We start from the raw sequence: 72089 nt of genomic DNA, 5'->3' as shown, positions 1-72089 counted from the left end.
GTGTACGAAGAGTGATGACTGGAACGTGGCCAACTGGGTCCTTGTGAACCGCTATGATTCGTAATAATTTATTTTTGAGTGAGAAGAGATTGTTTTGTTATGCTTGAAACGAAACAACCAGCCAGTAACGCGAGTCAGCTTTTTATAGTAAAAGTATCGTTCCAACAACTCATACTCATGGACGTTTGGTACTAGGGATACTTTTAGAGGTATAAATTCTTTATTATAAATATAAAGCTTAGGATAATGGTGTTGTCTTGAAGCCATTCAGGGCCTTAATACCATTTAAACTTCGGTGCGGTTTATTTTTTCAGAAGCAACTCTATGAGTGATAATATTGGCTGGGTTTTCAGAAGTAGTTACATGAGTCCACTGTTTAGGTATAGTAAGTCATGGATTTGTGGAATTCTACTAGAAACGAAAGTTTTGAGCTGAACTGACACTTTAATCCAAACAAGAACAATAGTTGTGTATTTACGTCCGCATAATAATGTCTGTAGGTTTGTGATTAATGCCAATTCGGGTGGGTTGTATGGGTGCCACCCGTGACTTTGTGATAAACAATTGAACTGTTGACATTGATGTAGATACACCTGGTTGTAAATTAACGCATGTACATTCGTCTCCTGGGAAGCATCAGCAAATCCATGAAGGGTGATTTCGGTGTTGAGTCCTTTGATAGAATATTATTGTCCCAGCCAATTTTCTAAGGCCAGCAATACTGTAGGAAAATCTTGCATTTAATCAATACTAGTTAAGTAGGCTTACACCACGTATGGTAAGCGATAATGCTTCACTATAGCTGAGTGTGAGTTTAATAGTGTCGGAATTAGACTGCCACAGTAGCTCACAGTGCCTTCATCCATCAGCGTTAGTCGGCATGTGGGATCACCTAGAGTAGTGAGAATTCTTGATATAAGGGAAACTAAATTTTCACACTACTTGCGGAGAGGGAAACCAGCAGATTGCATGAGTTCTTGATACAGAAAAAAACTTTCATCGTCTGCACTGGCACCACGGGTAAGGTCACGCAGAAATCGTCACACAATGTCCGTCTGATACTTGTATCGCCTACTTCATATGCAAATAAGACTAGATATGGTGTGGACAAAAATGATACGGATTAAGCGCTGTAGGTCACAGAACATTTTTGATAATTTAGTAAGGGTTCATCTGGGTTCGCATGTTAGCATATGCATAATTCATGATCATCGGAACGTATCAGATACTGACGATAAATTTTGGCTACATCTGCATCGAGGACTAGGGTATGGGTGTGGAACCGCAATAAGATATTATCTATGGCTGATTGTACTTTTAGCCCTCAAAACAAATCATCATTTAATGATAGTCCAAATATTTTGTAGCTAAAACAGGGTTGTATTTACCCTCTAGAATCATTGTTGTACATAGAAAGCATTGCATAAGTAGAAGAACCAGAATGAGAAGTGACCAAGTTGTATCATGCATAAACGACAGGGCTGACACTCTGATCAAAAGGAGCATTGAAAACGCTTGGGTTGATATCTAGTGTTGTGCTGTTCTTCAATCCACACTTTTTGCAGCGACTAAGTCTGAATTGCTTAGGTGATTAGAAAAGAAAAAAAATCAAAGAACAGCATTAGTTAATTGATTGCGGCATTTCTTCGTTCAGGCACTTCATTTTTCAAAAACTCTCCACAGTGATGTAAATTATGTAACCCTGAGAATAACGGGCATTTATTTACATGATATGGCTTGGTGTAACTTCTATTTGTGAGTAAGACTTTCTTATGCACTTGAAGTGATTTTGCACTATATGCATTTCTTAAGATTTATTCGATTTCAATTCTACCTAGGAATGTTTCTATTTCATCAAATTTGTGAAGTTAATTGGACTTAAAACTTAATATCCATTTACAGACCGTAGGTAGTCCTCTTTAATCATAGTTCATTTTTCTAACATATCATCAATGACTCCATCGTGTAGTTCAATCTCAGCTTGATGTTCCTCCAACAAGAGCCAAGAATTAACAAGCGTGGTAAATCTCTTTGCACTGTTTAGGTTAAAACGTATGTTGATAGACGATTATGAAGACACCAGTTAAATACAAGCTGTAGTAATTTGGTACAAATAAAACAATACAATAATATTCAACACAAAATGCAACAATTTGATACGAGGCAAATAATAAAATAAAATAAAACAAATGGTAAAACAATTTCCTTTAAGTTTAATAAAACAATAAAAAATTGATAAAAGTAAAATAAAATAATAATATTAAATACAACTATTTAGTTGCTTTACATCTAATGAAAATATGGTTAACACTTATAATAAATGTAAAAAATAATAAATTATATAATATTAAGTCTTGTGTTGCCTTTTTGGTTAGTGATGTATAACTTAATGTTTTGTGTTAATGAATATGTTATTTATTCTTTTTACAAAAAAAAACGTCTATAGGCCTAAATGGCGTATAAAACGACAAAGAAAAAGAAAAAAAAGAATTTGATAGGTAGTTTATATATAGTTTTTTCAGGAATAAATTACAGAACATCATGTAATTGCAGTAATCCAGTTCATTGATTGGGAACGGTTAGATTTTTATGGTCCTTATAGACTGGTACCATGCTAACTGTATCACCAGGTAAGGTTAGGTAAGGTTAGGTAACAATAGAATGTACTCTTTTTACAAAAAGTAAAAAGGCCTAGGAAACATCCTAGACTAATTATTTTAGCAAAACATTGCTTAATTTTTTTTTATGGTCCTATAAAATAAGTTAAAATTAAAAAGAGGAGGGCTAAAGATCGGATAGCATGAATTAAAATGTGGATAATAAAACAAAACTACCTTAACTCTAATACTTTATAAGGACCACATATAGTTCCCCCACATGACAATGTCTAGAATCAAAAGATTTATAACAAAATCATTAGAAATATAACTGTTTTGGAAGGTGATGGATTGTACATAGTGGATACCGTATCGATGGTGATTATTATAATAGACAGTGGACAATAATCCAGAAATACTAGAAATTGAGAATGTAGTAGATTAGGCTAAGGGAATAAATCAAAGGAGACGGTAGGTTTATGCGGCTATTGGCCTCTATAGCCTATAAAACGCAAAAGAAAAAGAAGTAGAATTTGAAACGTAGTTTTTTTTCAGAAATAAATTGCAGAACATCACGTACCTGCAATTAACCAGTTCATTGATTGATATCGGTTAGATTTTATTGGTCTACAAAGACTGCTACTTCAATCCGGTTTCAGAAAGTATAGAAGTTATAAGCTATACATACGGTCACATAGCTTGTTTGACCTAAAATTGTTATAAGAGGATGCTGTTTCCATTTACGACAAAATTAGTGAATAAAGATACAAGCTCTTGGTTAAGTCAACTCGTACAAAATTTAAACAATGAAAAAAGTATTTTTTTAAATATTTTTTTGATTTGCGGTTAATACTGCGTCCCACGGGCATCTCTCTTCTCGGTCTTAAAGGGGGCATTCCAAGTGACTGTTCAACGCTGCGTTACTGTACGTATCTGCATCCCACAGACATCCGTGTTCTCGAACGTAAACAAGGCAGTCCATGTTTTCTTTTAACGCAGCATTTCTGCGTTCATATTCATCCCTCGAGTATCCTTTATCCCAAGCGTAAATTAGGTAGTCAAAGTGATCGTTCAACACTGCGTAAATGCACGTATCTGCGTCCCACAGGCATCCGTTTTCTCGGGCATAAACAAGGGAGTCCATGTTAACTTTCATCGTGGCATTACTGCATGTATCTTCGTACCACGGGCATCCTTTTTCCCAGGAGTAAACAAGGCAGTCCATGATTACCTTCAACGTGGCTTTACTACGCGTATCTGTGTCCCCCGGTCATCCGTTCTCACGGGCATTAAAAGGCATTTCAAGTGTCCGTTCAACACTGCGTTGCTGCACGTATCTGCGTACCTCTGTCATCCCATATTCTCGGGCATAAACGAGGCATTCCAAGTGTCCGTTCAACACTGCGTTGCTGCACGTATCTGCGTCCAACGGGCATCTCTTTTCTCGGTCTTAAGGGGGGCATTCCAAGTGACCGTATAACGCTGCGTTACTGCTCGTATCTGCATCCCACGGACATCCGTTTTCTCAAACATAAACAAGGCAGTCCATGTTTACTTTTAACGCAGCATTTCTCCGTTCATCTTCATCCCTCGGGTATCCTTTATCCCAAGTGTAAATTAGGTAGTCAAAGTGACCGTTCAACACTGCGTAACTGCACGTATCTGCGTCCCACAGGCATCCGATTTCTCGGGCATAAACAAGGGAGTCCATGTTAACTTTCATCGTGGCATTACTGCATGTATCTTCGTACCACGGGAATCCTTTTTCCCAGGAGTAAACAAGGCAGTCCATGATTACCTTCAACGTGGCTTTATTACGCGTATCTGTGTCCCCCGGTCATCCGTTCTCACGGGCATTAAAAGGCATTTCAAGTGTCCGTTCAACACTGCGTTGCTGCACGTATCTGCGTACCTCTGTCATCCCATATTCTCGGGAATAAACGAGGCATTCCAAGTGTCTGTTCAACACTGCGTTGCTGCACGTATCTGCGTCCAACGGGCATCTCTTTTCTCGGTCTTAAGGGGAGCATTCCAAGTGACCGTTTAACGCTGCGTTACTGCTCGTATCTGCATCCCACGGACATCCGTTTTCTCAAACATAAACAAGGCAGTCCATGTTTACTTTTAACGCAGCATTTCTCCGTTCATCTTCATCCCTCGGGTATCCTTTATCCCAAGTGTAAATTAGGTAGTCAAAGTGACCGTTCAACACTGCGTAACTGCACGTATCTGCGTCCCACAGGCATCCGATTTCTCGGGCATAAACAAGGGAGTCCATGTTAACTTTCATCGTGGCATTACTGCATGTATCTTCGTCCCACGGGCATCCTTTTTCCCAGGAGTAAACAAGGCTGTCCATGATTACTTTCAACGTGGCTTTACTGCGCGTATCTGTGTCTCCCGGTCATCCGTTCTCACAGGCATTAAAAGGCATTTCAAGTGTCCGTTCAACACTGCGTTGCTGCACGTATCTGCGTACCTCTGTCATCCCATATTCTCGGGAATAAACGAGGCATTCTAAGTGTCCGTTCATCGCTTCGTTGATGCACGTATCTGCGTCTAACGGGCATCTCTTTTCTCGGACTTAAGGGGGGCTTTCCAAGTGACCGTTTAACGCTGCGTTACTGCACGTATCTGCATCCCACGGACATCCGTTTTCTCGAACGTAAACAAGGCAGGCCGTGTTTACTTTTAACGCAGCATTTCTGCGTTCATATTCATCCCTCGGGTATCTTTTATCCCAAGCGTAAATTAGGTAGTCAAAGTGACCGTTCAACACTGCGTAACTGCACGTATCTGCGTCCCACAGGCATCCGTTTTCTCGGGCATAAACAAGGGAGTCCATGTTAACTTTCATCGTGGCATTACTGCATGTATCTTCGTCCCACGGGCATCCTTTTTCCCAGGAGTAAACAAGGCAGTCCATGATTACTTTCAACGTGGCTTTACTACGCGTATCTGTGTCCCCCGGTCATCCGTTCTCACGGGCATTAAAAGGCATTTCAAGTGTCCGTTCAACACTGCGTTGCTGCACGTATCTGCGTACCTCTGTCATCCCATATTCTCGGGCATAAACGAGGCATTCCAAGTGTCCGTTCAACACCGCGTTGCTGCACGTATCTGCGTCCAACGGGCATCTCTTTTCTCGGTCTTAAGGGGGGCATTCCAAGTGATCGTTTAACGCTGCGTTACTGCTCGTATCTGCATCCCACGGACATCCGTTTTCTCAAACATAAACAAGGCAGTCCATGTTTACTTTTAACGCAGCATTTCTCCGTTCATCTTCATCCCTCGGGTATCCTTTATCCCAAGTGTAAATTAGGTAGTCAAAGTGACCGTTCAACACTGCGTAACTGCACGTATCTGCGTCCCACAGGCATCCGATTTCTCGGGCATAAACAAGGGAATCCATGTTAACTTTCATCGTGGCATTACTGCATGTATCTTCGTCCCACGGGCATCCTTTTTCCCAGGAGTAAACAAGGCTGTCCATGATTACTTTCAACGTGGCTTTACTGCGCGTATCTGTGTCCCCCGGTCATCCGTTCTCACAGGCATTAAAAGGCATTTCAAGTGTCCGTTCAACACTGCGTTGCTGCACGTATCTGCGTACCTCTGTCATCCCATATTCTCGGGAATAAACGAGGCATTCCAAGTGTCCGTTCATCGCTTCGTTGCTGCACGTATCTGCGTCTAACGGGCATCTCTTTTCTCGGACTTAAGGGGGGCATTCCAAATGACCAAATAACGCTGGACTGCCTTGTTTACGTTCGAGAAAACGGATGTCCGTGGGATGCAGATACGTGTAGTAACGCAGCGTTATACGGTCACTTGGAATGCCCCCCTTAAGACCGAGAAAAGAGATGCCCGTTAGACGCAGATACGTGCAGCAACGCAGCGTTGAACGGACACCTGGAATGCCTAGTTTATGCCCGAGAAAATGGGATGACAGTGGTACGAAGATACGTGCAACGACGCAGTGTTGAACGGGCACTTGGAATGCCATTTTAGGCCCGTGAAAACAGATGACCGGGGGACACAGATACGCGCAGTAAAGCCACGTTGAAAGTAATCATGGACTGCCTTGTTTACTCCTGGGAAAAAGGATGCCCGTGGGACGAAGATACATGCAGTAATGCCACGATGAAAGTTAACATGGACTCTCTTGTTTATGCCCGAGAAAACGGATGCCTGTGGGACGCAGATACGTGCAGTTACGCAGTGTTGAACGGTCACTTTGACTACCTAATTTACACTTGGGATAAAAGATACCCGAGGGATGAAGATGAACGCAGAAATGCTGCGTTAAAAGTAAACACGGACTGCCTTTTTACGTTCGAGAAAACGGATGTCCGTGGGATGCAGATACGTGCAGTAACGCAGCGTTAAACGGTCACTTGGAATGCCCCCCTTAAGACCGAGAAAAGAGATGCCCGTTAGACGCAGATACGTGCAGCAACGCAGCGTTGAACGGACACCTGGAATGCCTAGTTTATGCCCGAGAAAATGGGATGACAGTGGTACGAAGATACGTGCAACGACGCAGTGTTGAACGGACACTTGGAATGCCTTTTTAGGCCCGTGAAAACAGATGACCGTGGGACACAGATACGCGTAGTAAAGCCACGTTGAAAGTAATCATGGACTGCCTTGTTTACTCCTGGGAAAAAGGATGCCCGTGGGACGAAGATACATGCAGTAATGCCACGATGAAAGTTAACATGGACTCCCTTGTTTATGCCCGAGAAAACGGATGCCTGTGGGACGCAGATACGTGCAGTTACGCAGTGTTGAACGGTCACTTTGACTACCTAATTTACACTTGGGATAAAGGATTCCCGAGGGATGAAGATGAACGCAGAAATGCTGCGTTAAAAGTAAACACGGACTGCCTTGTTTACGTTCGAGAAAACGGATGTCCGTGGGATGCAGATACGTGCAGTAACGCAGCGTTAAACGGTCACTTGAAATGCCCCCCTTAAGACCGAGAAAAGACATGCCCGTTAGACGCAGATACGTGCAGCAACGCAGCGTTGAACGGACACCTGGAATGCCTAGTTTATGCCCGAGAAAATGGGATGACAGTGGTACGAAGATACGTGCAACAACGCAGTGTTGAACGAACACTTGGAATGCCTTTTTAGGCCCGTGAAAACAGATGACCGGGGGACACAGATACGCGTAGTAAAGCCACGTTGAAAGTAATCATGGACTGCCTTGTTTACTCCTGGGAAAAAGGATGCCCGTGGGACGAAGATACATGCAGTAATGCCACGATGAAAGTTAACATGGACTCCCTTGTTTATGCCCGAGAAAACGGATGCCTGTGGGACGCAGATACGTGCAGTTACGCAGTGTTGAACGGTCACTTTGACTACCTAATTTACACTTGGGATAAAGGATACCCGAGGGATGAAGATGAACGCAGAAATGCTGCGTTAAAAGTAAACACGGACTGCCTTGTTTACGTTCGAGAAATCGGATGTCCGTGGGATGCAGATACGTGCAGTAACGCAGCGTTAAACGGTCACTTGGAATGCCCCCCTTAAGACCGAGAAAAGAGATGCCCGTTAGACGCAGATACGTGCAGCAACGCAGCGTTGAACGGACACCTGGAATGCCTAGTTTATGCCCGAGAAAATGGGATGACAGTGGTACGAAGATACGTGCAACAACGCAGTGTTGAACGGACACTTGGAATGCCTTTTTAGGCCCGTGAAAACAGATGACCGTGGGACACAGATACGCGTAGTAAAGCCACGTTGAAAGTAATCATGGACTGCCTTGTTTACTCCTGGGAAAAAGGATGCCCGTGGGACGAAGATACATGCAGTAACGCCACGATGAAAGTTAACATGGACTCCCTTGTTTATGCCCGAGAAAACGGATGCCTGTGGGACGCAGATACGTGCAGTTACGCAGTGTTGAACGGTCACTTTGACTACCTAATTTACACTTGGGATAAAGGATTCCCGAGGGATGAAGATGAACGCAGAAATGCTGCGTTAAAAGTAAACACGGACTGCCTTGTTTACGTTCGAGAAAACGGATGTCCGTGGGATGCAGATACGTGCAGTAACGCAGCGTTAAACGGTCACTTGAAATGCCCCCCTTAAGACCGAGAAAAGACATGCCCGTTAGACGCAGATACGTGCAGCAACGCAGCGTTGAACGGACACCTGGAATGCCTAGTTTATGCCCGAGAAAATGGGATGACAGTGGTACGAAGATACGTGCAACAACGCAGTGTTGAACGAACACTTGGAATGCCTTTTTAGGCCCGTGAAAACAGATGACCGGGGGACACAGATACGCGTAGTAAAGCCACGTTGAAAGTAATCATGGACTGCCTTGTTTACTCCTGGGAAAAAGGATGCCCGTGGGACGAAGATACATGCAGTAATGCCACGATGAAAGTTAACATGGACTCCCTTGTTTATGCCCGAGAAAACGGATGCCTGTGGGACGCAGATACGTGCAGTTACGCAGTGTTGAACGGTCACTTTGACTACCTAATTTACACTTGGGATAAAGGATACCCGAGGGATGAAGATGAACGCAGAAATGCTGCGTTAAAAGTAAACACGGCCTGCCTTGTTTACGTTCGAGAAAACGGATGTCCGTGGGATGCAGATACGTGCAGTAACGCAGCGTTAAACGGTCACTTGGAATGCCCCCCTTAAGACCGAGAAAAGAGATGCCCGTTAGACGCAGATACGTGCAGCAACGCAGCGTTGAACGGACACCTGGAATGCCTAGTTTATGCCCGAGAAAATGGGATGACAGTGGTACGAAGATACGTGCAACGACGCAGTGTTGAACAGACACTTGAAATGCCTTTTTAGGCCCGTGAAAACAGATGACCGGGGGACACAGATACGCGTAGTAAAGCCACGTTGAAAGTAATCATGGACTGCCTTGTTTACTCCTGGGAAAAAGGATGCCCGTGGGACGAAGATACATGCAGTAATGCCACGATGAAAGTTAACATGGACTCCCTTGTTTATGCCCGAGAAAACGGATGCCTGTGGGACGCAGATCCGTGCAGTTACGCAGTGTTGAACGGTCACTTTGACTACCTAATTTACGCTTGGGATAAAGGATACACGAGGGATGAAGATGAACGCAGAAATGCTGCGTTAAAAGTAAACACGGACTGCCTTGTTTACGTTCGAGAAAACGGATGTCCGTGGGATGCAGATACGTGCAGTAACGCAGCGTTAAACGGTCACTTGAAATGCCCCCCTTAAGACCGAGAAAAGACATGCCCGTTAGACGCAGATACGTGCAGCAACGCAGCGTTGAACGGACACCTGGAATGCCTAGTTTATGCCCGAGAAAATGGGATGACAGTGGTACGAAGATACGTGCAACAACGCAGTGTTGAACGAACACTTGGAATGCCTTTTTAGGCCCGTGAAAAAAGATGACCGGGGGACACAGATACGCGTAGTAAAGCCACGTTGAAAGTAATCATGGACTGCCTTGTTTACTCCTGGGAAAAAGGATGCCCGTGGGACGAAGATACATGCAGTAATGCCACGATGAAAGTTAACATGGACTCCCTTGTTTATGCCCGAGAAAACGGATGCCTGTGGGACGCAGATACGTGCAGTTACGCAGTGTTGAACGGTCACTTTGACTACCTAATTTACACTTGGGATAAAGGTTACCCGAGGGATGAAGATGAACGCAGAAATGCTGCGTTAAAAGTAAACACGGACTGCCTTGTTTACGTTCGAGAAATCGGATGTCCGTGGGATGCAGATACGTGCAGTAACGCAGCGTTAAACGGTCACTTGGAATGCCCCCCTTAAGACCGAGAAAAGAGATGCCCGTTAGACGCAGATACGTGCAGCAACGCAGCGTTGAACGGACACCTGGAATGCCTAGTTTATGCCCGAGAAAATGGGATGACAGTGGTACGAAGATACGTGCAACAACGCAGTGTTGAACGGACAGTTGGAATGCCTTTTTAGGCCCGTGAAAACAGATGACCGGGGGACACAGATACGCGTAGTAAGGCCACGTTGAAAGTAATCATGGACTGCCTTGTTTACTCCTGGGAAAAAGGATGCCCGTGGGACGAAGATACATGCAGTAATGCCACGATGAAAGTTAACATGGACTCCCTTGTTTATGCCCGAGAAAACGGATGCCTGTGGGACGCAGATACGTGCAGGTACGCAGTGTTGAACGGTCACTTTGACTACCTAATTTACGCTTGGGATAAAGGATACCCGAGGGATGAAGATGAACGCAGAAATGCTGCGTTAAAAGTAAACACGGCCTGCCTTGTTTACGTTCGAGAAAACGGATGTCCGTGGGATGCAGATACGTGCAGTAACGCAGCGTTAAACGGTCACTTGGAATGCCCCCCTTAAGACCGAGAAAAGAGATGCCCGTTAGACGCAGATACGTGCAGCAACGCAGCGTTGAACGGACACCTGGAATGCCTAGTTTATGCCCGAGAAAATGGGATGACAGTGGTACGAAGATACGTGCAACGACGCAGTGTTGAACAGACACTTGAAATGCCTTTTTAGGCCCGTGAAAACAGATGACCGGGGGACACAGATACGCGTAGTAAAGCCACGTTGAAAGTAATCATGGACTGCCTTGTTTACTCCTGGGAAAAAGGATGCCCGTGGGACGAAGATACATGCAGTAATGCCACGATGAAAGTTAACATGGACTCCCTTGTTTATGCCCGAGAAAACGGATGCCTGTGGGACGCAGATCCGTGCAGTTACGCAGTGTTGAACGGTCACTTTGACTACCTAATTTACGCTTGGGATAAAGGATACACGAGGGATGAAGATGAACGCAGAAATGCTGCGTTAAAAGTAAACACGGACTGCCTTGTTTACGTTCGAGAAAACGGATGTCCGTGGGATGCAGATACGTGCAGTAACGCAGCGTTAAACGGTCACTTGAAATGCCCCCCTTAAGACCGAGAAAAGAGATGCCCGTTGGACGCAGATACGTGCAGCAACGCGGTGTTGAACGGACACTTGGAATGCCTCGTTTATGCCCGAGAATATGGGATGACAGAGGTACGCAGATACGTGCAGCAACGCAGTGTTGAACGGACACTTGAAATGCCTTTTAATGCCCGTGAGAACGGATGACCGGGGGACACAGATACGCGTAGTAAAGCCACGTTGAAAGTAATCATGGACTGCCTTGTTTACTCCTGGGAAAAAGGATGCCCGTGGGACGAAGATACATGCAGTAATGCCACGATGAAAGTTAACATGGACTCCCTTGTTTATGCCCGAGAAAACGGATGCCTGTGGGACGCAGATACGTGCAGGTACGCAGTGTTGAACGGTCACTTTGACTACCTAATTTACGCTTGGGATAAAGGATACCCGAGGGATGAAGATGAACGCAGAAATGCTGCGTTAAAAGTAAACACGGCCTGCCTTGTTTACGTTCGAGAAAACGGATGTCCGTGGGATGCAGATACGTGCAGTAACGCAGCGTTAAACGGTCACTTGGAATGCCCCCCTTAAGACCGAGAAAAGAGATGCCCGTTAGACGCAGATACGTGCAGCAACGCAGCGTTGAACGGACACCTCGAATGCCTAGTTTATGCCCGAGAAAATGGGATGACAGTGGTACGAAGATACGTGCAACGACGCAGTGTTGAACAGACACTTGAAATGCCTTTTTAGGCCCGTGAAAACAGATGACCGGGGGACACAGATACGCGTAGTAAAGCCACGTTGAAAGTAATCATGGACTGCCTTGTTTACTCCTGGGAAAAAGGATGCCCGTGGGACGAAGATACATGCAGTAATGCCACGATGAAAGTTAACATGGACTCCCTTGTTTATGCCCGAGAAAACGGATGCCTGTGGGACGCAGATCCGTGCAGTTACGCAGTGTTGAACGGTCACTTTGACTACCTAATTTACGCTTGGGATAAAGGATACACGAGGGATGAAGATGAACGCAGAAATGCTGCGTTAAAAGTAAACACGGACTGCCTTGTTTACGTTCGAGAAAACGGATGTCCGTGGGATGCAGATACGTGCAGTAACGCAGCGTTAAACGGTCACTTGAAATGCCCCCCTTAAGACCGAGAAAAGACATGCCCGTTAGACGCAGATACGTGCAGCAACGCAGCGTTGAACGGACACCTGGAATGCCTAGTTTATGCCCGAGAAAATGGGATGACAGTGGTACGAAGATACGTGCAACAACGCAGTGTTGAACGAACACTTGGAATGCCTTTTTAGGCCCGTGAAAAAAGATGACCGGGGGACACAGATACGCGTAGTAAAGCCACGTTGAAAGTAATCATGGACTGCCTTGTTTACTCCTGGGAAAAAGGATGCCCGTGGGACGAAGATATATGCAGTAATGCCACGATGAAAGTTAACATGGACTCCCTTGTTTATGCCCGAGAAAACGGATGCCTGTGGGACGCAGATACGTGCAGTTACGCAGTGTTGAACGGTCACTTTGACTACCTAATTTACACTTGGGATAAAGGATACCCGAGGGATGAAGATGAACGCAGAAATGCTGCGTTAAAAGTAAACACGGACTGCCTTGTTTACGTTGGAGAAATCGGATGTCCGTGGGATGCAGATACGTGCAGTAACGCAGCGTTAAACGGTCACTTTAAATGCCCCCCTTAAGACCGAGAAAAGAGATGCCCGTTAGACGCAGATACGTGCAGCAACGCAGCGTTGAACAATCACAGACACTTCTTGGTTAACGCGAGTGAGGGAAAACAGGTCCCCCCTTACCTTCAATATCTTATGTTATGTACCTACGCATATGAGAGAATATAATACGCAAAAGAAAAAGAAGAAGTAGAATTTGAAACGTAGTTTTTTTTCAGAAATAAATTGCAGAACATCACGTACCTGCAATTAACCGGTTCTTTGATTGAGATCGGTTAGATTTTATTGGTCTACAAAGACTGCTACTTCAATCCGGTTTCAGAGTTCTTAGTTCTTAGCTATACATACGGTTGCATAGCTTGTTTGGCCTAATATTGTTATAAGAGGCTGCTGTTTCCGTTTACAACAAAAATGGTGAATAAAGATACAAGCTCTTGGTTAAGGCAACTCGTACAAAACTTTAAACTATGAAAAAAGTATTTTTTTAAAATATTTTTTTGGTTTGCTATTTCTGTTCCCTGAAAAAAAGGTTGCCCGTGGACGCAGATACGTGCAGCAGCACCGGGTTAAAAATCACTTTGACTACCTCGTTGACACCTGAGAAATTGGGATGACAGTGGTACGCAGATACGTGCAGCAACGCATCCCGTGGGATGAAGATACGCTTAGTAAAGCCGCGTCGAAAGTAAATATGGTTTGCCTTGTTTACGCCTGGGAAAAAGAATGCCCGTGGGGCGAAGATACTCGCAATAAAGCTACGTTGGAAGTTAACATGGACTCCCTTGTTTATGCCCGAGAAAACGGATGCCTGTTTGACGCAGATACGTGCAGTAACGCAGCGTTGAACGGTCATTTAGACTGCCTCATTTATGCCCGAGAAAAAGGATGCTTGTGTGATGTCGATACGTGCAGCAGCGCCGGGTTTAACGATCACTTTGACCAACTCGTTTACGCCTGGGAAAATGGACTTATTAAATAAGTTTAAATTAAAAAGAGGGGGGGCTAAACTCGAACAGCATGAATTAGAATGTGGATCATAAATTAAAACTATCGTAACTCCGAAGCTTTAATAGGACCAATGTCATATCATTGTCTAGAATCAGAAGATTTATAAAAAAATCTTTATAAACGAGTTTTATTTCTAATGACGATGCCGTGTCTATGTTGATCGGTTGGATTTTATTGGTCTACATAGACTGGTAGAATATTATTGAGTTTATATATTAGGCTTTAATTCATTATAATAGGAAATAAATAAAAAAAGAGTAATAATAGTTTATGCAGCTCCAGAAAAAGTATTAAACAGATATGAAACCAGTTGCATTAGCGAACCAAGCAATATCACTAACCTTGATTATTATATGATCATACTAAAATAGGTATCTGACAAGAATATTGTAATAATTCATTAATAAATAATGGAATTTACCTCAATAGTATACCTTTGTTGAACATAACATTATAAACGCTGACCTCAAGGTTGATTTTAAAATGTTAACTTTTGAAATGTGTCATATCTAATAATGCCTTTTCTTTGGCTTACAATATAATATCCGGAAATTAAATATACAAGACTGACAAATCGCAAATAATAGCACAAGTTGGACAGTACAATATAGAAAGAAACATTAAAAGTTTTTATTACTAGTCTTGTGACGGACAGCTTATAGTTTATAGCTTTTGAACGACATGCAAAATAGTATGATATTATATTGTTTTATACTTACTCAGTATTCTGAAGTAATACACGGGTTCCACGTGCTTGCAGCCGAGGTTAAAATAAGCAGTAGAAGTAACTGATCCGGATACACTACACATGACGAACAGTTATTGTCCTGGACATAGTATGTTCAAAGCTCACCAATGTGGCATTCATGGTGAAGCTTTTCTGCAACTAATAAATTAATGAGTTTTTGACGTTGAAACGAAAGTTCATCGGAATGAGACTAAGCCTAGTACGAATGACGAGTAAAATTAAAAAGTTTACCCAAACAAATGTTTTTACCTAACGCGAATTCAATAATGACGTAGATGGACGATGAGAAAGGTAAAATATATTAAAACGTTTTGTTTTATTAATCAAACCAAATTATTATTAATGATATGCCAATCGATGGTGTTCTAAACATCACTTTCGGTTCAATAGTTGTGAGAAGAACATAGTGCATACTTAAGTGGTTGAGTCCAAGGTTTTTAGATTATAGAGGTTACCTTATCCGTAAATTTCGAAAAAGTAGGTGAACTAGTCCGATGATGTCATTGTAGTATAAATTGTTAACATCGTATACTACAGTATACAATCTACAACCGCAGCTAGCAGTCGCTTTGAGTTGTACCGTATTGTAACGTATGTTACATCATTACGTTTATTTTATAAGCATCATAATATGCACAATAGGCATATTATGCGCTGACTATAATATACTAAGCCCCTCCGGTCTAGGTGCCACTTATATATTTTATGATTGTAAGGCTCCGGCCAATATCGCTATATAAGAGAAAGGCAGTTCCCCGCGATTCCATCACGCGCACCTGAACTCCTTACAATCCTACCTTTTTGGTAACTTTGTTCGTATATTGTAAGTAATAATAAATTTGTTTGTATTAAAAATAATTTAGATCAATCGTTATTTATTTGTAATATCAAGATCATAATACCATTTGTGTTCCCGATACGGTAAAAATATATTCAAAAGAACTTATTTCTTCCCTGAATATCTTATATTTAACGGGTCATCCCCGACCATGTTACATATTGGTGGAGGCGCCGAAGCTCTTAAGTAGTTGAAATTACAGATATTTACGATTGGTTTAGATTTTTATTTTGTTATTAGTTGTTAAGTTTGGTTAATTGAATCGTAGGAAAATAATAAATTTTTTTTTTTTATAAATATATTTGACTTTATTATGAAAAATTACAATCTATACTTTGAGTACAATAAGTAATATAAATGTTTTACAGATAGTTCACAGGATTAATTTATATACATGAAGGGGAAATCACACATTTGTGACACCCCAGAATATTTTAAGTACTTAATCTTAAGTTATCAGGTCACGGCACCAGTTTCTTTTGAGGCGTCTAGCTGGATTGCCGAGGAGAATAATAAAATTAAAGTGTAGTCGAGTTAAAAATAATTGAAGTTTTTCTTTTATTATATTTAAAATTTATAATATACATGATATATATTAAATATTAAGAATAAGAGTAAAAGAATTGAAAGAGTTACGGGAATAGAAAATGTATGTATAGGCACCTAATAATTTTAATTTCAATTAAAACTTTATTTACGAGATTTTAAGTGTTAGATATAAAAGCATAGCCGTAAAAGAAATAAAGGAATAACTTGATTAGGTAATTTACATATAAGAATAAAATCGTTTGAATTATTTAACAAGATTTTAAGTTTTAAGAATAGGAATAAATTACATATAGGGGTTATGTTATCAGAGAAAATGTATGTATAGACAATAGGCACCTAATAATTTTAATTTTAATTATAATAATTTTACAAAATTTTAGTGTTAGATATAAAAGTATAGCTGTAAAGGAAATAAAGGAATAACTTGATTAGGTAATTTACATATAAGAATAAAATCGTTTGAATTTTTTTTACGAGATTTACGAGATTTTAAGTGTTAAGAATAAGACTAATAAGAGTAAATTACATATAGAGGTTATGTTATCAGAGAATATTTATGTATAGGCACCAAATAATTTTAATTTTAATACAAATTATTTTACGAGATTTACGAGATTTTAAGTTTCAAGAATAGGAGTAAATTACATATAGGGTTTATGTTATCTTAATTAATTAAGTAACTTTGTTCGTATATTGTAAGTAATAATACATTTGTTTGTATTAAAAATAATTTAGATCAATCGTTATTTATTTGTAATATTAAGATCCTAATACCATTCGTGCTCCCGAGCTACGGTAAAAATATAATATTCAAAAGAACTAATTTCTTCCCTGAATATCTTATATTTAACGGGTCATCCCCGACCACGTTACAGTATTAATTATTATTAAATTGAATATTTATTTAATTTTTACTTTATTTTCATTGTGTATATGTATTATGGAATCAAAGATATTAGATTTAATATTACAAGCAGAAATACAAGCAGAAAGGAAACTCATGTTGTGCTATTGCTACTTGGATAAATAACTACAGTTAATAAAAAAATTATGGATGATCCAACATATCATTTCACAGGTACATTACTTATTAATGCATTATATTATATTTTAATATTTATATTAGTATAATACATGAGTAGTGTAAAGTGTATACTTACTATAAGCAAGGTCCAAAATGACCGACACGGCATATAAATGATAAAAAAAATATTTAAGTAACTGAAAATAATATAAATAATTTATTATTTAGGTATTTATTTTATCTATTATTATATGCATTTAAAATATATTATGTTTAGATTTCCAAAAGATCTAAGCTATCAGAAAAAATGAGTTCAGAAATGCAAAAGAGGTGACCATTTTAATCCTGATACATCTATTATTTACTCTAATCACTTTAATGGCAATGTATTTGTTCGAGACTTAAAAGAAGAACTTTTAGGTAGTATTTCTAAGAATAAAATTTTAATATAATATATTTTATTGTTTGATTTATTTTTAGGATATAAATCTAAGAATCGAAGACTTAAAGAGGATGCAACTCTTACGTTAAATTTACCGGCTGACTTAACATCAAATACTGTTGAATCTGCATCAACCATTAGTCGTAGAAGTAGAATGGAAAGAAAATTAATAAAACTGGTTTATATAAAAATTGATATTTATATATTAATTTTGTCCCGGTATATTTTCACAATCAATACTTTTTTTGACTGATAATATTATTTTAGTATCATAATTTATAACATAATAATTTGTAGTGATAATTTATTATATGATGTAATATCATGACCTCATAACCTGTAAAATGTAATGTTTATCTGATAATTGCAAAGAAACAGAATAAAATATCAAAAAACTAAAAAATCACAAAATATAGGCATAAATATTATATTATATTGCTCACTTATTACATTACTTTGTAACTCACAGATATTTGTTAATAATTGTTGTAGGCTCACAACAAGATAACCAATTCAGGTTTTAGTACATCCAAAGTACTGTCTATACCAGATGATAATCTTACACTAGTTAACATTGAACTAGATTATGAGCAATTTTATATCAATCTACTTAAAGAATATGACATATTAAAAACTGATTACAGTGTACTGGAAAAAGCAATTGCGTCAATAAAAAAATTAATGAAACACTTTGTTTGAGTATAAATGTTCTAACTAAGAATTTGAAAGAAACTAACTTGCTTTTAATCAAACACAGAAAACTACAACCAAATAAATCAAATTGGTCTTTTTAAATAAAAGTCAAACCATTGAAAATCAAGCCAAGAAATATTTTTCATCTATATTTTTTACAAACCAGTTAAATTTAATAATGCAAAAAAGAAAAGAATTCATTGGACAAGAGCTGAAATTTCAAAAGCGTTCACACTTAGGTATTTCAGTAAAAGAGCATACGTCTAGGTCAAAAATAAACTGCATTATCCTCTACCTGGTAAATAATTTTTTATTTTATACTTATTGAACTATTATAGCTAAAAAACATTTGTATTAATTTGAAATTAATTTTAGAACTTTCTTCTCTTCAGAGGTGGGCCGAAAGCATAGAAATGAGGAATGGTGTTCTTCATGATGTACTAAATTTAATGAAACTCATTGGTGAAATATTCAATAATTCTGAAAAGCTTACAGTATTGATGTTTGATGTAGTTTAAGTGTATAGTGTCACAGAGTATGATGTTCTTAATGATGAAGTTGTCGGGCTTGGATTATCTTTTAACAAGTAAAGTAAATGCTTAAGAAAATTTGTTTTCACAAATTCGATCCAGAGGAGGACTTTATGACCATACATCCCTTCTTAATGCGTTGTATAGACTATGAATGATTATTCCGAGTAAAAATCATTGTGTGGTTTCCAATCATTCTAATACCACCAATAAAAACAATAAAGAATTTATGGTGGCAAGTACATTGAAAAAAATTAATTTTTCTATTAGTGATAAACGTGAAAATACAGACAACTCTGAAACTGATACAGACACAAATTATTATTTAAGCGATACTGATGAATCATCAATTTCATCTGAGACACAATATGTAAACAAGCTTGAAATTACCAAGTTAGATTGTTAAGAAATATCAACTGAAATTCCCTGAACTTGGCTCAATGACATCAAAGTCAAATTGTAATAAAAGTTCACATGACATTAATTATTCAATGCCATCATGGAAACCATATATCCTATGGTGGGCTATTGTTCCAAGTAATAATTCCAAAACCAATATATTTAGGATTGAACGTTTATTTAAAAAGATTACAAAACAACAAATTACAGAAGGCCAGGGTGTTGTCAAAAATTTAACTAAAAAAATTCTTTCTAGAATGGATATGGAAAATAAATATAATGTTGTCATTCAATCGTACATCAAACAACGAATATTTATTCCTATAAAATACTACAATAAACAAAGTACTACAATACACCAAAGTCTAAATTCCGCTTACAAAAACTACAAAAATTAAGAAAGCTGAAGACATAATCCATTTCAATGTAATCATGTTAAGCTGTTGTTGTTATAAAATTATACCTATGTGTTAATATTGGTATTGCATTGTATATTTAATAAAGTATATTAATTACTGTTTTATTTTAATTACCATTATAACCAAAACCATTTTTAAAGAATATAATATATTCTATACTATAAATTAATATATTTTTTAAATATAAAATAGTATCTAAAAAATGTAATCATTTTATATTATTACACATATTAATATATTATAGTAAATTAAAATATATTAAAATACTTCATAATATAAAAACTAAGTGTATTAAATCGATTCATAAGTAAAAAAAATCATAAATATGTCTATATGTCTAGGTACATTTGTGTACATGTGCTTTTGGTACATGTGTCAAACTCCTGGTCAAACTACATAAATTACATTACTTAGTTTAAAAAAAAAATTTATTCATAAAAATAATTATAAGACATAATGTAAGAAAAGCCATAAATTTCAATTCTAAACATAGAGGGTTATTTCTTTTTTACCTATTCACCTTTTCTATTACAATTCCAATGCGACGTGGTTATCCCCTGGCAATTGTATACTACAATGACGTCACTAGATAAGCTGCGGCGTATGGGGTTTTAGTTTTGTTTACATGATTATGAGGCAACCTTCATAATCTAAAAACCTTGGGTAGAGTTTACATGATACTATGATAATGGGGATTCAGCGACAGTAGTGGTTGTTGTGGTAGGTATCTGTATTTCGGACACAGCAACTATATTTAATATTAATAATATTATCATATTTACAGTGCTAAAACTGCGTCGCTGTGAGGCAGATGTGGAAGATGTAAACACCGACTTGCTTGGCAGTGACGTTCGTAACAATATAATAATTATTATAAAATGTACCGCACTAGTTGGTATGAAACACAACATTCCATAAGTCATATTAGACGACGTCTGCCATCTAGCACCTGCACAATACACACTAGTAACTGGTTGTACCTTATACACCAACAGCAAGTCGTCCCACCACTTCATGTACCGTGACAACATGCCAATAATATTATGTAGGTACCACTGAAAAAAAAATATTTTTATAAAAACAATTAATTGTAGGTGTAGTGTTATTGATATTATCATGTTCAACATTCCATATTTTCGTGACGAATAATATAGTACATTCTAGTATAAACTGACGTAACATTAACGATTGATAAGGCAAAAGGTTCAAAACAAATTGTTATCGCGGTTTATTCCATTAGAAATACATGTAGGTACATAAAACTATTATTTGTAAAGTTGAGTTTTTATAGGGTTCCGGTTTATTTTTAACTTTTTAAATATTAAAAATCTATTCATTGCTTACCGAATGCAGATCCAATGAAGAAGAAAGAAAAAAACATAACATACCATCAAACCTGTACGAGATTATAGGTCCCGACTGCCAACCAGAAAACATAACATCATTCCTCAAGGCATTAAAATTATAAAAAAGCATAAGATAATTAAATAGAAATAAGTCACCAATATTGTATTAACTTTTTTTTTCTCTTCAAAAGTATATATGTAATTTTATAAACCTCAAAAGCTAATGGCCTATGCTGCCAAAGCTATAATGTTCAAAAAAAAAAAAATCTATTGTTTTCAAATTTTTACTTATATATATATTATGCACAGATCACGGATAATTTTTTTCCTAGTTAAATGCTGGTATAGTTATTATACCTACTAATGACATACAGCAGAGGTTCCCAAAAGTGGGTCGCAATCGTATTTTTATTAGGTCACGCTACATTTTTAAACATATTATACAAGTTCTTATTAGTATTATTTAATATTAGATTACTATATAATATACATAATTATAGGTATAGATAAAAAAAATATGTGATAATAAAAGTGGATGATAGTATACATCTATTTCTGATTATTTGAATACATTGAAAAATAATTTTATTTCGAATTTTTTGAGTGAGATGGAGAACTATCAACAAACGAAATGGATTTCAAATCCATTTCAAGAACATGACATGACAAATAGGTCAATAATAAGAACTAAAGAAGAATTAACCAAAATATTTGAAGATAGTTTATTAAAAATGAATTTCAATCAAAAATATTTAATAAGTTTCTGGTTGTATGTTCAAGAAACTTATCCAACATTTTCCAATAAAGCTGTAAAGATGCATTTCCCATTAATTTAATCATATAATTATGAAGCGGGATGTTCGGGAAAGGTTGCTTACAAAACCTAATTACGGAGAAAATTGAAATTGTCAAACTCAACAAACGTTAAATTGGATATCAATGCAGAGATGAAAATAGGAAACAATCACATCCTTCACATTAAAATTTAAATACCGATATTTTATATACATAAATATGTAGTACTAACTAAAGAAATAATTTTGAAGTTCTTTAATTAAAAAACCATTGTAATTATGTACCTATTTTTTTTTTTTATTCAATCATCGATCAACAAGTTTTTGATTTTTTGATTTTAACTTCTCCAAAAATTAAAACAACAATTTTTAAATACTCTTTTTTAATATGACATTTATAGGAATATGGGGAATAACATACGGTAAAGTCGATTTCATATAGACTTGACGACAAATTCAAATCTATTTTCAGAATTCTTATTGCTCCAATAGATCAATTGGAATGTTTGGCAAAAAACACGTCTAAAATACTATGTTGCGCATGTGTTAGACAAAAACAGAAAATCACAGTATCGAATCCCCTTAGGCAAAACTGTATAGTGGGACTCCCAAATCAAAAAAAATTTTAAAAAACGGGTCATACTATAATACAAAGTTGGGGAACCTCTGGAATATAGAATTAAATTATTATGAATCTAGGTTTCTTTTAATTCATAAATATAATAATATATTTTTTTAATTTTATTTATTCATACTTTATAATGTTTTGAATATTTGATTCATCCTAACTAGAATCTTGTATATTTTATCGGAAATTGTTCTATACAATAGTTGTATACATGTATTAATAATAATGGTAAGTTAATTATATTGTACCTACTCTAAATAACTAAAAATGAATTGTTAATATTTTTCTTAATTAAATTACGTATACCAATGTTTATTATAAAGTATTTTAAATATATTATATGTAATAGAAACAACCCAGACAACAATTTTATGATTAATAATATTATTATAACATTGTAGTTATGAATAATATTAGTATAACGTTATTATAATACTATTATAATATTATCATTACAAAATGCTGTCTGGGAAGTTAACCATCATAAGACATAGGACAGTTGGCTGGTTGTTTTAGAGGAAAGATAATTGCCAAAAAATATGAGCTTGAATTTGTGGAGCCAATAAAAAAAGAAAGCAACAAGATATTTTCAAGAATGACGGTTTTGATAGTTCATTGAACAATAATCCATTTCCGAAATAAGAAAAAAACATTTTCACTGAAGAAAATTATTTTAATAGTTTATTAGAAAAAAGACCAGAGGTGTGTAATTTGATAGACGTATTCGAATTAATAAACAAATTCAAAAGGAATTTAAGATACATGAAGCTGAATATAAAATTTGTTTTTTAGAAGCTTTAATAAAACATCTTAAATTAAGCAATACAAAATCATGTATTGATATGTATAAAAAAAACATATATGTGAATGTGTTAAATGGTATAAATAAACCATCAAAATATTGTAAATATACAAAATAATATGTCTTTTGATTATGAGGCTTAACAATAAACAAGAACTCATATCGCAAATAAAATTATTACACATGATTTTTATTGAAAAAAAATAATGTTTAATACAAATGAAGAATATTGTGAACATATAATATCTGAGAAATATAAGGGTTTTAGTGGTTTTACATTAAAGCACATTACGCAAAATGATACGATTCACAATGTATATTAAAATACTTGGTTAATAACACTTTAAAACCATTTACAATTTATAATGGTACAAAACTAATGTTATTAGAAATTAAATATTTGAGAATAAAAATAATAGATAGTAGTAATTTTATTCAAGCTCCACTCAGTAACTTCCCCGAAATTTTAGGTCCTAAAGAACTGAAAAAAAGGTTACTTTCCACACATCTTTAATACAGTAAAAAAGAAAAATTATATGGTAAATGGACACTTTGTATTATCTATTATTTGAGTTGCATACCCCAGACACTTTGTATGGTGAAAATAAATTGATAAAAATCAATCCCGAACACTTTGTACGATATGAATAGAACAGAAAATATATTTTACAAACAAGAATTTGAAAAATGGTACAATACCAAAATTAAGGAAAATTTTATATTTATTTTAAAAAAAGAATTAAGGGCTTACTGTAATTCTTATGTTGATATTTTATGAAGAGATTGCTCAGAATTAAGAGATCAATTTTTGGATATATCTAATATAGCAGATGTTTGAATGTGTATTTAAAAAAAATACTATTGGTGTTTTCGATAAAGAAAACATGAAAATTATTCAATACAATCAATAACGTGGTTACAACATTTAAAAAATATAAATATCTGTCATACTTTAAACTTTAAATGGTGGTGAAAAAATAATAGCAGGACACACAAAATAGATGGTTATGAAAAATAACTAAATGGATAGTAAAATCGATGAAATCTTAAAATCTATTTCAGAATTAAAAGTATCAAATAGAAGTATAATAATCTCACTAAATTCTCATTCTGAAAAATTAACTCAACTGGGTAAAACAGTTGATGATTTATTTAATAATGTCATTGTATAGATGATGCATTCAAATTACAAACTAATTAAAATAATATTTATAAATGGTGAAGTGAAAATGCTATGCACTTAAATCTAAGTAAATGTTCACTATAACCTTTTCATTAAAAAGAATACCTATACAATTTAATTATTCGTTAGACAATGTAAACTTATCAAGAGTAACTACAATGCTTGATCTAGGTATACAAAAGAATTTAAGAAAACTTATTCAAAACTATCACAAACTCAACACAGTTTGAATATGGGAAATAATTTACAAAACAAAAAAAAATCATTTGGATGCAAACCTACAACAATCAATTAAAATTAAAAAAGATTTACAGAATGATATTAAAAATTCAAATTTAGAACAGAAAGAAAATATAATATAATAGTTTAATAAAAGAAGACGGTGTTACCTAACCAAGATAATAATTATTCAAAAAATTATATCAACAAATGTTAGTTATGTGGTCATATGAAGGACCAAAATTCTTACATATATCGAGTACCAGATAAAATTATGCAAATCCCAACTATATAGTTTTCCAACATAAACTACAAGTTGTCCTACACAAACTACAAAATTAGGTACAATTGCATCAAAATATATACCTACCTCAAGCGAAAGATGATTATTTTGGAATATATTTAAGTAGGTAATGATGATAATTGATAAACGTATTATTGGAAATAAAGTAATAGAATTTAAAGGTGATAATATAATTTTAAACAAAATAACATAAAAAGGAACACTAGACTTAAGGAGATTATTGTGTTATAAAAATGTACTTAATCCAAAATGGTATTTGGGAAAAGATTTTGAAAATTATAAAAATATATTAATTGAAACTGATTCATTAGGTGTATAAAAATAATGATCACACTCATTTAAAACCTAAGTCAAGTAGAGGGGAGATATATAATAAAATAATTCCTGATATTTGAAATGGTTTAAGAAAAAATCCAACTGGAGGTGCATTATTAGAATATACAGACAAATCTATTGAATATTAATATATGTATATTAATAATATCCAAAAGTTATTAGAAAGATTATGTTTATAGCAGCTGAAGAAAAAGCAGGTTATAATAATTTTCACAGTAAAAAACATTTTTGTATGGAAAACCCGAAAAAATGATTCGATACTCTTCTAGGTAGGCATTGAATATTTAATATCGTATGGAAAATATTAATCAAATAAAACTGTAAAAGGTTCAGGACGGAATTCAGGACTTATTAACAGTGTTTTGAATTATCCTGAAATAACTGTTTAGTACCGGGAACAAAATTAGGAAAAAAAATAAAAAACCAATAGGTAAACAAGTTAGATAAAGGTATGGTACAAGATTATTTTTATGAAAATTATAAAGACACTAAGCCATAACATAAGTATTGGTGATAGGTAAAATTTTAGAACAAAAAGCAATGAGTATACCGGGAAGTATACCTATTTAAGAATTCAGACAGTACTTTAGATGAAAAAAACAGGTACTATAAATAAAATGCACGGAAAAAGATATTTCGGAATGAATTTAATGTAGTATTTTGTATAGGCTAGGTTATATGAAGTTAAACTTAATAAAAAAACAAATTAATACAATATCAAGGGTTTATAAAAATAATATTGGTGTAACAATTCAACTTGCAACTTACTAGTGGTGAAATTGATAGTGGAAAAATATATTTTGGTTAGACGAACAACAAATAAATAAACTAAAAAACAGTATTGTTGATGCTAAAGAAAAAAAGACTGAGAACAAGGAACTATAAGACATAATAAAGAGATGGAAAAAATGAATTCAAAAGCTATTAGAGGTTTTGGATTGAAGAAAAAAACATTGAACAACTCAATTATTTTAATACTTAGGTATAACATTGATTAATATTCCACTAAAAGAGCTTTATTATTAAGGTAAAGACTCGGGTAAAAATAAAATATTCTGTAATGAAAAAAAATATCAAGATTACCTATAACAATCCAGCTGTGTGTGGATATTTGTGTTTTGAATTTATTGGAAATTATAAAAAATGTATCTGTTTACCTAAATTAATTATTATATTTTAAATAGAATTAGTTTTATTAAAAAATTACTTTTTAAGATCACATCACACATTTTAATATTTCTTAAATCTTTAGCAACAATAATATCTTCTAGAAAACATAATTAGGTATTTTATTTTAAAAAGTAACGTCAATCGTCATTTACGAGGAAATTACATAATAGAAATTATATAACAAAAATAGCAACAAGATAAGTATGATTGTAAACATAAAATAATAACATGAGAGTATTATAATCACCTGTTGTAATAATAAGTTATTAGGTATTTTACAATTTTCTAACCATGTTGGGGAGTGTAATAGTTTAGAAATACATATGATCATCTCCATTATCGATAATGAAAACATTTCCATGAATTGGAATTTTATGTAAATTGTATTTAATACCAAATATTATCAGAATTTTCAAACTCTTCTAAGCGGAAAATGTAACATATTATAAGCTATTCTATTTCTATCAACGTTACATGTATGCGGCAGACCACTACAACAGTTTGGATAGTAATAATAATAATAGTCGTAAGTATCTACTACGACGAAAATAATTAATAATAATTAAGAGAACATTGTATGTGTTCTCACCGCCTTAGCTAGCAATACACGTTCTGGTTCCAGCACAGTTTTACCTAAAGTCCGATGGCGAGGACTCGTCTCCATACACGCTCCGGTTTATTGGAGAGGCTGGACTGCGTAGTTTTTCCACGGTATCTGCTAAACCCACTGCACAGGTTAGGCACACACTCTCCGGTATTTCTGTACCAGTCATAACTTCACAGACCAAAAGAATCGTTTTTCGATTATTTTCCGGCCGCCTATACAGTCCCTGAAAACTGAGCAAACTTGTCACGCTCACGTTCCAGAATAACTGTGCAGTCCAACCTCTCCGGCAAACCAGAACGTGTATGGCTAGCTTTACACACGTACGACATACCACATTGTTGTTCGCTGATTTCAATTGGGTGATGTCACTATGTTAGTTTTGATATTAGAGCGAATTTAACTCGTTAGTTTTGTACATTTTAATTTTTAAGAGTGTTATGAGTATGTAAAATGTTAATATTTGAAAATGATAATATTATTACCTTCTATACGTGTAACGCGGTAGCTTGTTGCTGTCGAAGATGACGGCGGCGGCGGCGGCTGATATTGCGGGCAGCGGCGACTGGCGTCGATAACGGCGCTTCGCCGATGTATGAAGACGATGGCGATAATGGTGTTACACAACACCCGATTATAATATACTATTATGATGTTTACATGCCTGTAATAACTATCTGCATAGGACGACGACGGCGCGGCAAGACGCCCGAACACAAATCAGCACAACACTCGTGGACACAGAATGACACGTGTTTGCCGCAAAATGCAATGACACCGCGGGAACAGGGTAGACTTCTCAGACGGCCGACGTGGGCGGAACATGGACGTCGCAGCGAATAATGAGCCGACAAACGTGCGTCTCATTTCGGTCGGACGCTGAAAATGGCGACAGGTAGACCATGGAACATTGTAGAAGCGTCACTCACCCCTCCACTTTAATTTATTTAATTTCATGGCAGACATGACAAAATAGATCTATTTGGTTCATGGTATCATTGGTTTATGCAATCATGTTGTAAGCGTCGCGGTAAGGCATGGACGCTTTTATCATCAAAATGGACCGCTCGAGACCAGCCCGCCAATTTTTAAACAAAAAAGTCACTGCATTCTACCATAGAATAAATACATAGATCTATATTATAATAACTATGTGGGTATATTATTTTATGATACGACCATACATAATATATAAAAATATTTATATAAAGCCGTATTTAGGGCGAAAAAAAAACAATAAAAAAATTAAGAAAACTTAGTTCGTACGCAAACCCGTATTTCTGATATTACCTGATTAACTATTGAAGAAAATCGTTCCATGAGACATCAGGTGAATATACAAAATGGAACTTCAAACACTCATAAAATAGATAATTTGAATTTCCAGTGTACTATATTTTTTATTAAAGGTAGAAAAACGTACTGAGAATCTTGTAGATATAAATAGAAAAGTTTTTATGAATTAATAACTCAAAATAATTTGCAAATTCTTGTAATTTTGACGACATTTTTCAAAATTCTAACTTTAGACGCTCATAAAAAAATATTGTGGAAGATGACTAAAACTTAAGTAATTTAAATAATTTTCAATTGTATAAAAATTTAGCGTCAACCACAACAAAGATTGTTAAACTATCATTTAACACACAATTAGATTTTCATTAATTTTTAGACAATACTATGGTTTATATTTTTAGTCTATAGTTTAGAATCTCTCTAGTCAGCTCAGCCATTGGCTTTCGAGGTGATCCATCTTATAATCTCATTCTATATGTATAATATAATCATCTAATTTGAAATTGATGGAATAATAAATACATAGGTATTATTATTATTATTAAAATTGAAAATTTCTTTTGCCTATATTTGGTCAGTCAACATATTTTAAAATTGTATGATGTATAGTAAATACAAATATAAACATTCTGTGAAGATATTTTCATTTATCTACAGTTATTATTTTTAATTACAATAAAATATATAAAATAATCAATTATATAAAAACTGGCTTTTCGAAAAAAGTGTCCATATCCTTATTTTTTTTTCCTCACACTATCTAAATCTATTAGGAATTTTCTACTCTTGCCACCCCCCCCTCAATTAACAACTAGATTCTTATTCCTATCAGAAAAGATGCTGAAGTAAAAAATCAAATATTTTTACTGCTCCAAAAGGTAATGACAGTCACAAATAAAAAAAAACACACATGTTAATTATGTTTTGTGTATTTTCCATCCTCTGTACTTTAAAACTTAACGCTTTTGAAAATAAATATTTTTATCCTTAGATCTCATGTGTGGCAGCACTAAACTATGAAACTTTTTTCAATTTCACCAGCATACATTGTCTTCGCTTACTAACTCATATATACCAAAATGTAAGTCCAGCAGTTTCAATGTTGGTTGTATTGTTAGCTTAAATATTAGATGTATTGAATTGACCTGTTATCAAACTTAACTGTAAAATATTACCTGTGCTCTCTAGTTGTTTTTTTTACAATATTTTTATTTTTAAATGAATTATGAGCATTTTAAATCATTAATATCTTACATAAGTACTTATAACTTACTTAAAAATTAAAATATTGAACAAGAACAATGAGGAAACACAGATAAAGTTCTTACATTTAAGTTCGATATTAGGTCAATTCACTTTAATATTTAAGCTAACAACACAAAATTGGAACTGCTGGACGTACATTTTGATATATTATGCGTTAGTAAGACAAACATTAATTACTCAAAATAAATTTAAAATTACATACTTTCTGACAATATTAAAAGTGCATCTTATAAACGAATTAAAAACCAAAGCAATGAGGTAAGATTTTTTAAATACACAAATAAAAATACTATAAATTATAACAGCTCATATTTGTTACAAATATTTTACAGAAGTTTTTAATAATAAATAATTAATTAATAAATTTGTAAAACAAACTTTTTTTCCACTTTTGTAAAAAAGGTGTATTTAAATTTTATGTAAGCAGATTTAAGACACATGACTAGTGAAATTTATTTATTTTAAATATTACCATGTATATTGTATAACTTGAATGATCTTCAAACAAATACAATTTACATTCATTGATTATAAAATCTTATATGGTAATAATAAAATATATAATAATAATAAAAATAAGATGTGTGCATAGTAAATGTTTTGTTTAGAAAATGAAAAAATATTACAGTGTCAAATTGGATTAACCATTACTAAATATGTAAAATGCACATTTATTCCATGAACTTAAGAACTATTCAAAAAAAGATCCATACCATGAAATGGCTACAATATAAATATTATTTTTTTCCAATTCGGCTTAAAAATATACATTATGATGATTTGTATGATTATATTACTCTATGAGCAGTAGTTTTTCTGTTACTACAGCCAAGCACTAACTTAATGATTGACTACCAGCAAACAAATACTAAGGTTTTACATTTTTGAAACTATAATAAATATACCTATAAGAAATACAAAATTTGGCCCTATTATGAAAAGTATGCAGAATTAGGGCTGAGACGGATACATTGTCTTACAATCTGTTGGTCGTCCAAACAAACACAACTATAATACAAAAGGATGCAGAATTATAACACATGGATATAATAATCAAACAAAACCAATTTGAAATTTATGCCATTGTATTTAATAATGAACATAAGTGTTGTAACTTTTACACAAAAAAAGGCAGTTGCTCACTCTTTTAGACAGAAATCTTTTACAATTATGTTCTATGGTTTACAATTTTGTTATACAATTTACAGTAAATTGTATAATTCATTTACAGTCAATAATAATATTAAATTTAAATCTAATATTTTTTATTTTCATTATCAATAAAAGAGCGTCTAAAAAATTTTAATTTATTATAATATAGAGACAATATTTAACTTACTGAATTGTAGTAGGTCAAATAACCCTTACTAATAAAATACTGCACACCCTGTCAAAAATTCCTGCATACACCTATAGTTTCAATGATACATAATTTTTTTTCTACAGTATTAATAGTATTAGCCAGCAAGTCCGACTGCTTATTATTATTAGTATTATTATTATGAATCTATTGTAAAATCAAAACATATTGTTGTAAAAGTAACTTGTAAGTAACCTGTGTACATGTAAAATCAAAATAATTATAAATACAGTACTTTCATACTTTTAAAAAAATAGCAACATCCTCTATGCATTTTCTAAGACATTCCTCATTCATATAAACAAGTCGTTACCAAATAATTACACAATAAGAATAAACATATCATTTTACTTACAATTTTGATACACCAGCCATGATAAAGTTTTTATCTTGTCGTTATCTTGAGTCTTATAATTAATCACCTTTGCATACCGCATACTGGACTGCACTAACCCATCTGTGTAACTGTAAAATCAAATTAATTATAAATACACTACTTTCATACTTTTTATAAAATCAGCAACCTTTTCTAAGTTTGTTCTGAAAAATTATACATTTTTATGAATAATTTATTACCAAACAAAAATTAATTATTAAATAGAAATAATTATATAATGTAACTAACAATCTTCATATACCTGCCATGATTTATATTTCGTCAGATTATTATCCGGTGTTTTATACAGATTACTGGACTGCACTAACCCATCTGTGTACCTGTAAAATCAAAATAATTATAAATACACTACTTTCAAACTTTTGAAAAAAATAAGCGATATCCTCTAGGCATATTCTGCATTCATATAAACAAGTTATTACCAAACAATTTTAACTATCAAATAGAAATAAGTATAAATTAATGTTACTTACAATCTTATACCTCTGATGTGATTTAGATTTCATCGGGTCATTATTTGGAGTTTAATGATTTTTCGACATTGTTTACCGCATAATTGTGACAGTGAAATTGAACAAAAAAAAAAAAATATTACCTCCATTGATAATTTGCTCGGCACGAATTCCGAAAGACCTACCTCCAAGATTGACGCCATGTCAGACATTCGACTGTTTGTTAGAAAAAAATTTTTCGTGTTTTTCGAAAAATTTGAAAACTTTATTTATAAAAATCGTCTCCCTTTTTAATAATACAATGGGTATCGAGCGTTACGCAAAAACGATAATACTCGAAAACTTTTTACTGCCCTAGCTGAAACATCTGAACGTCGTAAAAGATGTTTTCACATCAATTATTATTATTTTCTGCGTTGGATTTCCGTTTGTCGTACGCTGCCCTTATGTATGGAATATCATTTTTATTATTATTATTATTATTATTATTGTTGTTGTTGTTGTTGGCGCCGTCGTCGTTTGTCGTCACGCGTGAAAATAATAGGTTGGCGGCGATCGACGAATACGAACCGCTCAGACGTTAGTGTAACCGGCGGTGGTGACATAGTGACAGGTGACTGGCTATGCTGGTCTGACGGTGAGCGGTAGGGCTATATCGGAACTAGCACTTGCACTCGAACCCTAATAAGTAATAACGAACGACGCACTGCGGCACAACGTCAATACTACGAACTAAGATATAATAATATAGTGGTCAATACGGAACATTCCGAACATTATAAAATATTGTTTACCGCCTCGATGTGAAATATAATATGTGAACGATGTGGATGGGAGCTGCAGCTGCCGCCGAGGTATTATCTTTCAACATAGGTTGTGGGCCTGAATTAAGATACCATAATAATTATTACATTATCATTATCATAACAAGTTTTATTATCATGTGGCACTGTGGCCGCAGGCAAGGTGTATGTTAATACACCTTGGCCGCGGGCCACCGTGACGCAGACCCTGACGCGTATTAAGAAACCCAGGACGCCACAGAGCGCCTTATGCATACCACGTTCTCATTGGCCCATTTCAAATTTCCCGCTTTTTTTTTTATCATTTATCAAATAATTTAATTTAATATAATATTATTTTAAATATTATATTATATTATTTAATTTAAACAAATTAAAATAACTATTTATTATTATGATATTATATTCATAAATTCATATTTCAATAAATTAATTTAGAATGTGATCTCTACATAATTATTTTTATTTTTTACTTAAGTATTTATGTACCTACCTAAGTGTATTGTACTTGTACACACCTTTTGTGTTAGCTAAAAAGATTGTCTAGGTTCTTCCTAACATAGAAACAAAATACCAATCTTACTTAAATATTTTATTTTTACTAAAACATAAGATTTTTAATTAAAATAGGTATCTTACTAAAAAGTTCGTGCTCTAATGTTAATATATACATGGTATTTTTAATAAAGATAAGACTATTTTTAGAGGAACGAATTGAACTAGTGTTCAATGATTATTTAAATAATATATGGAATGGTAGCTACTGAAGCTGTGCAGAATATTATTAGAGTAAAATCCTTGGAAAACTTTAGCAAACTTTTTTAAATACAATTAAAGAAATAGTTGTATCTTCACATAAATGGTGCAAAAACAATTTTGGACGTCTAGTTTGGTAGTCTAGACTCGATTTGAAGATTGAAAAGTCCTGTTATTATTTTATATTTTATATTAGTAGGTATACTACATTATTACCTATATTGGCTGTGGTTTACAAATAATATTTTTTTACACATTTACTAAACTAATTCAACCTTTTTAAAATGTTATGCAAGTATTATGTACACAAATATTAAGGTAGGTATAATAAATAATACATACATGTTTACTTACATAGTCAGAAGTAGGTAGGGATTACACGATCATTGAAAATATATAAATATATTTACAAACAATTAAAACTCTGAACATATTTTAAAGTATTATTTTTTACTATGATGACCGCCACACATGTTAAATTTCTGTCTATGCACAGTATTTAGAAGTGAAAAAGCTGGAAAACAATCTTAGGTACCACATGGCACATCAATTGAGCTCTGAATGTACAACATGACTTCCTAAATAACAAAGATTTAAACAGAAGTTTATCTTCTCTATATCTTGGTTGGTGCTAAAATATCTATGAATGAAAGTCATAATCATTCAGTCAATACAAGTGGTTCAATGAAATTATTACGGATAACACCTGAGGTAATAGTTTATTTTATTAAATTAGTATGTTTAATAATGTGCTTGTACATCAATTATACATGTAATTTGTAGATATAGTAAATCTGTCAAGGTATACATTAGGTGGTTATACTAATATATTATATATCAATGCATAGAATTATAGCAGTAACCTATTAACTATTGTATTAGAATTTAAAATTGAAAAATTGTTTATTCTAAGTAAATGATTACATAGGCACATATTGGAAAGGTTAAATTATTATATTTTTTTTAAATATTATTTTTAATAAGACATTTTCCTCATATTATACATATTAGGGTTATTGATAATTCAAAATAGATGTTTAATTCAATAATTATGATTATTATTTAAAGGTGGAGCAAGTGTTTAATATGTATTTTGAGGATGGAATGGGTGCTGCTGAAGCGATACGCTTACATGAAAGCAAAATATTATTAAATGAAAATCCTTGGGAGACTTTAGCAAATGGTTCAACAAACCCAAATAAAGAAACGGTGGTATATTTACACAAAAAATGGCGAAAATAGAATTTTGGTTGTGTAAGTAACCCATTAAAAAAATTAAAAGAAAAGTCTCAATTATATGCTGAAAAAGGTTCATGCTATAGGTAAATTGAATTATTTTAAAATATTTATATTAACTTCAAGTATTAATTAATACTCTGGTGAGATTTGACTATACCATTTAAATTTGATTTTAAGTAATGAATCATTTGAAAATTGGATTGTCACAAATAGTGATAGATCTACATATATTAGCAAAGCTACAGCTAGTGAGCTTTTATGTTGTGCATCAGAAATATTATGTAAGAAATTAAATAATAAGTTATTGGAAAAAAAATTTTCCTTAATGGTCGATGAAAGCACAAATGTTAACAATAAATCTGAATTATCTATATGTATTCTTTTTGTTAAAAATAATCAACCAGTTGAACAATTTCTTGGTATTAGAGATTTATCTGGTACTAAAGCCCACACAGTCGTAAATTAAATAAGTTCTGAATTAACAAAACACGATCTATCTTACCAAAATATTATTACATGTGGTTTTGATGGGGCTTCAAACATGTGGAGTTCATAGACTTATTAGTGAAAAACCTGGAAGGGAAGTTCCTTATATACATTTTCGAGCACATATATTATCACTTGCACCAACTAGTATGCGTAGTTAATTTTCAAAAATTAAATGAGTGTTTCATGTCTTAAAAGATATTTACAATTTATTTCACCAATCGCCCAAACGTGAGGAAATACTTCACAGAGTGCAAGCTATAATTAATGATCCTGCTTTCAAAATACCAGAGGCTATAGAAATCCGTTGGTTAAGCCACTACAAAATCGTCCATGCAATCAAACAGTCGTATATTGCTATTGCTACAACTTGTGAACATAATATTATACATCAAGATGGTGCCGATTTAGCAGGTGGGATTTTGTTAAGTCTCCGTGAAGAAAGTTTTATTATATTGTTGTGTGGATTGGACGAAATACTAGGTGCCATTTCTAATTTAAGTTTGACATTACAAGCTCCCAAGTTATGTATTTCGGTTTTACCAACTATAATTAAAAGTACGAAAGATCATTTAAATCAAATTGCAGAAAGTTTAAAACAAGATGTCTATAATAGCACTATTGTTAAAAATGCTACTGAAATTTCAAAGAGACTTAATTCAATAAAAAAAGATGATGGCATAAAAAATATACTAGGGTATACTTTTATAACAAGTAATAAAAGATATGGATCGTCTATTTAATGATACTGCAATTAAGCTCATAGAAGGGTGTTCAATATTTGAAAATTATAGTACGTTATCAAATGCATCAGAAAAATTGATTGAAGAATTGTATGACTGTTTATCTATATCTGAATATGATTAATACTGTATAATATTAGATTTCAAGACTTTTAAATTTGTAGCTTTAAATAAAAAAGAGATTGGTGGAAATCCCATATCTGAACTTCTTGAAGTTAATATGGGTTATCAACATTTAAGAAAATTAGCAGAATCAGTTTTATGCATACCAATTGCCACTGCTACAATTCAACGATCATTTAGTGCAATGAATCGAATTATGTCAAAACTTCGAAATCGGATGGGACAAGACACATTGAAATATTGTATGAAAATAAGTATTGAAGACGAAGAAGACCCATCTCAGGAGTTCATTGAAGAAGTATATGATTGATTTATATGCAAGAAAAAAAACTCGTCGCATAAGATTAATTTAAAAAATAAAAATAAATATATAATAACACAATTTATAATATGACGACCTTAGATTAACCTTAGATTGATTTAAAAATTAAAATATAAATAATTTGTTTCTAATTTGTTTTTTAGTTGTATCTAAATTTGAAATGACTAAATTGAAATTTTATATTAATAGCCAATAGGTATAATTCACAATACTAAAATGTAAAACCATTCACCAATGAAAAAAAAGTGAGCCCCCCCCCCCCCAAGAAATTGTATGGATTCAACACTGTTTGTAATCCTATGCAGCTATGCTTTTTGTTAACAAATTTTCAAATACAAATGTGTGTATAGAAAAAAGTTCTTTTAAATCGGTAAACGAATGATGTTTATGTGGGAAGTGCATTAGTTTGGTTAAGTACTGACCTTGGTGAATGTAATCTAAAAATTTACAAAAACTTTGTGTAAATATAAAATGCATTACATATTAAAATAAATAATTTTCAAAACTATGCAAGATAGATAAACAGGATTTGTGGAGCCACGAAACAGCACCACAATTTGCAAACAACTATCCACAGGGTTGGAATTATATCCACTAGATATATTTTTGTATTAATTATCTAAATATTATTTTGCAAAATGTCATGATTATTTGTAGGTGTATGAATTTATTATAACAGTAAGGTGTCGTGCACAAAATCAGGGAAAATTATCCAAAAAGCAAAGGAAATTACACAGGATTCAGAGATTCTAATGTTCTACCATCATAAACTATTTTCTATATTAATTAATCATATCAATTAAGCTATATAACTACTTTTCAACTTTTAATTATTTTTAACAATTTAAATTTGAATTTGGATTTCTACAGTTGTCTCAGGTACAAATTATAAAAAGAATGTAATATTTACAATAAATTAAAAAAATGTTTACTGTTTGCATTGAAAATATTTTAAATTAATTAGCGAAAAGAAAATTTACCTATTAGACGGAAATCTAGAAAATCGTTTCACATTTAGTTCATCTAAACCAGGTTTAGTTACTGGAGCAATATTTGTAGATAGATAAGTTTTTATTACTAGGTGTATGTGATTTGTTCACAGTCAACCAGTACTCCACTTCTAATATTGCAGTTTTTAGATTTTCAAATATATCATGCTGCCATTCTGATTTTGTTGGTTCAAACGATTTTTAATTGTATATTTTTGAAAGCTCTTTGAATATACCATTTTTTCCCCAGTAAGATTTTTATTCAAATTACTATTGTTGTCAATAATTGAAAAAATTACCCATATGACATAAATTTAAATTCAACAAAATTACATTGAGTATCCTATCTTAAGTTGCAAGATATTTTGGGACTTTGGATAGTTTTTTTTTCTTATGAGGGGCCCTATTTTTGTTATTGCATAACCTGCGAATATACTCCGAGCCCGCCTATGTATACAGCTGTATACCACGATCTATAATTTACAAAATGCATTTAAGCAGTGATGGGGGTATGACACGATTGAACAAAAAAACTATTCAATGTTGGCAAGGTTGAAAGAACTTCTTCACCCAGAATCTTTTTTCATATGCAATGATAAAATACCCTAATGTACAACAGAAATGCTGGTTGTGACCCTAATTTTTTTTTATTTGTGACAAAGTTTTTATAGTATGTTGTTTGTACATGTATTTAAAAACAAAAACTTTGTCAAAAATGAAAAAATGTCAGGGTCATTACCAACAGTTCTGTTGAACATTAGGGTCACTGTAATAGATTATGTGTTGTATTTAAATTCACTGGTATTTTATCATTGTATACGAAAAACGATTCTGAGTGTAGACGGTTTGTCAGTCAATGATATTTTGTATTATATATACATTGTTATTACTTATTATATTACGGTAACGGTAAGTTGAATTAATATTATAAAATTACAAAACATCACTTAAATCGTTATCATTGGTTATTTAATATGTAATTTCATCCAAATTTGAACTTGAAATAACTAAACAAAAAACACTGTATATGTATATTTTTAGAATTTTTTGTTACAGAATTAACTACTTACGTGATACCTTGTTTTAAATTTTTAATTCATAGTTTTAAAATTTTATCTCCAAAATAGTTTTTAAGTTTTAAATTTAATAGGTATTTTTGTCAAATTTTGAACTTTAAACGCTTAAATTTGTGTCGATGTATTTTTAATATTTTTCATCTATTGTTGTAACAATTTATCAGAAACTTTGAATTAATTTTTCACACTTTTTGACCCATTAAATAATCTTGTATTGATATTTATAGGGAAAAAATTAAACAATTGAAAATTAAAAATGTTTGCTAACTGCTAAAAACCAATCAAAATATTTTGAAAATTTTATGGTCACATATCACATTTAAAACACATTGAAAAACATTGAAATCATACATTAAATTCTTGAAAAACTAGAAACCAATGATGCTGTTAGTAACTGGTAACCATATACTTTCATAAGTATTGCTCCGTCATTACACCACTGATGGTATACGAGTTAAATATAAGAAAATGTACATTATAAAACTATATGAATAAATACAAGTATAATGAACAATCATATAATAATAGGCATTGGATTGGCTTCTAGAACATAACTTTTATAGTTAACAATTAGAGTAATACAAACAAAAGATAATACCTCGTATAAATATTGAATACATTTGTAAGCTATAATCAGTATTAATGTAATATAAATAGAAAGATCAGTTAAAATGAAGACCTTGGAGAAACAACTAGACAAATCTGATTGTAAAGTACAAAAATATCATATAAATGGAGATATCTTAATTTTATTTTAGTGCAACCAAGTTTTTTGGTTTTGAGATCATCCTAATTTGTTTTTGATAATTTGTTACTGGCTTCTACTATTACACAAATTGCAGTAGGCACTAAATATAATTTTGGTTAATTATTAGAACTAGTTGTTATTTAATTTTTAAGAAATTTTTTAGTGTTTCCATTTTGTATTAATTGAGATGTCTTGTTGTTGGTCTCAGGTCTTCAAATGTTTAGGGGAAATAGTTCTTATACATAATCAAATCGTAAATAAATTAACGATTTTTGTAATATTCGATGCAACGATATAGCAAAATAGTTTATGGTATACCTACAACTTTTGTGGTTTTGTAAGGAGGACAATTTATTAATGGATTAATTAAAGCTGAGATGTTAAAAAGATATGTAGGTAACGACACTACAACTATATTATTGGTATTATAATTAGTTTTGTGCAAACATTGAAATCATACGTGCAATTATTGAAAAACAATAAACCGATGTAGTTGTTAGTATCAAAGAAGTCAAAAAATATACTTCCAAAGTTGGTATTGAAAGAAATTTGTCCTACAAAAAACCCAATTTCACAACTTTAGACGTTTCCATTACAAAGTTACAAGAATAATGACTACCATTAATGAAGCTATAAATATATTTGAAAATCTTGAAAAAGTATTTAAAACTGTTCTTAATGGACTAATTGGAAAATTATTTTCAATAAATTCAACAACGTCATATACAAAAAGGTGGGTAAGTGGAAGTCACTCTGCTGTACAGTAGGTTACAAGTGGGTCACTGTAAAGGATGGTGTTAACTTTGAATTCAATGATATAATATCATTGTTTAAGAAAAACGATTCTGAGCGAAAACGGTCCGTCAGCCTATGATATTATTACCAAGTATATTTGATGATATTTTTGTGAATCAAGTAATTTATATATAACCTATTTACGTGGAGTCTTATTTTCAATTTTCAATCCTTAGCTATAAAAGTTGAAAATTTTATAAATTTTTAACTACAAAATAATTACTAAATTTGAAATTTGATAAATTTTGTCAAAATTTGAACTTTAAATGCTCATAAAAAAAAATTGTGCCTATGTATTTTTAATATTTTTCAACTGCTATTGTAACAATATATCAGGAGCCTTGCATTAAATTTTCACGCATTTTTACCAACAAATAAAATTTTATTGATAATTATAAAAAAAAACTAAAAAAGTTGAAAACTGACAATGTCCGTAAACAGCTCAAAAAGAGTCAAATTATTTTTAAAATTTTATCGTGTATAGAAAATTCTAATACAAACATTCAGTGAAATTTTCAAATATCTACAGTCATACGTTTTTTAATTACAACAAAATAAGAAAATCGTTACATGAGATATCGAGTGAATATCAAATGTTGTAAAAATATGAATTTCAAACGCTCATAAAAATTTAATTTGACTTTCTTGTAGACATTTTTTTTTTGATAAAAGGTAGACAAACTTATGGATAATCTTGTATTACATTTTCAAATCTTAGATTTAAAAAGAAAAATTTTTATGAATTCTCAACTCAAAATAATTTGCTAATTTTTTGTGATTTTTCGGTATTTTGTCAAGATTTGAACTTTAAACGCTTATAAATAAAAAATGACTGAGGATTTTTAATTTTTTTCATCTGCCTTTGAAACAATAACCTAGGAACCTTCTATAAAATTTTGAAGCTTTTTTAACCAACAAATAAAATTTTATTGATATTTATAGAAAAAAAAAACTAAAAAAAAAATGTAAACTGAAAATCTCCGTAAACAGCTCAAAATAAGTCAAAATATTTGGAAAATGTTATGGTGTATAGAAATGCTAATATAAACATTCAGTAAAAATTTCATGTACCTACGGTCATTTGTTTTAGAGTTGCACAACAAAAACCAAAATCGATTTTCTCAAAAACAGATTTTGCGTAAAACTTCCCGTTTTTCCTTAATTTTTCTTTTGTTTTTCACGCTGCTTTTGAAAACTACTAGGAAATGTTTACTTTTGAGCCCTCTAAGTACCAACTAGATTCACTTTCCTATCAGAGAAGTTACTGTTGAAGAAAATCCAAGAACTTTTACTGTCTTAAAAGGTAATGACACACATAAAAAAAAATTTAAAAAAAATAAAGAAATAAAAAAAAACACACATCATTGTAAAATCAATACATTCATCGTTTCGCTCAGAATCTAAAATTTGGGTCTTAAAATTTTAAAATATTTCTAATTTGTTATCTGAAAATAATATGAATACATAACAAGAACCTGAACTTCCTGAAGACTTATCAACGGATGATCTTGTGTACTTTAAGTTTTTACAAATTACGTTAGTAGACGTTGAGCGATCGTTTTCAATGTACAAGACACTTTTCACTAACAATTGCAGATCATTTTCACTGAGAAAACTGGTCTAAACATCTCATAATCTAATGTTACTTTCATGATAAATATATGTTCAAAAATATTTAAAAAATATATAATAGATAATTATAAATTTTTTAATTACTAATTTTTATTTATAAATTATAATTTTTTTTAAACAGTACAATCACACACCAAATGAGTACCACGAGTCATCGGCGATAGAATAAACAATTTCGATGTATTATTATTCAATTTTTGTTTTAAATAATATAATTTTGACATTATTCATGATATTATTTTTACATTCCTAAAAGGTGATAGACACAAAAATGAAATAATGAAAAAAAAAACACACATCATTATAAAATCAATACATTCATTGCTTCGCTCCGAATCTAAAATAAAAGAATAAAAAAAAAAAAAAAAAAACACATCATTGTAAAATCAATACATTCATCGCTTCACTCAGAATCTAAAATTTAAAATATCGACTCCTAATATATTGTAACAATGATATTTGAAAAAAATTAAAAACTCATAGCAACAATTTTTAAATGTAATACAAGATTCCTCATAATTTGTCTACCTTTATCAAACAAAAAATTTCTACAAGAAAGTCAAATTAAATTTTTATGAGCGTTTGAAGTATTTTTACAACATTGGATATTCACTCGATTTCTCATGTAGAGATTTTCTTATTTTGTTGTAAATTTATAAACGAAAAACTGTAGATACATGAAAATTTCACTGAATGTTTATATTTTCATTTTCTATGAACCATACAATTTTGAAAATATTTTGAATAGTTTTGAGCTGTTTACGGACATTACAAATTTACATTTTTTATAATATTAAGTATTATATTTATAAAAGTTATTAATTTTTTTTTCTATAAATAAGTAAAATTTAATAATTATTTTGTAGTTTGAAACCTCAAACTGGATGTAATACAATGAATTTTTATATTAACATCATTGACAAGGTGAGCGTATTATCCAGAGTTAATTACATATTAAACGTTGTCAAAATCAAAGGACTCGGAAGAATGAGCGTATTAGCCGGGAAATAACCTTAAGCGAGAGCGCCTTAAACGGGTTCTACTGTATTTACTTTACCTACTGGCTACTGTGATTTCCATAGGCGTGCGCTTATACGCAGAAATATGTGGCTGGGCAGGCCACATAACCTAACTTATAACTAATAACTTATAACAATATAAATATAATATAAAATATCCACACTGACAAACTGTCACTGCTCAGAATTGTTCTTCGTATACAATAATATTATATCATTGAATTCAAATTTAATACCAACCATTATATTACAGTACATTACCTACCCACTTTTAACCTACTGCAAAGCAGAGCGACATAAACTTACCCACTTTTATACTTTTGGTTTGTTTTTCCTGACGCTTTCTAAGACTACCTACTATAAATTTTCAATGTTGGCCTCTCGAAAGTACCAACTAGATTCAATTTTCTATTATAAAAATCGGAGCTCCGCTCAGAATCTCAAACAAAAACTTGTCTCCTATTTATTTCGAAAAAGAATAATCAAATTACAGTCTACAGGAATGGCAAAATTAAGCCTACATATAAAAAATCACTAGGGCCGGCCTTGGTTACCTAAATACACTGTGGCAAGAATTATAGGCTCTCTACATATCACTACAGATAAATACATCATCGTCGATATAAGACTTAATTATCAGTAGTAGCGTATCTGTAGTTCTATTGACAATTGGGTACAATTTTGCCGAACACTTTTAGTTAGGTACGGTACAATGTACAACAGAGCCGTAGTAAGGTACATCAATATTCCTGCCATTTGACATAATTACGCCCTTGTACATTTGTTTTAAGTTTTAACACCCACCCGGGGACACCCACAACAACACAAACACACACACATATATAAAAGATTTATGTATTAATTATTTTATTTTATTTTTTAAAAAAGTAATAATAATAGTAATATTTAGAAAATATTTTATTACGTTAATTTTTATTTACAAAAATGTATAAGTTAATAACCGTTTTTAATAAAATAAATAGTACCGCATGCAAAGTTTTTTTTTTTATTAAAAGAATAATTACAATCTATACAAACATTTTATACAATAAATAATTTTTTTGATGGAGAATAGCGTTGATATAACAGAGAGGGAAGGTACTCAGTAGTACCACCCGACAGATCAAGCAAGGAAATCTCTAGGCCAAGATCGTTTCAGTCTTCTTCTAGGATTTTCGGGAATTGTACAAGAAGACAGGAGTTAAATTAATGGATTAGTATGGTGATTTAGCTTAGAATGGAATGCAAAGTTATGGATTACATTTTCTATAACCAAGTATACAAACGTCATTTTTTTGTTTTTTGGAGATATTCATTTTCAAGTTAGATATTCGTTTCGTTTACAATTCATTCCAGTTACTTAAGGACTTGAAATATAAAAATGTATATATTTTTATTAAACTTTATTACTATATTACTTTTTTTTATTAAATTACAAATTACGTAAAAATCCATAATTATTGAAAACAACGATAGGTACATTTGAAAGAAAAATGTACAAAATATTTGTATTTTTTGAAGTACCTAAATATTTTTTACCTTAATTGAACTATACTTTAAATATTTTTCTTATTTACAAATATAATACAAATTAAATAAAAAAAAAATACTTAAATTTTAATTTAAGAAATTAATTTAGGTACATTTTCAATATGCTAAAGTATGCTAATTCTTTTAGAAAATAAAATGTCCCCATCTGATTGAATTTATGTTTAAATATTTACACGACTTTAAGATTAAAATATCATATCACTGTCAACTGTCAAGCCAGTCGTCATATTACTCTACTGATAAATATACTCTGTAAATATAATATAAATACCTATATTATTAAAATTAATAAAAAATAAAATAGTATAATATAATACTTAGTGTGAAGATAATTTAGACTAATATTGTTTCTTTTTACTTAATTCCAAATAAGCTGTATAGGTATATGATTTTTATTTTATGTTTTTTTTTTAATGTGTCAATAAAATAAATATTTTTACATTATTTATATTCAAATTTGATTTTTTTTTTTTTACTTAGTATAGGCCCTTTGCTGTAACCACCACATCTCTCCATGCTTCCCTATCATTAGCTAGATTATTATAGCTCTTTATTACTCCTAGAATTTGTAGGTCACTTTGTCCATCTTTGTCTTGGCCTTCCTAATGGCCTCTTTTCATTGGGGATCCATTTGTTACCTCTCGAATTATCTGGTCTTGTGCTCTCCATAATATGTGTCCTGTCCAGCTAATATGCTTGCTTTTCAGCGTTGCTACGATGTCTGCCTCACTGAGTAATTCCCTAAGTTCTAGACTGGTCCGTCGTTGCCACAGGCCGGTTAAGCTATATTTTTTTGGGCCTAATATCTTTCTTAGCACCTTCCTCTCAAAAATTGCTACTTTTTGCTCATCTGTTTTTGTAGTAGTCCATGTTTCACTCGTGTATGACAATTTATTGTGTGTATCATTACTTTCTACAATATAGTTTTTGTTTTAAAGGACACAAACTTAGAATTTAAAACAGATTTTAGGGCGAAGAAACATCTGTTAGCTGATTTAATTTGTTGTTGGATTTCTCTATGGTTAGAGAAATGTCCAAATATTGTTATTATTAAACAAAAAATTAACTTAAAAATTGAACTAACCACATAAAATATATACAAAATTATTCATCACGTGGGGATTATAAAATAAAATTATTCATGTTTCGGGTTAATCAGAATGTTTTATTCAGGTTCTGGTTAATTCGAGTTCTAACAATATCTGGGCAGGAATATCCCATACGATTATTATTTAAACCATATGCATCATTTTGAGTAACTTGTAACTTAGATTATGTTTGAATCATATACATATCATACATAGAACTCAGGAGAATAATAACTCTTAATATACCTACTATACCTACTCGGTATTAAATATATTAATTAAAACACGTAATGTATACGTAAACACGTCGCAGTGACTTAGAGCATATCCGAATTCAACCACATACCTACAACTCAGGTAAGTGAATTATAATATTTCATAATATTAACTCTTTAGAGTTTAGAATAATGAAATAAAAACACTAATCAACCTTAAATAATTATTTTCAAAAACAATTATTATTAAATATAAAACTATATAAATTATATATATTATAAAACTTTTTTATACCAATACATATCCATGTTATTAATAATTACATAAGATTATTACAAGAAATCTCTTATAAAATTGCATTATTGAATGATTATTTCCTCAAGCAAATTAAATAATTAAAATTTTAAATTAATTGCACTCATATTTGCTTGAGCTTAATTAGTTTACTTTTATTTCTCATATTTAAAAAAATAAAATTAATTTAATTTAACTTGTCGTTGGTTAAGTCCTGCCATTTGTATTGAGTGAGCGCTGTGCTTCCCTCGTTGTTTTTTCATAATTATTTATTATATAATGAACATCAAATATTGAAACAAACAATAAACTGTTTATATTTTAATATTTTACAAAAAATGTTCTTACAATTTTTCTTAATTATAAATTTTTACCCACTAAAAATTAATTTATAAATTGTATAGATAATTATATCATAATACAATCATTATCATTCATCTTGGCCCTAGTGGTCTGGAATATTTTTCTGCTTATTATACAGTACGCATATGAATGCTGTGTGCTCGTTAAAAATAGGTTTGAATTTGTGCAACTCTCAATTTATGGATGTTAACAACATTGCAAGTCAATATCTAATCAAGAATTATTTATAAAATTATTATATTTGCAAAAATATATTTAAACATATTTTGTTTGAAGGTATAAAAAGTATCAGATGAAAGTAATAAATAAATAAGTAGCTCTCAAAATACTAACGAGGTGAGCGCCGCCCTCACATCGCGACCACTAATGGGGTAAGCAAACAGAGGTATAAAAATTATCTATAAATAATCTAAATGAGTAAATATTTTTTTAATTGCAAGCATTTGATTTAAATATATTATTTGTTCATCCAACATAAATGAATCTTAATTTATTTATTTTATCAAAATAAAAAACAATTTTTTACAAATAATAAAAATGTGGATGTACCTAACCTTAAAACTTAAAAATAAAAATACTTAAGTATTTAATATAAAAATGTTTACTTATAACAATAAATTATTTTTATTTTCATTTATAAATTAGTATAAAAACAACTTGTTCAAAAAACATTTTGAATTTTAATTTTAATTAAGGTAAAAAGCAAATATTTATCAAATTCACATCCCTTTCTTAATACAGGTTTAAATGATTCATAATTTGTAATACAACTTTAAGATATTAAAAAAAAATATTTAGATAATTATTACAAATCAATCTTCGACTCCCAATTTTTCCATGTCATCTGCATTGTCGGTATTCAAACATTCAATAGGTTTACAAAAATATTCTTCAATTTGTTTCAATACAAAGTGATCCGAACTACCACTTACAAGGTTAATAACAATACCTTTTTTACCAAAACGACCAGTACGTCCTATTCTGTGTAAATATGTACCATAATCAGGACCGCAAGTGACTGTCACGGGCAAATCAAAATTAATAACAATTGTGACCTGCTCAATATCAATACCTAAAATAACAAAATAGAAGTTTAAAATAAATAATTAACAAAATAATGATGCTTATTACCTCTAGACAATACGTTTGTAGTAACCAGAACTTTTTCTTTTCCTTTGCGGAAACGGTCCAAAACAGATATTCTTTGTTCGATCGTGAGTTCACCAGATAATAAAGCTACAGCATGTCCTTGTTCTGCCATTTGATTAATTAACCATAAAGCCATTTTTTTTGTCTAAAACCAAAACAATTGTTATTAAATAATAGAAACAAATATTAAAAATAATTAACTGTCATGCTGTAATATTTATTATTAAGATATAAATATAATATATCTTATTTATATAATATATAAAATGGTTATGTTTACGACCAACACAACTCCTGCTCAAATGAGGTGATAGAAAAATACCTGTGTTGCCATTCATCTGATTTTACCATTTTCTTTAAAAAAAATTTAAGCCGCTCTAAAGCAGTGCATAACTTGCTTGTACCCTAGCTACGGGTCTGGTTGGATGGCTAGTATTTATATAGGTAACACGTTATACAGCATATTACTTTATTTAAAGAAGGCTAAATTTAATAGTCACCAATAAAAAAATATTACTATCAACAATGTATATGCCAAGAAGATTAGAATTAAGGAGACCAAACTCAAGTATACAAAATATCAAAAGCCCAAGGTTATTCTGCCACCAGTAGTGGGTCATTTGATAGGAGGGCTATGTTTTATCATAATATATTATACAAGCCACAAGATGTAAAGAAAGACCTGACAAATGAAATAACTATTGTTATAATCAAAATTTCACCTTTCATGTACATAATTTAAAGATGCTTACACTACAAGTACAGTACAACATTCATTTAATTTTTGATGCTGAAAGTATTACATCATATTTGAAATATTAAAAATAACAAATTTTTAAATCTAATTTTGATGGTAGAAACGTTTATTTAGATAAATCTAGTAGTTTATTTTAAAAATCGAGATTTTTTCAGATTATAAATATGATATGTGATAACATTTTCAAAATAATTTTTTTGGGAATTTTTTGACAAGTATATTTCTTAAATTATTTATTATCCATATTCATTATCCATGTTCTCATATTTTATTTAATAAATATCAATTTATTATCTTAGTTTGTCAGGTCTTTCTGTTATATCCTGTATACTGTATAGTATAATAAGGATTATATGGGTTTTATATACATATATATATATATATGATCTTATTAGTTTTTTTTTCTTAACAAACAATGTATTATTATCAAAAATCAAAAATCAAAAAAAATAAATATACATTTTAATTATTTTTATGTTTAATTTGAAACATATATGATTGGAAGCAGCAAAATAAAATATTTAAAATTTAAATTTGTATCCAAAAAGAAGACATATAACTAAAACTGTAAATTTTCTGCTTACAACTTACAAGTGTGATGTCCATTTTTAAATAAATGTTGTAAATTATTTTATGCCATTTCCAATTTATGTTATGTAACTTAAGTGTATATTTTAATAACTATCACATCAAACATTTTAAGATTTAAATTGATTAAATTTAACAAATATAATGAACTGTTGTTAGGTGTTATTATAATACAAGAACAGCATAATATAATGTACATACAGTGATTTTATTATTTTAAATTAGTAAAATATGCATTACAGATTTAAAGTTTATACGACTGAAGTACAAAAAGCGGTTGCAGATCGAGAAAATGAAAAAAAACACTTCAATTATATTGAAATACTATCAATGATGTATTTGAACGCCGATATCGTAATGAATATGATGTTTTAGCATTGAAATAATCTGAAGGACAATTATGATCCAATCCCGATATTGTTACTATATGGAATAATAGAAAAAAAATATTACTACATCTGAAATTATCTGAAGAAATAATTAATGATGAACTTTATTTAACTGAAAAATGTTAACAAGTGAATCCAAAATCTTATTGAGCATGTTATCACCGAAATTGGCTACTAGATAATGTAGATACTAGTATAAAGAATTGCAACTATGTACAAAGTATTTGAAAATTAATGAAGAAAATGTTTATTGCTGGGATTACCAACAAATTATTGCATCTAAGTGTCAAGAACCAAATGAAAATGAATTGAAATTTACTATGAAAATGATTAAGTCAAATTTCTCAAATTATTCTACAGGGCATTATCGATCAAAACTTTTCAGTGCTGCAGGAAAATATGAAGAATCCACCATAATTTCAGAATTGTCATTGGTTGAAGCCTTCAAATCAAAGTGCTTGGATATATCAGTGGTGGCTTATAGGAAAACTAGGACCATCCAAGTTTATATACAGTTTCTCAAATAAAAAAAAAAATTTATCACATACTAAACAGAAAATTACCAAATAATTAATAAAATTATTGGATTGAGAAAAATAAATTGGGAACAATTCGATTAAAAAATTTTGTATAAAAAACTAGACAATGTCGTGTAAATACACATTATTGATGAAGTAAACCAAGTAATAGATGATCTATCAATAGATAATGTTCAACAAAATATATTTAATCTTAATATTAGTGAACAGCTTCGACTTGTTTTAAATGGACAATTGGACAGTTTACGTCAACTGTTAGATATGGAACCACAAAGCAAGTGGGCATTAGATACCAAATAAAAAATTATTATCTTGACCTCTAAAGCCGTTATCAAATTGAACATTGGATTGCTAACAATAATAATAATAATAACAATAATATGGATAGTGTTCATTTGAATAGATATGGATTAACAGCATTTTAGCATACGCACATGTTTCTATTTAACAAAAATATTGATTTGAGTGATAATGATTTATCCTACAGCTATTTAAATCATTTAAAATATTTAATTATGTATGAAAAATTATCACTGAAGAATTTTAAGCTAGCAAACTTGAATAATTTTCCTGCTATTAATAATCTATAAGTTTTGAATCTGAGAGAAAATCAAATTCAAGAAATTTCATATAAAGAGATAACAAAATATAACACTTAAAAAAATTATCCATGATAAAAAACAAAAAGCTTTTGATAACATATTACAAGGTAATATTGAAATTATGCGATTGTTAAGAAAAATTAGTTAAGTCTTACAACTACAAAGTCCATATTATAAGGCCATTAAAATTAAAATTATATACTTATATATTATTATTACTATTTTATCTTATTCATTATATGATTTAATTGTTATTAACATTATAAGCGTACATTGTGGGGGTTGGAGGTTGGGAAGATGCCTAAAACGCCTTAAGTATAATGAACAGTGTTGATTGATATTTCTAGCTTCCCTTAGATTTTTAAGTAAATTTATGCCTATGAATAACATCTTAGAATATTTTAGTTGATACAAATATATTATAAAACTTAATAATTTTATAAATAAAAAATTTTTTATTTTTATCAATACTGAATTATTGTTATTTATTAGATAATATTAATTTTACGTTTCACAGTAGAAATACTGACTTAATCGAATACCTGCAAAACTATGATAACAAATAAATATTAAATATCCTATGTTGGGAAATATTGGACCAAATATATTTTTTGAAATACAGGACGTTTCAAAAAACATGTTGTTTAGCATTATACATTATTTATGAGTCCGCCATAGTAACAATAATTTATGTTATACCATATTATTACCATATAATTTACTAAACATAGTGAAAGAGCAGTTGTGTGTAAACACATCAGCGGTGTTGAATGTGATAAAGATAAAAATTATCATATGCAATAAATGTAACTTACTTTATTGTTTTATATTAGATGAGTACTGACTAAATATATTTAAAAATAAGGAATGAAATATTTAAAAAAAATATAACCACGTAAAAAGACGCAAAACAAAATATTTTTGATTAATAATTCATTCAAAATAAATTTTTGAAATTGGCTAATAATAACAGATAATCGAATGTATACTCTTTATAATTTAAAATTATTCAATTTTCCTATACGATCAATAAATAAATGCTTAGATACAATATATAATCACCAATGCACAATGAAAAACAGTTATTAACTTATATTAGTATTTTGCTTTAATTACCTGACAAAAGATCATAGCTTGTCCAATAGTTACTCCTCCATAAATATTAACTAATGCATTGTATTTATCTTCTTTATTGTTGCAATTAACATAGTATTGTCTGATATTATCTAATGTTTCTTCTTCGCGTTTTAATCTTAGGATGACAGACATAGGTGCAATAGCATTGGCGAACCTCATAACATCTTCTGTATATGTTGCCGAAAAAAACATCATTTGACATGTTTCTGGTAGTAACCTTAATAAGAAATTAAAACATTTAATTTAAATAAAAATGTTAGTTAGAAGAAGTTTTACTTTCTAATGCGGAAACTTTGATCTTGATGACCTTGGGTGTCAACCATAATATCAGCTTCGTCTAACACAAATACTTTAATATTTTTTGGGTTAAAAAATTTGAACTTAGTTGCCCAATCCAAAACTTTTCCAGGTGTACCAACAATTATATGTTCCTCTATTTTAGAACCTTTTTCAACTGAAAATTAATAATATATGTAATATTGTCTTCACAATTAAGAAACTATACACAAAAATACAAACCATTTTCACCACGAACAGCATACCTTAGCTTAATGTTGGGACAGTAGATAGACATTTTTGCTATAACTTCCCCCGTTTGAATAGTCAATTCATACGTGGGAGATAAACAAACTACCTACACGAACATTTAAAAAGCATTAAATAACTAAATGCATCATTTGCAAAATATTCAAGTCAAATTACCTGTGGATACTGAAATTCCGGATCAACTCTACTTAACATTGCCAAAACAAATGCTGCTGTTTTTCCAGTACCTGACTGTGACTGTGCAATCAAATTTTGAGGTCTATAATATGCAATAAATTTAATATTTTAGTCTTTGTGGATAACAAAGCCTAAAAATATTTATTAATTAATAGTTAGGTTAACTAAAATATCAATTAAGTTATATTTAGAATAAAATATTGATACAAACAAAGAAAATTTAATTGTCTAACAGTGGTTTGATTATTTGAGTTTATGTTCTGTGCAATATTTTTAAGATATGGACTTACGGATTGACCAAGAGTAAAGGCAATGCAGTTTCTTGTATCTTTGATGGTGCATTATAACCCATTTCATAAACTCCTTTAAGCAAATTTGGATGACTAAAAATAATGAAAACAAAAACAACTCAACAATGGCATACATACTAAATATTTCTAATATAATCATTATTTATATTAAAATACAGTAGAAACTCATTTAACAGTCACTCTTTTATCCCCGTCATTGTTCAAAAAACTGCATATTATGCAACGCAGGTCTTACTTCTCCAAAAATACAGAACATTTCCACTCAAAAATCTTTTTAAGAAACAAAGGAGAATGATGGATTTTTTTGTTTACTATGAATATTTATATTATTTTTGTATGAAAATTCAAAATACGTACACACGTTGCATAATAAATATGTGTATGGCTGGTTTTCTATTAACTGTCATTGTTCCGGTCCCAACAGTGATGGATAATCGAGTTTCTACTGTAGTTAAATTTTGGAAATCTTACAGATTAAGTAACTCAAATGACTTGATTGAATATAATGGTGATTTTGGGTCCCGTCTTTGCACCTCAATGTCATGTTTAGATGTTATAAGACCCGTGCGTACAATTTTCTGCAATAATGATTTTTCAGACGCTGGAAATTCTTTGTCTTCTTCATTAGAAATGTGGCTTTGAGTTTCTGCAGTTAGATCATTTGAGTTTTCGTTATCCAACTTTGCATTATTAAACTGTGTTCAAAAATGTATTATAAAACAAAGTATGAACAATTTTCATAATACAAATGAAATATTGCTTTACAAAAATAAAAGCCAGTACTTACGTTTTTAATGATTGATTCCATGATTAAAAATACTAAAAATAAAAATGGTAAACCTAGGACGAGTATCTGTGAGTATAGGTAACTTGGATCACGCAAACAGAATGACTGCAGATTATAGAGTACCTATCGCTCACGAATTGAGACTTTCAGTCTTACAGTTACCTACTGTTTGTGTATCGGTTCAAAAGTCAAAACTCGAAAGTGATTTGGAATTTCGATTTCGGTGATATTGATTGTATTGATTACCGAATGTACAATATATTATCATAGATTATATCATAATCTGTGATATTATATTATCAGGGATATGTACCAAATTTCTAAATAGTATAAAATCTTTAACCAATAAGAAAACATGAAATTGTGGTGTTACGCCGCGGTCGTGGTAGAAGCACCAACAAATAATTAAATAATTTTCCAATCTATGTTTTGCTGTTATCAAACCGCCGACCCGAGCGTAGGTGATACTCATAGATATTTAGAACAATATTGTTGTTCTATATGTCTATGGTGATACCACAGAATAGATAAATGCTGCGGCGATTGTGCTGATAACGTTGTGGCGGGAACCATTTTTAAATTTCAATGACTGATCAATAATTAATATAATAATTTATTAATAGAAACAAATTGAGAATCAAAGGAATATAAAAAAAAAATATTTAATAGTAAAAATTATTTATGATACCGTTCAAATACCTACTTCTAAAATAAAATTAGTTAAAAAAGTATTTGAAAACTAAAGTATTTAGTATTTATAAAGTACCTACTCAAATACTCTACAATACTAATGCCGGGTTGCATAAACGACCGATAAGTGGTTATCGGTTCGATAATACAGAAATCGAATCCATAAAAATATTGTCTGTTGCATAAAAGATCTTTATCTTTTATCGATCCGATAAATATGTTGTTATCGGTTCGATAAATAACAAAAAGAACTCTATAACTTTATTGAACTGATAACAGTGTGTTATCATAAATTTAAAATTTAAAAAACTCGCTAGGTAGCTTCCGTTCGCTTCGCTACTGTGGTTATACATTTTTTTAAATTATTTATTATTTTGTAACTATTTAACATAATGGATCTAAATACATCATCATCGTCATCATCATCATCATCATCATCTGATGATGATCCCCAAATAGTGATATAGGCGAACAATTCAGAAATCGAAAAGGCTACTTTTCATTTAATGTACAAGCTGTGTATAACAGCAAAATGGAGATAATGAATATTGTGGCTAGGTATTACGAAAAAAATATTTTTAGTTAAATTGTATTAAATAATAGTACTATGTATTCAGATGGCCAGGATCTGTGCATGATAGCACTGTATTTGACAACAGTTTACTGTGTGCCCAGTTCGAAAACAATGAGTTTGAAGGATGTTTTTTTCTGGGGATGGTGGTTATCCATGCAGGAGTTATCTCATGACTCCCTTACTGAATCCCACTACTAAGTCCGAAAAAAATTATCAAGTAAGCATATTTGTAGATGTCATTAAGTGATAAAATATTAGTTAATTTTTATGTTCAATACAAAACAAAAAGCCCAAATCGGTACAAGGAATGTCATTTAACGTGTTTTTGGAGTTTTAAAACGACGATTTCCTGTCTTATCTGTTGGCATTCGCACTCAACCAAGGACAGCTTTAACAACAATTGTTGCTACTGCAGTTTTGTATAATATTTTACTAAAACAAAATGATGAAATGCCATTAAATGAACAGCAATTAGACAATAATTTATTAGAAGAACTACCAGCTTTGCCAGTAAGACAGATTGGAAATGTTGTAAGAAACAATGTAATAGAAACTTATTTTTCTTAACCACAAAATAAATGAATAAAATAAACATATCATGTTACATATTCAATTGAAAACCTTAAAGGCCCAATAACAGCAATAATCTTTCTACTTAAAAACATTTTTTGTTCGAGAATAAACCTTTTTATTTTTAACATAAAAATGATATAACAATAAATCCTTATTAAAAAAAAAAATGAAATAAAAATGTAAAAAAAAATATATAATAACAGTCAAATATCTTTTGATTAAAATTAAAATAAAATCATAATTCCTTTTGTTTTATAAATGTAACTATAAATAAATAATAATAATTCTTATAATTGTTTTAATTTTTTTTTCAATTCGTATTCTAAAATCTCTTCTTTTAGCTTGTTTTGCTTGGCTTGGGAAATATAATTGTCTCTTTCTCCCTTTAGTTTTTCAATTGCCACAATTTTTTCAACTTCTAAAATTTCTAGCTTTATATCAGACTGTTTTCTTTTAAGATTGTTGTTGTCATTTATAAATGATTCCTTTAAATTATATGAACTTAATTGCTTGTTAGTAAGTTCATTTAAATTTTTATATACCTTCTTGGGAGGTACACGCGTTGTTGAACTCTTGGGCAATTTTTCTCGTGGCGTTGAAGTTTCGATTGCTTTTTGTGTTGACAGCTTGTGACTAGTTATGTTTTCTAAACAAAATTAAACACTTGTATAAAATGTGTTTTATAAATTTTAATAACAATTTTTACCATATGCTACGTGTTGATCTTCTACCACATCATCAAATTTAAGAGATATTGGTTCTAAAGCATTTACTTCCATATCATTAGGGCCCAAATAAGAATCTAAAAAAAAAACCAACAACACAAAATAAAATATTTTCGAATTGAATTTTAAAAATTATTTAAAGTACTTACATTCTACTGGAGTACATTCATCAAAAATTTCAACACATTGATCATCAGTATAAACTGGAGTATAACTTTTATTTATAACTGCAGATGTACTAGGAAAATCGCCATCACAATCATAAGGTGATTCTACTGATTCAAATCGGTTACCCATCATTCCAATTATTTTGTTGCTTATAGTAAAAGAATGATTTTGAGATTGACCAGTTTTGTAAGTTTCTCTCTATTAAAATCATATCCAAATGTTATGGAGATAAAACACAACAGAAAATATAGATAAATATAGAACAAAGTTTTTAAGAGGATGTCGGCTCACTATTTGTTTTCTCTCTAATCCATGCGCTACATAGACATAACGCATTTATGAAGAATCATTGTTTTATGTTTTTGAGTAATCTTAATGTAAACACATTACAAAAACAATAGAGGATAATATTTTTAGGGTATGACAAATCAATTAATTTAATATATTGTCTCAAAACAATTTAAACATAATTTAAACATTTTTTTTTTTATTTTGAGAGTCGAATACAAAATCAAATAATAATAAAATATAAAACCCGTTATGTCATACCCTCAAAAATATTATCCTCTACAGCAGGTGTGTCCAACCTTTTGTGAAGACTGGGCCACATCATATAGGTAGAAGTTGTTGTGGGCCACATATTTATTTTTAATAATAATTATAATTATTATATAATAATAATTCAAATTTAATGATTAAATTATATTTTATAATACAACAATATATTTTTTTATAATTTTACAATATCGAATAATAAGCAAAAATATTTTTACAAGTATTAATATTTAATTATAAGTACACAGAAAAATATATTGTTTGGTGGTTCATGGCTTTTAAATTGAAGTGAGAGTCGCATCAAAATCTACAGCGGGCCGCGGGTTAGACCCCCTTCTCTACAGTTTTTGTTATAGGTAATTTTACCATAAGATTTATCATAAAAACAATTTTAGGTGAAAGAGTTTTATCTATGTTGCGCGTGGGTCTGAGAGAGAAGACAAATATTGCGCTGTTATCCTCTAAATTAAAATTGTCATATCTGTTTTAAATTTAAAAGCATCAATTAATTGTAAATTGAATAAATATATGATTTTATATTACAGAGCCAAAGATAGGCAAGTTAATGAAAATCATTAACTGTGGCTAGTTAAGTTAATTCAATTAAAATGTCTTCAGTTATAGTTAAAAGTTAACTTAACTCAGTAAGAAAAATTTTTTTTTCAAGTTATAATATTCATGTAATAAATTGCATTAGGATTTTGATTTGTACAAACATTTACCAAGGCGCTTAGCACTGTGTAAACATGAAACTTAAAATTATTATTATAGTACATAGGTAGGTACTACATTGTTACTAGAAACTTGTAGGCTACATATATGCATAAAAAAATTAAAATTAACTTAACTGTACAATAATGATGATTAACTATAAAAAGCTAAGTTAAAACAATACAAAATTTAACTGAATAAGTCAATAGGTTAAAATCGAAAATAACTAACCAGTTAAGTTAAAAAGTTTGAAAAAAATTAACTTTTTAACAAGTTAATGCCCACCATTGTGTAGAGTTAGCATTGAGATAAAAAGCAACCTACTTTATTCATTAAATTATTATACATAGTACTTACTTTTTCATTATTTAAATCAGATTTGGCCGATTCTTACATATCGTAATCAATTAAGTTACAAGGTGTAATAATTTGCACACAATAATACAAGTATATAATATAATGAAGTATGTATTTAAATTTCTCTAGTACATTATTTATTAAGATTGATATACCGATGAAGTGTATCAGAATGCAATGTCATAGTCTGAGAACTTCATTGAGTTTATCCAGCGCCAGCCTAAAAAAAAAAAGTATATCGTAACAAATTGTTGTATTTAAATAATAGGAATAAATGACAAACATTAGATTTGCATATTACAAGTATTTCAACATACTTGGCCTGTGGATGTGACTTATCTATTACCATTGAAACTAATTTCAATTGGGTAAAATTTGCTGTTATTTCGTTAGGGGTAGTGTTTCCATACGACAACCATGAACTAGGTAACAAACGAGCAATCTAAAAACGTTAACATTTTCAATGATTTGAATGTAATATGTCTTTTAAAAGTTAAAAAAAATGTGCCATTGTAATTTTCAAAATAACTTCTAATGGCTGTAACGTTCGGACAGATGTTAACAAATAGCTGTTAAGTATTTGATTTATTGCTAAATCTATTAACACAACGTCTTCAATAATTTGATGCCACCTCATTATATTGCACAGTAATTTTACAGCCATGTTAAACTGTCTTTGAAAAAATACATTCATATGAACATTCATACAGTATTCATTACTCTGAAAAAAAATTTATTTTTAAAATATAGACTCTCTAAATGTTTAAATTAACTCACTGTCTAGAGGATATTGGAATAAACACATCATAATCTACCGCATCTAATATTCTATCCACTATAATGGTCATCAACATCATCAATAAATTACTATATCTGGAACAATAGTTAGGTACCTGTATACGCTTAACAATACTACAGATATGCTTGGTCTGTTTTGATGACAATGGATCCCACTGACTCGTAACCATTTCTATAAATTAAAAAGGAAACATTTTTTTTTAAATGTTAATTTTTTTTTGTTTGGAAGCATACATACGATCAATTTTAATGAGTACAACTTTTTCTATTATTTTGGGAATTAATTCTAAATCAACATCTTTTATCAACTGATCGATATCATTATTTCCTTTCAATGTATACATTCGCATACTCTTATACCAAAACATATCTTCCAACTTCAGATCATCCTATAAAAATGATACATAAAATGTATAAACAGTCGTGAAAATAGGATGGTTTAATTTCTATCAAAATGTATATAATCATTATAAAATCAATAAATATAATATTATGAATTGTAAAGATAATACAGTAAAACCAATATTAAAAGGAATTTACTCAATTAAATGAAAAGAATATATATTTTTTCATGTGTAAGACATATTGGAATATTTAAATATATATTTAAAATGGATACAAAAATTAATATTGTTCTCAAGTTTTTCTTGCACAATATGGCTTACATAGATAATCCATCTTGTTATTAAAAAAAAATGTTTGTGCCACATTTTTTATGGGAACGTAAAGCAAATACATAAATAATTTTTCTGTATAATTGCAATTATAGAACTTGAAGTTCATATATTATACTTCTAAAAGATATACCTCCAACGGATTCCATGTAAGCATTTCTATGTGAACAAAAGGTCCCACTAACTTGGATAAACACACATTTACATAAGCTTCAATATAACTTTCCAAGTACTTGTTTTTCCATTCTAGCATATGTCTTAACTCTAAATCAACTGATGAAAATTCCTAAAGAACATTGTCCAATGACAGGTTTGAGTCACTTTTAATTATCTCTAAATACAAAAAAAATCACATATTAAATTCAAATATCTTTAAATGTAATTAATATTTGTTACAATAATTAAGGAGTCCAGTATAATTTATAAATTTTTTTGTACCTAATTGATTTCTGAATGCTGACACATCTGTTTCAGGAACTTCTTCATCGCTAGACATTTCATCTGCATGTTTACTTATTGCTTTTATTTCTCTAATTCTCATATGTCTGATACGACGGCTTTCGCACTCTGCAGCTTTTCTTTGTAGTTCTTCAGATCTTGTATATGTTGTTGGAGTTCTTAATTCTGTTTGAAGATTTACATTTAGATCTTTATTTAAATAATAATAATTAGTAATTACTATTTGTTGATGATTCTTCTGCTTGATCTCGAACGCCTGGCTAACAAATCTGTACGTCTTTTTTCATACATTAACGAGTAATGTAATTGATTTAAGAATTCATAAAATTATTAACAAGAATAGACAAATATGTAAATAATAAAAAGTTATAGGTTAACTATTATGAGGATTATAATAACAGCTTATTCAGACAGTAAAATAATATTAAAATCAATAATTGTTTTTTTTTTATACACGCTAAAAATATATCCAATAATATTATTATTTAAAATATTTGACTTAAAAAAGTTTTATATCATACTTTTCACAAAATACAAAAATATTTAATTATTAAAATATTTGCAGTGTTTTGTTGTTATTAGAAAAAATATTAAAAATATCTATTGTACACCCATATCAACTTATTAAGTACCTATTCACTAATATTAAGTTAATGATATTGTATTTTAAAACAATTTTAGAATGTTAATATTATATTTTTTTGCTAAAGCAAAAATGATCCTATTATTTCTTTTACAGTAGTCTGTCTACTGAATAACATCACTAAAACTAGATAACACCCTTACCTTTTCAACAAGACCTTCTACCAGATCGGTGACGTACCCTCGTAAATCTCGATAAAACTGAAAACAATCAGCCAAATCTGGAACATTCATCTTTAGCATTTCATTTCTACTCTTAATTTCTGGTATTTTGTTTATCATATCTTCAAAATATTTCTGATCTGAATTCTGATTTTTTTCCATCTCACTAACTCTGAAATAAAAAATACAGGTAAGACTTTATAACTATAAACTTATTATATATGATATACATTTCTTTAGGTTTATTTTCTTTAGATCTAATTTCATTGTAGTCATTGGTGCTTGTAGAATGTACAAATCAGAGAATTTAGGTTTTTGACTCATTACTAATAGAATCATAGCTTGTTCTTGTATAATCATATTATTGTACATTATTATTGTATGGAAGATTACTGTGATAACTGTGATACTGTTACTTCTTTCCTTATTTGTTGAGTTTCCCAATTATTGTCTTCATCAAGTTCATCAGGGTCTTCAAACTCAGTGTTGTTAGTATGATCTAAGTTAAATTTATAATTTTAAACCATTTAAATAGTATTAAAATAGTACTAGAATAATTAAATATTTTAATTACCAGCCACTGTAGTATGTAAGCTTTTTTTTCGATCCTCAGCTTGACTAACAATTCCTGACATAACAATATTACCATATTCATCACTATCTTCTAATTCATCTTCTTCTCGTGTTAAACGTCGACCAGTAATTTGTTCATTGTCAACTTTCAACTCACAAAATCATTTATTTTTTTAAATTTATATAATTTGATTATTATAAGTATTCTATCAAAATACTTATGAGATTGTGATGATATTGGTATAGAATCTTCTTTCAAATTACGCGCTTGTTGTCTTCGTTCTTGAGCAGCATAAATTAATGCTGCGTCGGAAATTTGTCTTTCTGGAAGTAAAATAATAACATTACAATATAATTTTAAACTAAATTTCTACCTTCTTCTAAATATATTTGGTCAGATTATTCCTCTTTTTTGTATGATTCCAATATTTATTAATTTGTTTAAACAATATTTAGAGGTAATTTTTAATTTTCTTAGTAGTTTCTTTAAGCAAAAGGAAAAAACTAAAGACAACCTGCTAAAAATATTGATAAATTGCAATAAACACAGTTTTAAACATTTAACTCAAATTCACAATTTTTTTTACTTAAGGCATCCAGTGCCAATGTAATTTTGTCCACAAAAATACACTCTACGGTAATAATGATTCTGTTCTGTAGAATCAACCAAACTTAAGGGTAATATTCTCCAGGCTGTATTGAACTACGTTTTTTAATATTTTAATCTCAAACTTTATACCCAATGTCTTAAAAAAAAAACAGGATTCTAAGCTTTTTTTTTTGATGAAAATATGAAAAACCGGCACCAGACCCCTTAATAATTACATTGCTTTCATATTTTTAACAATAATTAGACCCCAAAACAAGTTACCATAGTTTATCTTTTATCTTAATTTATTTAATTTGGTGTTACATTTTTTAAAATTGTGCTTAAGAATTGTAATAATCGATGAGCAATCAGTTTTTAATATATATAAGCTTATTCTTACTTTTTAATACTTGGTCAGGATTAGAAAATTGATGAGATGAAGAACTGTATATATCAGGTTCTTCATCTGATGATACATAGCCAGCTATTACAGCAGCTCGGCCTGTAAGCATTATTTCCTTTTCAACAGGTTCAGACTAAACATAATATTAAACAAAATTATGAATTTGATATAATTTAAAAATGAATTACGTTAACACTTTTTTGGTTTTTCGTCAATAATAGGTTTCATAGTATCAGCAAAGCTTTTGATTTTTTGCCATTTTCTACTTTATCTCTAGCCATTTTTTCTTTATTCGTTTGCTTTTTCATTTTTATACTATACAATGATTTTTACTTTGAATACTTCGCCATCATCACCTTAAGAAATACAGTTATTACTCCATGATTAATAACAATATTTAATAGTTAATTAAAAAAATACTCACATTCATATAACTCATCACCAAGACTTAAAGTGTTAACTTTCATAATTGCCATTTCTTTTAGTAGGCTTGGCATTTTTAATACTGTATCCACATCAAACTTTTATTTTCATTGTCCTGAAGATCATCTAAGACCATCTCTTACACGTATGTTTCGTTTAGGCTTCCTAAATTTCATTGCCATTTATAACAACTCTTAAAAAAAAGTAAAATTACTACTATAGATAAAAATTAACGACTTGTTCTTCACAAAGACAATAAAAAATGGTGAAATATTGTGGGTTTAATTTGTTGGTGTTTGATAATGGATTTGTAGACTCTGTATCCCTTGAAATTAGCTGTTTAATCCTCGGAGCAGAGCACCCATTTTGCTGGGGTGTTGCGATCTTTTGCGCAGTCTTCCGAATGATCATCGTCGTCACATCTCACGCAGCGAGAATAATTATTGTGCAGCGGTCATTAGGCCAGGCAATAGACACAACATTTTTGAAAATGGCGGAACAAAATCCCAACCAAGATTTTTTTTTTTAAGTTTTAATAAAATATGCTCTATAACATACTAAAAGTCCCCATTGATCGGACTAGAGCTTTTTTTTATAAGCTCATGATAGTTTAAAAATATGAGCTTTTTTGAATATCTCAAAAAATATTACAAATACCCAAAAAAGTTTCAAATAAAAGTTATTTATTAGACAATTTACAAAAAAAAAGTGTACTTATATTTTTTCATTTAAACAAATATTTGGCAAGATATATTTGTATAAAATTGACAGTTAAAAAATTATTAAAAAATTTCTCTCTCTTTCCGTGTTCAATAGGTTAAAAAAAATCATTAACTAGCCCAGCTATGTATTTTTCACTACAAAATCATTTTTATATTTTAAATTTGATGAATTTTGTCAAAATGCCTACTTTAAATGCTTGTGAAAACAATTGTGTAAGTATAGTATGTATTTTTAATATTTTTCAACTGCGGTTGTAACAATAAATCATTGTATTATATTTTTACGCTTTTTGACCCATCGAATACAATTGTAATGACATGTATAGAAAAAAAACTAAAACAATTAGAAACTGAAAATTTCCGTGAAAACACAAAACAAGTCAAAATATTTTCAAAATTTTGAAATTTTATTGTATAAATAAAATGCTATTAATGCTAATATAAATATTCAGTGAAAGTTCCATGTATCTACGGTAATTTATCTTAGAGTTAAGCCAAAACCAAAATCAGTTTTGTCAAAAATCAATTTTGTCCTCCCAAAGTACCAATTAGATTCACTCTCCTTAAAAAAAAATGCAGTTGAAGATAATCCAAGCATTTTTACTAAAAATTAATGACAGACTAAAAAAAAAAAATAAAAAACAAACATCATTGTAAAATCAATATTTATCACTTCACTCAGAATCTAAAATAAAGCTTTTTTTCTCTTATTGGTCTTAAACTATTAACCATCAGCAACTATGGCCATTAGCATGCCACTGCTTCAAAATCGTGGACATTAGATATTGGGCTTTTCGGCATTATTTTAACACACTTGTCACTAGTAACTATATAAATAATAACTAATAACTAACACTAATCTAGCTATTCGCTAATGCCTGCCCCTTACAGCTGATTTACGCCGGTTACTACAAGCGTCTCACTTTGAAGCGTCTCACAATGCCCAAATTTGATTTAATATAATACATCCATAGCAAGTCGGCCCCGGTAACAACGAGTTAGAATCATAGATATCATAGAATATAATCTTTAATATCTATGGTTGGTACGAGCCACCCATAGTCACTGTTCATTTCATAGTCCACTTTTCACTTATTTAAGTAGATTGTTGTTTTTTGTCAAAAACCGAATTTGCATAAGCTTTCGATTATCCTTAACTTTTGACCCCCAAAGTAACAACTAGATTCACTTTTCTACCAGCAAAGGTACTGTTGACTGTTTAGGAAAATCTAAGCATTTTTACTGTCCTTGAAAAAACACACACACACAAAAAAAAAGTTCTATCTATTACCTATTTTATAAAAAGAAACAAAATGTATTAAATACAGAAATTAAAAATGCAGTGTTAGAAGTTACGCCCAAAACGAAAAAACATGGATAACTTTTGAAATATTGTATCTACAATGATAATTTTAGATAGGTACTAAGCGGAGTGATTAATGTATTAATTTTACACTGATGTGTTTTTTTTTTGGCTGATGTTTTAATATATTGTTATTAACTACCAATAATAAAAAGCAGGTAAGTGGATGTCGCTCTGCTGTACCATAGGTTAAGAGTGGGTCAATGTATAATAGATTGTATTAAACTTGAATTCAATGATATAATATCATTATATAAGAAAAACGATTCTGAGCTGAGACGGTGTGTCAGTCTGGATTTTTTATATTGTTATTATTAATTATTATAGCCTGTTAGTTGAATTAATATCATAATATTGGTATTATTTTTTATTCGTTGCTCTGGCGATAAACAAAGCGTTAGAAATTAAAATCCAATTTTTAGCCGGTTTTCGTAATTTGTCGGTAGTTTTTCCTGTGGCATTAAATAAGTAATGAGAAAATCGAAAAATGGCCTTTTTTAAGTACCATCTTGATCCAATTTCCTAAAACCTAAGGTACTATATGTTGAGTACTCCTTCTGGTAGAAATTTTGTATACAGGATAAAAAAAAAATAAACACCATTGTAAAACCACTAGCTTTCTCGCTCCGCTCAGAATCTCAAAAAGACACCTACAATAAAAAAAATAAAATATATAATATAGATGAATACTTTTTACCTTTTTCTATAAAAGATTTTTGGTCATTATAGGCTGACTTGTATTACACTAGAGAACCAACGATTTATTAGTAATTTTATAATGTCTTTATTATAGGTACCTACAACCTAAGGAATAAAATTCAAAATTTTTCATTGCATAATGACTTCTTTGTTCTAAATTATTTGTATGCATGTATTTAGATACTATCTTTTTCTCAAATACAATTATTAATATTATTAAATATTGTCATTTTTAAATTTCCTATTACAAAAAAATATATGAAAAATTTAAGAGTTTATTCACTAAATTATCATATATAATGCTTTCAAAGTATTACAATTAAAAGATAATAATTATTAATTATTAATTAATATATTGATTTTAAATACAATTCATAAAATGTTGATATTGAGTTTAATACTAGTATTCATATTACCTATGTTACCAAAATGTATATATTTTTAATACCTTTTTATAAGCATATATTACTCAGTTGTACCTATCACCATTGATTTTATAATACATTATAGTATTCATAGTATTTATAGTATATTATAAAATCAATGCTATTACCTATATATTATTATATATTAAGCGAGATCCCGGGTATAGGAATATATCTATATGCTAAATGGTTGATAGATTTATATGGTCATCCTAGATCAGTGCTTATTTTCTTTACACTTTAATCGTTTATAGAAAAAATTGAAATAATTCAATTTTAATACCTTAATTAATTTTTTTTTAAAGTATATTAAAACATTAATTTACTATACATTTTAATAATTTATCTGTGTGAAATAGTACATGTAATTTTAGTATATACCTTATCTAGAAAAAACAATTAATAATTTTGATTAAGAGGGCCTTGACAGTTTTACATTAAATTTAGTGAGCCTCTTGACAAAAAAATTTGAGAAGCACTGTACTAGATTTTACTATAAAATATCTAAATACATATAACTAGCTGTCCCGGTAAACGATCATGTTTGTAATGTTGCATTTCAATTTAAAAACTTCATATACATTTTTCACTGTTTATTTTTCTAACATAATTTGTAGTTATTAAAGAAATATATAAACAACATTTTTGACAAAGGTTGGTTGCTCAATACACAGTCAAATATTAACCAAATATATCATAACGCATTATGTCAAAACAAGAATGATATTTACTTGCAAAAGAAAAAAATAAGCAAGTTGCTAAAAACAAGAAAACACTAAAAAAAACCAAACAATTTTCAAAATTAGTTTGAAGTTTATAAGATAACTATAATCGAATAATATTATAATATAAAATATAAATAATATACCTAATAATATAATAAAATATGCAAAATATTTTAAACATGTTTTTAGAGTTTTTTATGAGCATTAGAAAATAATACTCCACTCTACCAGACTACTATTAAAATTAGGAGCAGAATCATAAAAGTTTTAATTTAATTTAAAGATTTTAAGAAGGATGCAAATTTCCAAAGAAGTGACTAAATTTACATCATATTTTACAATTGATGTCTACTTGATAAAAAATATTGCAAATGATTAAAATGCAAATGTAATGTATAATTACAGGCTCCAATTTATTATACTAACTCGATTAAAAAAAAAACCTTTTATGATTCAATGTTTTTGTAAATAAATTCAATTTAAAAAAAAATAGCATTTTAATTCTTAAGTTTTAAGACATTTTGTATTTAACAATATGAATACAGAGGCCTTCATAGGACAAGAAGCGCGCTCTGGTTAATATAGAACTGTGGTAATATTTTCAATATAGAGTGTATAGAGGTCCAGAGTGACGACATATTATCAATACACCTTGGGTAGTACAAAGTTTTAATAATTTATTCAAATGTGACATTACAATTTTAAATTTGTAATTAATTATTAAAAATTAATTTTCTTACCTAATTGTACTGACGTACAGTTAAGAATATTTAAATGCATGCCAAATATTTGTGTTTGCTCTTTAATATCTTTTCTTTAAATAATTTGAAATGTTTTAAAATAGTTTCTAAATGGTTGTATTTTATTTTGTAAGTATTTAAACACAATTTTAAAAGTATTTTTTACAACACTGCTTTATCACCAATGACCAATCAAGCCAATTAAAATGCCAATTTTGACTCCAAGGATAGTTCATGAATAAAGACATTTTTTTAATTGTAGTAAAAATGTATTATTTAATATTTATATAATGTACGGTGTAATTTTTTGTGTTTTGTTTAAATTCTGCGTATTAAGATATTTTTAATCAAACTAATAAGCCGGGTGATTGTTACACCTAATTAATCCAACTGGGCCTATCCATTATATAATATTATCCATGTCTCAAGCCCATTATGTAAAATGGTCGTGTGATATACAAAAAATCCTCGTTTTTCAAACACTCACACAGTGTGGAGGATGAGTCGATATCGTTGCGACCTGCGACCACCACCGACTACGTTCGTTACTCAGTATAACGAAAGGAAATAACAAATACAACAATGGCTGATATCCCTAACAAAAAAACACCACTAAGAGCGCTAAAATCACACGCCAGTTTTCTTTATAGTTTATAAGATAAGAAATTGGAATTATCTGTTATCATTCCATATACACGACAAATAATTAATGATTTGTAATGCATTTATGTCTAATCTATTTAGATATTATAATATAGTCCAAGTAAATATAAGTCCAAACGTCCAGCAAGTAACGACAATTGAAGTATTATTAATTGTGATTTATTAAACGAATATAGCAACTCTGTCACTCTGACATGAGTTCTCTGTGGATAAACAAATTTATGTTTAAGAGTAAGTTTTATTCAAAATGGTCTAGTACTATAGGTAATAGTTTTGGGGCCGTTCTTACAAGGTCTGGTTAATGTTAAAGGACACTTCACCGGAGGCATTCTGCCGGTAATAAAATCTGTTATCAGCCGGTTAACATAAACCGACACTTAACCAGACATTTATAAATGTATAGTCTTATTTAATTTTATTACCATATAGAGAATATAACAATTCATTTTTTTTGTTTATAATAGAATATTTGAGTAATATGAGGAATATGCTTTGGAAATTTAATGTAAGAGCCTCACAACAAGACCAGAATGTTTTATTAGTGCTAAAAAACAAATAGTTCATATTTACAACATTCAAGAATTAAAGAGGAATATATAATTTTGTTTGCATGGGAAATCATAGAGGTACTCAAACTCAATATTTTAACAGATTTATATATCTATATTTATTTTTAGGTGAATAAAATTGAAGATGAAAAAGATTACATCAGATATTGAAAGGATAGATTGATAAGCAGTAATTGGTGCTAAACATGTAGAAAACCAGAAGATAACCCACTTGACGAGTTGGCTGGAGTTCCTAAAAATGTATCGTAATTAAAGCGGTTAATCCGATGAAGAGTTTAAAGTAAGTTTTTCATGTTTGATGTCTATGTGTATTGCCATCTTATTAAATTTGTATCAATGTACATCATAAAAGTTGGATAGACGGTGTACAGCTATCAGCTTCAGTTGTGAATGTAGATAATAATGAAAAAATTATTTGTTGTTGCAGGTTTCCTTACCAGTAATCAAAGCACTATTGTCACTATATTGAAAGGCGTTGCATAGCATGATATGCGCTTGCTGCCACTGATCGGCCCACTCAAGACAAATTAAATGCAAAATAATTTTTATAAGTATGTTGTGCATAAATTTTATCATGGTATTGATATTAAAGATTGTCAATTAAGTTAAGCCCTGTTAGAGACCATAGAAGAAATTAATTAAATTTTGGAATAGTTAGGGCCTTGCATATCTGTAGTATATCACATACAGTAAGTTTTGCTTAAGGTGATCAATGTTTTATAGAATCAAAATTTTATTAAAATCAAAAAAGATAAAACCAAATTGTATGTTACAAATATAAAATCGACCTTATTTAGAATTACCGTGTACTAGGTAATTGAATCATTTTTATCGATTTTATAGCTTTTCAAACTGATTATGTTAGGAGCATAGAATATGTTCTATGATTAGGAGACCAACAGTTAGTATAAAGTATACAATTAAATTGTATTTTTCAACTTATCAGTGTATCGATATACATTCTGTCGTTCAGTAGGTATTATTATATTATATTATTTGAGTTCCTGGTTCAAAATTGTTTCTTAAATTACGTCGAGCAAACAAAAAAAGTTATCTATAAAAGAAAAAAATGGTTTACTATTTTGATAATTTCAAAAAATGTTTGTATAGAGAAGTTGCGTTCATTTTGAAAACTCCCCAGCTTATATTAAACTTATATTAAAATGTACATAATATAACGATACATAGAAATACATACTTTACATAGAAAAAAAAAATGATTTATGGAATAAACTGGTTAGTAAAATGAAATTTATATGCACTTATGTCATCACTAGGGACCAAAACTTGATGACCTAAATATCTTTAAAAAATGCACTAAAAAAAAAATGTTAAAATGACTTAAAAAATGAACACAAAAATACCAAAATTACTTTATAATGTCTTAACATTTTTAAAAAATTACATTTTACAAAATTTAGGTTTTATACAATTGATGTATCATAAATCATAATTAATATAGGTGCTAGCTCTTCAAACATTTTTATTGTTATAAGATCCTTCAAAAATTTTTTTTGCAATTTGAATTAAGTTGACTGACTTGGAAAATTTTTCCTGATTGACCGGTTCAAAAATAGTATCCGCCTACAGTTTATTAAATATTCATAGATGGCGACAATAAACGATAAAGATAATGAACGTTAATAATCAACAATCTAATGAAAACTGAATGTGTTACAATGATATGTAACTTTCATCAAGAAAAATGCAAATAAATGTAAAAAAAACAGTTCAAAAATGAATAAAATGCACCAAAAATACTAAAAAAATTTTGTAAAGCAATAAAAATTGTACCATTAAATTCTATATTCTATTAATCAAATTTCTGTAAAGACTAACCTCAAATATAAGCATTATTTATTTATTTTATTAATTCAAACAGGCAAAGCCCAGGAACAGTTTTAAATCAAATCATTATAACTAAGTAATTTAACAGATAGAAAGAAAAAGTGAACAGAGTGAGATTAATAGATATTAAATATAAAAAAATGGCGAATAATTAATTAAGATTAATAATAACAGTAATTGACATAAATATGGTTTATAATATTGACAAATAATTCACATGTAATAATTATTAATATAATTATAAAAAGACTCGATAGAGTTAAAATTAAATAAATCAACCTGCGTATCATTAGCTAATCTCATGATTCTATTAATGGGAGCATTTTTTAAGTAATTAGTTCTATGTAATTGCATATAAAAAGTATTAGTAGATCTTGTTTGACATAAAAGGACATAGAAATTAAGATAATTTAGTAATCCACTAGAATTAATGATACCGTTTAGAACTTTATATAGGAACTTTAAATCTATTATATTTCTCCTGGTTGTATTCATGTTTAAAGTGTCTTTATAACACAAGTGTCATTAAAAAAAAAAGATACAAATGCATAAAGTTCACATTAAGCGAAACTCACTGTATTATAACTTTTATATTCGACCAAATAAATATACCAAAGTGTTATGTATCATAACGTCGATGAGGCATAAAAAAGAAAATTCATTTTTCAGGAGATATAAAATTTTGATTATAATACTAATTTTTTGAAGTGAAACCTCTTTTAACAGGGAACTAGTAAAAAATATTGATCACATGACCGTAACGGTCGGATTTATTTATAGAAACTATAAATATCATTGAAAATGTATTTTACACAGTATTTTTCAATTAATATTACTGTAACACTGGTCTTACTTTGTAATAATAGTATAAATATATTTATAAATATATTTCAATCTTGGCGACAATGATAAATTTATTTTTACATTCCAGTATTTTTAATAGTTATAATAAAATAATAATAATTAATTTATGCTACTAATGATTCATACATATAAATCCCACAAACCCAATAAATATAAAAGAGACACACATTTTTTTATACTAGACTAGATTCTTTTGTATATTACTTATAAAAATGGCTTTTGATTGTTATATTGTGTTATTTTATAGAAAAGATATTTGTTATGTCTTATTTTATTTAAGAGGTAATGCTTTTATTGTATATAAAGATTATAAGTCATCTGAAGTAGTGTTGTGGGCCATTTTTATGAAAAATAAGCTGTATAAATGTCTAGTGCTCCTGTCATAGGCTATATAAAAAGGAGTTTTCTTCAATACTGTAGCAGTCTGTTGTTATCTCTTTTTTGGATAAATTATTATTTTTTTGTTTTTTTATGAACATTTTTTTTTATTCTTTTATAATTTTTTGAATATAATTCAAATCAACAAATTCTTATGATTTTGATATTCTGTTTCAGAATACAATTTATTCTCTGAATATGCAGACAATTAAAACAAAAATTGTTTATAATTTTAAAAAAAAATTTCCATTTGTCAAACAGTTAATATTTTATTTTTGACATCACCATAAAGATTAAACTTGTATTGTTTGTAATTTGTATTTGTATTTGTTCTAATGATACTTGGTTGAGCGATATTGACTTGTAATGTATTCTTTTTTTATTTTTTAAATATTTTTAATGTACCTAATAATTATATGTAAATGGTTTTGATATCAATAATAAAACAAACAAAATTTATTAAATAAGAAATATTTGATTTTATTTTTAAAATATTATGATATATAGTGCAGGTGTGCTGCTAGTGATATTTAGCGTATTTTATGTTAGGTAATTCGGTTGTTGAGAGCGGATAGTTTCATAATAGAGAATTACTTTTTGTTTTTGACTAATCATCTGTAATGAAAAGATCTACAATTTGTCTACATAAAATATTGATAACATTTAAAATAAAACATCCATCGTTATTAATTCATAGAGCAATAATAATGACAGTATTTTATTAGGCTAATTAAAAACTCGCTTTATA

At 30.2% G+C, this 72089-nt stretch overlaps 2 protein-coding genes, 1 long non-coding RNA gene and 5 pseudogenes across 3 annotated transcripts; 4 read left to right on the top strand and 4 right to left on the bottom strand.

Annotated features, from left to right (window-relative positions):
• Positions 1-1930: 1930 nt before the first annotated feature.
• LOC132938120 (uncharacterized) lies at positions 1931-6603 on the bottom strand (annotated as a pseudogene).
• A 68-nt stretch (positions 6604-6671) lies between these two features.
• On the top strand, positions 6672-14216 carry LOC132938115 (uncharacterized; annotated as a pseudogene).
• Positions 14217-15268: 1052 nt separating this feature from the next.
• Positions 15269-18845, top strand: LOC132938107 (uncharacterized; annotated as a pseudogene).
• Positions 18846-46988: 28143 nt separating this feature from the next.
• LOC132934932 (ATP-dependent RNA helicase DDX19A-like) lies at positions 46989-53487 on the bottom strand. Its single transcript, XM_061001357.1, has 9 exons — positions 53270-53487; positions 52954-53177; positions 52462-52554; positions 52151-52253; positions 51968-52082; positions 51725-51902; positions 51428-51665; positions 47419-47581; positions 46989-47359 (listed from the first exon to the last, which is right to left on the bottom strand). The coding sequence occupies exons 1-9, from the start codon at positions 53288-53290 to the stop codon at positions 47100-47102; spliced, it is 1395 nt and encodes a 464-aa protein (XP_060857340.1). The 5' UTR covers positions 53291-53487; the 3' UTR covers positions 46989-47099.
• On the top strand, positions 49013-50459 carry LOC132935966 (uncharacterized; annotated as a pseudogene).
• Positions 53488-55218: 1731 nt separating the features above from the next.
• Positions 55219-56335, bottom strand: LOC132938099 (uncharacterized). Its single transcript, XM_061004770.1, has 3 exons — positions 56291-56335; positions 55981-56197; positions 55219-55908 (listed from the first exon to the last, which is right to left on the bottom strand). The coding sequence occupies exons 1-3, from the start codon at positions 56333-56335 to the stop codon at positions 55796-55798; spliced, it is 375 nt and encodes a 124-aa protein (XP_060860753.1). The 3' UTR covers positions 55219-55795.
• Positions 56336-57802: 1467 nt separating this feature from the next.
• On the bottom strand, positions 57803-62527 carry LOC132950047 (PAX3- and PAX7-binding protein 1-like; annotated as a pseudogene).
• Positions 62528-67787: 5260 nt separating this feature from the next.
• On the top strand, positions 67788-71621 carry LOC132948044 (uncharacterized). Its single transcript, XR_009664991.1, has 4 exons — positions 67788-67913; positions 68147-68531; positions 68679-68802; positions 71519-71621. It is a non-coding gene; the product is annotated as an uncharacterized LOC132948044 (long non-coding RNA).
• Positions 71622-72089: the final 468 nt, after the last annotated feature.

The sequence above is a fragment of the Metopolophium dirhodum genome, chromosome 1, assembly GCF_019925205.1.
Source record: "Metopolophium dirhodum isolate CAU chromosome 1, ASM1992520v1, whole genome shotgun sequence".
Classification (NCBI taxonomy): Eukaryota; Metazoa; Arthropoda; class Insecta; order Hemiptera; family Aphididae; genus Metopolophium; species Metopolophium dirhodum.
Note: the sequence above shows the minus strand (reverse complement) of the source record. Positions and strands in the feature narration are given on the sequence as shown.

Bases quoted from the DNA above. Each gene is read 5' to 3' on its own strand.
- LOC132938099 (XM_061004770.1), bottom strand. From the start codon at position 56,335: ATGCGTTATGTCTATGTAGCGCATGGATTAGAGAGAAAACAAATA. The intron at 56,198-56,290 runs GTGAGCCGACAT...TGATTTTAATAG, and splicing joins GATTAGAGAGAAAACAAATA to AGAGAAACTTACAAAACTGG. The intron at 55,909-55,980 runs GTAAGTACTTTA...TTTTTTTTTTAG, and splicing joins TGAATGTACTCCAGTAGAAT to ATTCTTATTTGGGCCCTAAT.
- LOC132934932 (XM_061001357.1), bottom strand. From the start codon at position 53,290: ATGGAATCAATCATTAAAAAC. The intron at 51,903-51,967 runs GTTTGTATTTTT...ATTAATTTTCAG, and splicing joins TGCTGTTCGTGGTGAAAATG to TTGAAAAAGGTTCTAAAATA. The intron at 47,360-47,418 runs GTAATAAGCATC...TTGTTATTTTAG, and splicing joins TACAAACGTATTGTCTAGAG to GTATTGATATTGAGCAGGTC.